Source organism: Esox lucius, chromosome 21 (genome assembly GCF_011004845.1).
Source record: "Esox lucius isolate fEsoLuc1 chromosome 21, fEsoLuc1.pri, whole genome shotgun sequence".
Taxonomy (NCBI): Eukaryota; Metazoa; Chordata; class Actinopteri; order Esociformes; family Esocidae; genus Esox; species Esox lucius.
In genome coordinates, this window is record NC_047589.1 from 987909 (window position 1) to 1059997 (window position 72089).

At 39.2% G+C, this 72089-nt stretch overlaps 2 protein-coding genes across 3 annotated transcripts; both read right to left on the bottom strand.

Moving 5' to 3' along the window:
* Positions 1 to 1829: 1829 nt before the first annotated feature.
* sdr16c5b (short chain dehydrogenase/reductase family 16C, member 5b) lies at positions 1830 to 32178 on the bottom strand. Of its 2 annotated transcripts, none has more exons than XM_010900747.4 (7): positions 32036 to 32178; positions 31393 to 31730; positions 28289 to 28420; positions 24871 to 24970; positions 18849 to 18993; positions 17878 to 18003; positions 1830 to 2826 (listed from the first exon to the last, which is right to left on the bottom strand). In XM_010900747.4, exons 2-7 carry the CDS (start codon positions 31711 to 31713, stop codon positions 2733 to 2735), a joined length of 918 nt encoding a protein of 305 aa, XP_010899049.1. In that variant the 5' UTR covers positions 31714 to 31730; positions 32036 to 32178; the 3' UTR covers positions 1830 to 2732. The 2 variants fall into 2 exon arrangements, with proteins under 2 accessions (XP_010899049.1, XP_028972234.1); XM_029116401.2 differs by having other exon boundaries at positions 31393 to 31749.
* A 21709-nt stretch (positions 32179 to 53887) lies between these two features.
* penkb (proenkephalin b) lies at positions 53888 to 59052 on the bottom strand. The gene is made up of 3 exons (XM_010900749.4): positions 58685 to 59052; positions 58304 to 58444; positions 53888 to 55121 (listed from the first exon to the last, which is right to left on the bottom strand). Exons 1-3 carry the CDS (start codon positions 58685 to 58687, stop codon positions 54489 to 54491), a joined length of 777 nt encoding a protein of 258 aa, XP_010899051.2. The 5' UTR covers positions 58688 to 59052; the 3' UTR covers positions 53888 to 54488.
* Positions 59053 to 72089: the final 13037 nt, after the last annotated feature.

The following is a 72089-nucleotide window of genomic DNA, read 5'->3' on the forward strand; positions in this document are numbered from 1 at the left end:
TATTTTTATTGGCCAGTCTGAGATATGGCTTTTTCTTTACAACTCTGCCGTGAAGGCCAGCATCCTGAAGTCGCCTCTTCACTGTTGATGTTGAGACTGGTGTTTTGTTGGTGCTATTTAATAAAGCCGCCGGTTGAGGACCTTTGTTTCCAGAAATGTTTAGCCTGCAATCAAACCCACAATTGCTGATGCTCCAGATACTCAACTAATCTAAAGCCCAGTTTTATTGCTTCTTTAACAACAGTGTTCAGCTGTGCTAACATAATTGCAAAAGGGTTTTCTAATGATCAATCCAAATTATAAACTTGGATTAGCAAACACAATGTGCCATTGGAACACAGGACTGCTGGTTGCTGATAATGAGCCTCTGTATGCCTATGTAGATATTCCATAAAGAATCTGCCGTTACCAGCATTAACAAGTCATTTACAACATTAAAAATGTCTACACTGTATTTCTGATAAATCTAAAGCCAATGGACAAAAATGCTTTTCTTTTGAAAACAAACATTTCTAGGTGACCCCAAACATTTGAACAATAGTGTATTACTGACAGATCTCAGAGACAATACAGGAATCAAGACATGCCCACCTTCCATTTAAAACAATTCTAGGCGAGGCATCTGGTCTGCTCATTGTCCCTGCCCCATTGAAGGGATGCCCCAGGGCAGGACAATTGTCATTGTTTCTGGTTGGAGTATGTGGAGCAAGAAATAAATAGTGATTTGGGGTGACCCCAATACCCACCGACCAAATAGAAATGTGCCACAGTTGGCTGGTGCATGTGTCCTCCTCCAGCATTGGTGTGCTGGGAAAAACTCCCAGATTGCGAAATCAGGGCTCTTCTGAAAGACACACTGGTGTCAGTTGCCCCAATGCTAAAATAAAGGTGAAATCAAGGATATGTTCAGTGGCTTGGCGGGATGTCCATAGGAGGAAACATCTATTCTACTGTCCTGCAATTGCTGTGCAGTTGTTGAGATAACACAAGGCCATAGTCACATTTAAAATGATAATATGTTGAGCACAGTAAAAGTAGAATTCATATTTATAATGGTAGCATGTCTATAAGTGTGATCTTGGTTCTTATACTGTCTTTGGTAATTTTGTGGTGTGTTTTGCGCCGGTTCTGTAACCATGTGGCCAATTCAAAGCCTATGGATAAACAAAACTGGTGGATTACTGAATAGAAATCAGCTTTCATGTCCGATCCATTGCTGTAGAGGAAAACGCTCACTGAAAACATGTTAAAAAATTCTAACATCTTGACGATGCACCATAGTGTGTTCTTGATTACATAACTGAATGGCACCAATTAAAATACTGATTGATTTCAGGAGAGTGCTTCTCCTTCCCAGCTTTCTTTCGATTATATGATGGGACATAGCCAGGTGGGTTGAGCTCTTCATTTTAGTTGTGGTACTCATCATCTCTTAACAGGTACCAAAAACATTGGCTAGTTGAATATTTTACGAGTAATCCAAGACTTCAGTTCAGGAGAAATGCTATGCTGCATATCTTACAGAAGATGTAAACAAACTGTTATACAAATCTAGTGCAACACATCACTACTCACTTCTGAGACCTACAGTATGTTTGGTTTTGCATTGCCCCTGTTTCAAATAAACAAAAAGAATCCAGTAATTAACAACACAAACAGCAGATTTGCACAACAAAATTGTGGCCCTTGGAATAGATACATTTTTTTCACAATATTATAGTCAAACAATTAATCACGCTAACAATGTGTCTTACTCATTGCCATCATATCACTTTAAACAGATGTCCTATATTTATTTGTGGCATAAAGAAGATAAACCAAGGGGTATGTTACTTTGAGATAATGTTTTTAGTATAATGTCAGACAGTCATCTGGCTTCTCTGACAACTTTCCAGAAAATATTAATATGAGGCTTACATGGCAGATCATTAAGACAGGATGCATGATGTGGATAATCAGAAATGATAACCATGGCTGCAACTGTACGTGATTATGACATAAAAGCACAGTGAGTTGACAAAAAAGCAACATTCAAACTGTATTCTGGCATATTATTAAACTTGCTTCAACTCGCAGTGTATTACGACATGTTCTGTGTAGATACTAACCAAGCAACATAATGACATTACTTCAGACTTATACTGAATATACTGAAAATGAAACACATAAGATCATTAAATATTTGAACACTAACTGAAGGAATTCTTGACAGAAATATAATTGGATGTAATTATCCAATGGCGTAAGGGCATTGGTTTCCCTAATTTGTCACACTTGAGTAAAATATAATAAGAATCAACATAAGGCAGAGAACTAGTCAGCATAGTCTCTAGGGTTGGGTATTGGCAGGGACCACAGGATAAAATATTTAAATGTTTGCTGTAAGTAAGCAATGAAAATAAATGAGTAATGAGAAATAAACTTTTGATAATTTATGGAAATTAAAGTGATGAAAACTGTTTTAGTGTAGGTACAGCGGACCAGTGCAAAACTAATACTGCAATATTGCCAATGATACTGTCAAACTATATATAACTTATTTGTACAATTATATTCTATAGTGTACTGATATTACTCTATTGTAACAAAAACATCTCAAATCTGACTTCCATTATAACAGCCAGACAAGTGCTAAAAAATGTAGGCTGGATTCAGAAAGGGTTTTAAAGCTGTAGTACATCAGACGAGAAATTAATTGATCCTCTGAACCCACGCAGCAGTTATTTGATGCTTCAGTCCTTCTTCCCATGGCCTCTGAATGCATCCATGAAATTGAATGCCCCCAGGTAGTCTCCCAAGAGGAGCCCCATCTTAGTGGGCAAAATGCTGTGAGGAGAGAACACATAATAAAAGACACAGCAGTTATTTATTTAAAACTTTACAACTGCTGTAAACGATTTAAAAAATGTTTTGTATCAGTGCACAAAACCCAATTAATACTAAAGGGCAAGGCACGTCAAATGTGTCTAGTGACATTTGCATTTTTCTGCTGTAAAATGTATTATTATTATAATTATTATTTTACCAATCTTCACAAATAAAATGTCTTGACTGTGTGATGTCTTCACCCCCCTAAATTAATGGTGGTGGAACCATGTACTTTTGGCAGTCATTACAGCTTTGAATCTGCCAGCTTTTCAGTCTTAGATGTCACAATTGCTCAAGCTCAATAGATTTGGTTCAGAAATCACTTAAGGACAGACCACTCAGGAGCACTATATTTTGGAAAGCCATTCTGGTTTTATTTTTGCATTGAAATATGTTATTGTCTCCCAATAAATAAAACTATCCCAGGGTTAGGTTTTCCAAAGACTGAAGCACATTTCACTCAAACTTTGAATAATCTCTATAAACCTTGAGTGTCTCCTTTCACATTTATTTGGATACTAAAAAGTTCTGTAGTTTCTACAGATGGGACACATACCCTAGCATGACAATGCCTCTTACAAAAAAGGGTCTTCCAGCTTTGCATTCAGACATATGACAAGGTTAACACTCAATTTATTTTTCTATGAAAGGACTTACTTGCTAATCAGTATATGTACTAGATAATGTGTCATAATTTTGTTTGCTTATCTATACTAAAATATTTAAATATAGTGCCCTCCATGATTATTAGCACACTTGCTAGATTAGCATAAAAGACTATAACAAAAAAGGGATTGTTTTGTATCAACTTGAACTTCCACTCAGAATATGAGAGAATTGTTTGTTGTTCAAATACAAAACAAAATCTTAATCATGAAAAAAAAAATCTCTGTCATGACAATTGGCACTCCTACATTTAGTATTTATACACCATCTACTTAAGTCTTGATAAGGTGAGAGAACACAGCTAGGGATCTGAGACCATTCATCCAAGCAGAAATCTCTCCATATCCTTCAGAGTCCTTGGTCCTCCCATGTGGGCTACATTTACATTTCAGTAATTAGCAGACACTCTTTTCCAGAGCAACTCACAGTGATTTCAAACATTTTAACACAGCAAGGTGAAACAATCACACAATTTAGTCCTAAGTGCTTTCTAAAATCTTCCATTATTTGACAGAGTCCATGATTCCATGTATCCTTAGAAGTTTGCCAAACCAAAATAGACACTCAACAGTCCACTTATCCACCACCATACTTCAATTTATTTCTGCATTACCATCTCTATTTTCACACCAAACGCACCTGTTTTTATGTGGCCATAAAGCTATATTTCTGTCTCATATGACCATAGAGCCCGGTTCCAATGAAACTTCCAAGGTGCTGATGCTTATGTCTAGTTGAGAGTAGAAGTTTTCTTATAATAAAAGACCCAAGTTTTCCTTTCATTTTTGGAAAGGAAAGAAAAAGGTGCAGTGGTCTTTCAATTCATTTTTTGACCTGCGTGAAGTTGGCCCCCAAGCCAATGCAAAAATTAGGCAAAGTAGGCTCAATGGTATGTGCTCCGTTTGTGCTGTTATAAGTTTCATATGTTCTGCTATCATTTTATAGATATTAAAGAATATTTTATAGGTCATTCTGAGGTCACTCAGAGGTCACAACATGGTCCAAATTCAACCAAAATAGTCATGTTTGTTTGTGCTTCGTTTGTGCCAGTTCGTGCCGTTAAAAGATGTTTGTGCTGCTTCTGTGTTTTATATAGTTGTACTCAAGAGTTTGCATACCCTTGGAGAATTGGTAATATATGTACCATTTGTAAAAAAAAGTCTCCATACCCTTAGTTCTTAATACTGTGTATTGCCCCCTTTAGCATCAATGACAGTGTGCAGTCTTTTGTAATAGTTGTCTATGAGGCCCTGAATTCGTGCAGGTGGTACAGCTGCCCATTCGTCTTGGCAAAATGCAGAGTCTTTGATCGTCTTGCAGGAACCACAAGTTTGAGATCTCCCCAGAGTGGCTCAAGGATATTAAGGTCAGGAGACTGTGATGGCCACTCCAGATCCTTCACCTCTTTCTGCTGTAACCACTGGAGGGGCAACTTGGCCTTGTGCTTAGGGTCATTGTTGTGCTGCAAAGTCCAAGAGCGTCTCATGCACAGCTTTTGTGCAGAAGAATGCAAATAGTCTGCCAGTATGCAGTATGCATGCAGTTCATTTTAGTTCAAGTATTGTCATATTGTACTCCTTGAAACAACCACATCATATTTTTCCAGAGCAACCTGTATTTCTCCTGAGGTTACCTGTGGGTTTTTCTTTGTATCCCGAACAATACTTCTGTCGGTTTTGGCTGAAATCTTTCTTGGTCTACCTGACCTTGGCTTGGTATCAAGAGATCCTTCTTAATAAGTGATTGAAGAGTACTGACTGGCATTTGCAAAGCTTTGGATTTCTTTTTATATCCTTTTCCATCTTTATAAAGTTCCATTACCTTGCTACGCAGGTCTTTGGACAGTTCTTTTCTGCTCCCGATGGCTCAGTATCTAGCCTGCTCAGTGCATCCACGTGAGAGCTAACAAACTCACTGACTATTTATACACACAGACACTAATTGCAATTCAAAAAGCCACAGGTGTGGGAAAATCACATTTAATTGCCATTTTCACTTGTGTGTCACCTTGTGTGTCTGTAACAAGGCCAAACAATTCAAGGGTATGTAAACTTTTGATAAGGGCCATTTGGGTGATTTCTGTTATCATTGTGATTTAAAACGTGATAATAAATGGCTTCATATGACCACAATCCTTAAATTATTTTTATTTTATTTTGCATAATCAGTCATATTTTCTAAATCAATGCCATAATTTCACAATTTCTGCCAGGGTATGCAAACTTATGAGCACAACTGAATATTAGACATTTCATTGTAGGTGGTGATGTCGCTCAGCTTCCCTACATGCTCCAAATCCTTTCAAAATAGGCTCATTCGTTTGTGCTTCCTTTGTGCTGGTTGGTGCTGTTAAAATGTTTGTTTTTGCTGCTGTTATTTTTTTAATATTAAATAAAATTGTATAGGTCATTCTGAGGTCACTCTGAGGTCCCCCAACATCTTCAAAATTCAAACAAAATAGTCTTGTTTGTTTGTGTTTCGTTTGTGCTGGTTTGTGCCATTAAAAGTTTTGTTTGTGCTGCTGTCATTTTTTACATGTTAAATAATATTTTATTGGTCATTCTGAGGTCACTTAGCCCCACCAACATACTCCAAATTCACCCAAAATAGTCTTGTTTGTGCTGTTAAAAGGATTTGTGATGATACAGCATTTTATATATTAGAAATGTTATTATAGGTGATTGTGTCATCAGCCCATCATGCAACATGCAACATCCAAATTGAACCAAAAAAGGCTGATGAAGCACAAACAAACAAGAATATTTTGGTTGAATTTGCGGCATGTTAGGGGGCTGAGTGACTTTAAAATGAACTATAAAATATTCTTTAATATCTATAAAATGATAGGAGCACAACAAACATTTTAATGGCACAAACCAGCACAAATGGAGCACAAACGATTGAGCCTATTTTGCCGAGGTTTTGCATTGGGTGGGGTCATATTTTGGTGATTGTTTAATTGAAAAGATGTAAACACAGTCATGACATGGACAGGACATGGGAAAATACACTATATTTTCAGAAAACATTAATGCATAGTTAATATTTATGTGATAAACTGAACAAAAATAAAACAATAAAAACATAATTGTGGCATCATATTTGCATATGTTTGGGCACCCTACATAGTAACACTCCCTCTGGCAGATATCACAGCTTGCAAACACTTTTTGTAACCGGCTAAATGTCTTTCCTTTCTTGTACTTTTTTCTTCGTAAAAGGCTTCTAGTTCTGTCCACAGATTTTCAATGATTTTTAAGTCAGGGGACTGTGATGGCTATTTCAAAACCTTCAGCTTGCGTCTCTTGAGGCAGTTCATAGTAGATTTCGAGGTACTTTTAGGATCATTATCCTGTTTTAGAAGCCATCCTATTTTCAGCTTCAGCTTTTTTACAGACGTTGTGATGTTTGCTTCCAGAATTTGCTGGTATTTAGTGAAATCCATTCTTCCTTCCAACCATGTAATGTTTCCTGTGCCACTGACTGCAACACAACACCAATGCATGATAGATCCACCCCCAGCTTAACAGTTGGCAAGGTGTTCTTTTCATGGAGTGCTGCTTCTTTGCTGATCTTAACTTCATCAGTCCACTGTGCTTGTTTCCAAGACGCATCAGGCTTCTGTAGATGTTCCACTGCATACTCTATGTCTGACGTTGAATTTAATGAGGAGGACCTAAGTAAGGTTTTCTTCTACTGACTTTTCCATAAAGGTCTTGTTGGTGCAAGCATCGCTGCGCAGTGGAATGGTGCACCACCACTCCTGAGTCTGCTAAATCTCCTGCAGGTTTTCTGCAGTCAAATGGGGGTTTTGATTTGTATTTGCATACATGCAGTTCTCTCCAAGAGTTTTCTTGGTCTTCTAGATCTCATGTAGACCTCCAAATATCCCCTAAACTGCCATCTCTTAATTACATTTCGCACTGTGGAAACTGTGAGCTGACAACGTTTTGCTATCTTCTTGTAGCCTTCACCTACACTGTGGGCATTAATAACTTTCATTTTCACAGTCTTATACAGCTGCTTAGTGGAAGCCATGGTTGCTGTGTGTTCGCAAAAGGTTTAAGGAGCCTGAGTATTTGTAAAGCTTTGAAATTGGCACCAGCTGACATTTCCTAATGAAAATTGTTGACATGCCTCAGGCCTAACGAGCTGATAAAGGTCTGAGACCTTGTAAAAAGAATCTGAGACTATGGTGCCAAAACCTGCACCACATGCTACAGTATTAGTTTATACAAATCTTAAACTTCTCTCCATTGGTTGCATTGTGAAAGCAGTGCTTGGAAAGGCTATGATTTTCACCTTACAATGGTGTGATTCATGGCTAATCGGGTGTGAGAATTCAATGCCCAGATAAAGCCCCGCCTCCACGTCGATAGAGGCTCAAAACTTGGTTTTGAGAAAACATGACTTGAACATAGGTGGGAAGAAATTGTAATCATAAGAAGAAGCAAACGTGGAAAAAACTTGTTTGAATTAAGATATTTTAAGATTTTAGCATACACTTTTTCCACGCTTGAATCTATTTGAATTTACTTTTTTCATACTATGAAAGATTTCATTTTTATTTTCTTACAGTCAATACATTTGAGCTCAATTTGGCTCCATATGTTTCTCACCTCATTATTACCCAGTGAAGCAGGAACTTATGGATGACCACTTCAGATTTCCTAATGAATATATGTCATTTTTAAAGTAGAATATATTTGGTTTTAAATTATTTCTAGGGGTGCCAATAATGACATTTACTTTTAACAATTTAGAAAATGCTTGCCATATTTTCAGGCTGAAAAGCAACAATAAAATTTCATAGCATTTACCAAAGGTGCCAATAAATGTGGCAGGCACTGTGTTTTAAGAACTTTAAGAATTTTAATTAAATTGCATTTCAGAACACAGCTCCCTGTTGCTAAATTTTACTATATATTACTTGTTTCCACCAGTGTAACGGGCAAATTCATTTTGCACATCCATATTGATCCGGGCAAACAGGATTGGTTTATTACCATTCAGTTGTTCCTTAAGACACCACTTGGCCTGGAGCACCACAACATGCAAAGTGTGCATCAAGCTCTCATTTAAGAAAGGCCTTTCTGGTTACATCCAAATTGACTAGAGGGTCCACGTTGTCACATCTCAGTCCAGATAATTCATTAAGAGTAAATCTCTCAAATTCATACATTTTATTTACTTATTACTTATTATTTAAGAAATGTGCTATTACATATTTACAATAGTATTTCTTCTCAGCATTGAGAGAGGACGTTTAGGCCTGTACAAGGTTTTGTGAAAGTACTGATGGGCTCAGACAGTTTCAGATGAATATCACTAAAACATTAGATGAAACTGGATATAAGATAAGCAGTTGTGTCTGTTAGCTAATATGTGAAACACAGTCTGGTCCAGCAGTTGAGAACTAAAGAAAAACTCCCAGTTCCTGTCTAGGCTGCGTTGTGATCAGGGCTGTCGCCAGGAATCCTGCACACCTGAAAATATAAAGGCCTGGTCCCCCTCACTTAGGGACATTATTACAAACAGTGGGCCCCTTCAAGCCATGGGACCCGTGAATCATAAAGCCCTTTCCCCTTGTCAGCTGCAGCCCTGATTACTACTGTTATTGTGGAAAATTTGTATAAGTAAGTGGAAGTATAGAGGTTAATGTATGCCAGGAGAACGGTGTCTGTATACGTGAGTGCAGTGTGTATACATTTTGTTTGTGTTTGCACATGCCTATGACGAGCCTGCAACTCTGGCACTCACTCAACCGCACTTTCGATTCTTTGTTTACAATCGTGCCTCTCCACCTAGGCAGCTGTCAGGTCAAGTATACTCTTTGGCGGTCTCGCATTAGTCACTCTGAGCTCTGGAGCAGTCTCTTGTGTTTAGATAAGCACCACCACAAACAAAATGTGCCAGCCCACAGTCTCACTCCACTCTCAACCTTCAGTTCCTGTGATAGGCTGTTAGAACTAATTGCTGCTGTGCTTATAGCTCCCACGGCATTTGACACAACGAAGGCTTATCTGCATTAGTACCGGATCAATCTGCTTGGTGTCTGTCCAGATTAAAGGACAAGCGACAATGTTTATGCAGTGACAGCTCCCATCTCTGCTGGGAGCTGAAAGCTCCCATCTCTTCTGTTGTGGGATGTGGGACATGACTTAAATCCTTGGCACCCTAAAAACAATGTTTAAGAGACATTCTGAGCTTCACTGTTTGGAGGAAATTGAGAAATTATTTTATACTAACACATGAGATTTTGTTTAACAAGTAAAGGGGTGTTAAGCTTCATAAAATGTAAATATGGTTAAAGTACAGATGGTCAGCTTTTTTTCATTTTATGTTCATATTGGTTTCACCGTGTAGAAAATACAAAGTGTTTTATACACACTCCACCTATTTCGGGATAGTAAAAGTATTAGGACTTATGACTGAATTTACCACTTTTGGTTAGTATTTAGTCACATACACCGATCAGCCATAACATTATGACCACTGACAGGTGAAGTGAATAAAACTGAAAATCTCGTTACCATGGCACCTGTCAGTGGGTGGGATATATTTCCTTCAGCAAGTGAACATTCTATTGTGATGGCTAGATGACTGGGTCAGAGCATCTCCAAAACTGCAGCCCTTGTCGGGTGTTCCCAGTCTGCAGTGGTCAGTACCTATCAAAAGTGGTCCAAGGAAGAATAAGTGGTGAACTGGCGACAGGGTCATGGGCGGCAAAGGCTCACTGATGCATGTGAGGAGAGAAGGCTGGCCTGTGTGGGCTGATCCAACAGACGAGCTGCTGTAGCTCAAATTGCTAAAAAATAATGCTGGTACTGATAGAACGGTGTCAGAACACACAGTGCATCGCAGTTTGTTGTGTATGGGGCTGCATAGCCGCAGATCAGTCAGGGTGACAATGCTGACCCTCGCCACTGCCGAAAGTGCCTACAATGGGCAGGTGACCATCAGAACTGGACCATGGAGCAATGGAAGAAGGTGGCCTGGCCTGATAAATCATGTTTTCTTTTAAAACACATGAATGGCCAGGTGCGTGGGCGTCGCTTACCTGGAGAACACATGGCACCAGGATGCATTATGGGAAGAAGGCAAGTTGAGGGAGGCAGTGTGATGCTTTGGGCAATGTTTTGCTGGGAAACCTTGGGACCTGCCATTCATGTGGATGTTACTTTGACATGTACCACCCACCTGTGCATTATTGCAGACCATGTGCACCCTTTCATGCCAACGGTATTCCCTGATGGCATTGGCCTCTTTCAGCAGGATAATGCGCCCTGCCACAAAGCAAAAATGGTTCAGGAATGGTTTGAGCAACACAATGAGTTCAAGGTGTTGACTTGGCCTCCAAATTACCAAGATCTCAATCCAATCGAGCACCTGTGGAATGTGTTGGACAAACAGATCCGATCTATGGAGGCCCCACCTCGCAACTTACAGGATCTGCTGCTAACGTCTTGGCGCCAGATACCACAGCATGCCTTCAGAGGTTGAGTGGAGTCCATGCCTCGAAGGGTCAGGGTTGTTTTGGTGGCAAAAGGGGGGCCCAATGTTATGGCTGATCAGTGTATACTTTGCATGTTTTACGATAGTCATCTTCAGTTGATGTTTGTTTTGTGGTATTTTTAAATTAAATCTAATCTTTAGCAAATAAAAGGCATGTTCATTTAGATTTTACAGCTGAAATTGTCTTGGCCAGTCATTAACTTTCCACCTTTTGTCCCTCAAACAGCTTGCTGTGGCAGTATGTTTGACGTTGCTTTCCAAGGACTTAGTATCTTCTTAAGTTTGAGCAAGAAAAGGTTTCTTTACACTTCTTTACACAATTTATTCAGTAGTTACATCATCAATGAAGTGAACCAGTTCCAGTTCCATTTTGCTGATATCTTCACTTAGCTAGCTACTGTTGCACTGGAGGTATTATTCTCCTGAGCACCTGTAGAAGCCCCACCCAAGCAATACATTTGATTGGATTCAAGTATTTTGAGGCATAAGCCCAAGCAATTAATTTGATTTAGATTAATGTGTTTGAAAAAAAAAAAAAATCTTACCCCTTTGCAACAAACATTCTATAGGTATTCCCCAGGCCTTGCCACATGCCAGGCCTGATTTTAGAGGCTAGGCCAAGTCTAACACCTCTTTCATCTTAATTATTTCACAGATGAAGTGGTATGCTGGGTACATTTATTTCTACCTACATTCCTTTTGCCATAATTTTAATAAGTTTCGTTTGATCTTTTCACTACATTTCCAGGATAAACTGGATGCTTTCACCTTGTGTTTTCTTTTGACTTTCAGCCTTATAATGGCTTCCTTCACTTTAATTGAACAGCTCTTTGGTCCTCATGTTAACAGAGGGCACTTTATCTGTGTGATATGAATTGAAGAAGAGGTAGATTTGTTTTGAATGAAGCACAATGTTCTTGTAATTCACTTATTGTACACATGGGGTTACAATTTCAATTTCTAATATCTAACTCCAAGCATTTATGCACATTTTTTTTTTATTCTGCCCATTTGTGGAACAACAGATGGCTTATATCTTTAAATTATCAACATTAACTCATCTATTCTGTGCGTAACTGGGCGTAAGTCACATGTAAATACTTTTCAGGAGAGCCGTTTGTAAGACGAAAGATTTGTTCTGGGACATTTTGTCTTTTTTGCAGAAATGCCTTCTTGAAGTTGTGAACTTGAATGTGACTTAACTGTATGCGGAGTGTAAATACGAATAAAATGTAAAACAAACCCTTGTTTAACCAGCAGAAAATACACAATTTCCTGTATTGGCTGAGATAATGAAAGGGCTGGACATGCTGACATACTAAGTTCTGATTGGTCTATCAACTCACCGGCTTAGAACGCGACTGCTTGGTCAGTATCATTATGATCCTGGGAATTTCAAAGTGTGAACTAATTGCTAGAGCTCTAATTCACTTCCCTGAATTTAGCTGCCGTTGTTAACCAATCTGAATAGGAACAAGTTGTGAGACAATACCTTCTGAAGGACAATGATACCATTATCCTCTCAGAATCGGAAGATGAATCGGACAACGATGAGGAAACCCCCGAATTTGGTTGCTGTTCAAAACGTTGTAAGAGAGAGTACAGTGTTGTCAAAAATGTTGACCGTGTGATGGAATCAATGGAATGATATGAAAAGGAAATTATACAGGCATTTCATTGCAAATGCGGAGATGGCCAAAAAGAAAATGCTGGCTGGTCTTGTATAAAACAACTGTCCACTGATTAATTTTACAAACAAAGGGCAATCATGTTTGTAACCATGACAGAGACAATGAAAGTCAACAGACCAAACGTAAACGATGTAGGACTTCATATGTAATCAAAGGATTTTCCATCTGCTGCAAAATATTCCTACATGTATACAGGTAAGTCTAATATTTGCTAACTAGCTGCAGAATTCATTTTCAGAAAGTTGTGAAAGTCATTTGCATTGCTAGTAATCTAGCTATAGCTACTGATGTTACTGTTAACATTAGCTAGCTAGGTAACAACGTTAACTTACCAGCTAGCTAACATTTCCTGGTGTCTATCTTGTTTGTTGGGCAGCTAGCTTTGCCTGATGATTAGCTATACTTTAGTAAATAGTAGTGTAACATTTATTGTATGTTGGCTTTCTAGCTGAACCATCAATGCAGATACAATGGATATAAAAAGTCTACACGCCCCTGTGAAAATGCCAGGTTTTTGTGTAAATCATGTCAGAACTTTTTGCGCTTTTAATGGAGCCAATAATGTGAACCATTCATTTGAAAAACAAACTGAAATCTTCGAGGGGGAAAGTGAAAAATTAAAACCTTACAATAACCTGGTTGCATAAGGGTGCACACCCTCTTATAACTGGGGATGTGGCTGTGTTCAGAATTAACCAATCAGATTCAAACTCATGTTAAATAGAAGTAATTACACACCTGCCATCATTTAAAGTGACTCTGTTTGATCAGAAATAAAGATCAGTTGTTCTGACATTTTCTTAGTTGCATCTCAGAGCAAAAGCCATGGTCTGCAGAGAGCTTCCAAAGCTTACAAAGTAATTTCCAAAGCATTAGATATACCATGGAACATAGCGAAGACCGTCATCATCAAGTGGAGAAAATATGGTACAACAGAGACATTACCAAGAACTGGACGTCCCTCCAAAATTGATAAAAAGAAAACTGGTCAGGGAGGCTTCCAAGAGGCTTACAGCAACATTACAGGAACAATCTCCCATATTCTTCATATGAATGGGCTATGGGGTAGGGTGGCAAGACAGAAGCCTTTTCTTACAAAGAAAAACATCCAAGCCTGGCTGAAGTTTGCAAAAAAAAACATCAAGTCCCCCAAAAGCCTGTTGGAAAATATGTTATGGTCTGATGAAACTAAGGTTGAACTTCAGCTATAATTCCAAAAGGTATGTTTGGCACAAAAACACTGCACATCACCCAAAGAACACCATACCCACAGTGAAGCATGGTGGTGGCAGCATCATGCTTTGGAATGTTTTTTCTTAAGCTGGAACCGGGGCCTTAGTCAGGGTGGAGGGAATAATGAACAGTTCCAAATACCAGGCAATTTTGGCAAAAAACCTTCAGGCATCCGTTACAAAAAGCTGAAGAGGAAGTTCACCTTTCAGCATGACAACGACCAAAAGCACACATCCAAATCCACAAAAGCATGGCTTCACCAGAATTACATCAACGTTTTGGAATGGCCCAGCCAGAACCCAGACCTGAATCCAATTAAACATCTGTGGGGTGATCTGAAGAGGGCTGTGCACAGGTCTCGCAATCTGACAGATTTGGACCGCTTTTGCAAAGAAGAGTGGACACATATTACCATGTCAAGATGTGCCCAAGACTGAGTGCTGTAAAAAAGGTGTCAAAAGGTGCTTCAACAAAGTATTAGTTTAAGGGTGTGCACACTTATTGTAATGATTTGTGGTGTTGCAGGAACAAGGAACCAGGTGCAGGCAGAGGTAGCCGGTGTGGTTCTTTAATACAAGAAACAAACAAACACAGAGCACAACAAAACATATGAAAGGAAATGGCTGACTAAAGCAGCAAAACAACTGCACATAAAGGTTCTCAAAGACTTACATTGAACAGCACCACATAACAATGATCCACACAGTGGGGAGCAGAGGGGAAACATTTAAACACTTACAAATGAGTAGATAGGGACCTGGTGTGCATGATTAAGACATGTGACAAAACAAGTCTGGGATGTGTTCGTAAGTGATGGGAAAAGAGCTGCTGCTCACCGTACCATGACATTTATGCAACCAGGTTGTTGAATTTTTTACTTTTTCCCCTCAAAGATTTCAGTTTGTTTTTCAATTGAATTGTTCACGTTATAGGTGACATTAAAGGTGGAAAAAGTTCTGACATGATTTATCTTTGTCTCGTTCTTTTACATCAAAAGAATCTGGCTTTTTAACAGGAGTGTGTAGACTTTTTATATCCACTGTAGCTGGGTGTGTTTCAGGGGAGGGGTGATTATGCCGAGCTATTAGTTACATTTCCATTGTTTTCACAAAAGTGTGCAAGTCACTGATGTCGGTAATTAGCTACCTGTTTTATCAATCATTCATTGAGGTGTGTGTGTGACTATGACCAGTTATTATGAGTAGACATAAAAAGTGTTGTGGACAACCCAGTCCATCAGTACATTAAGACTGCTAAACAGCACAGTGGCTGTCCACCTGCACTTAAACTATCTGCACTTACTTTGCTGCTATTTATTCTGAATCCTGCTGCTAAGCTACTTTACCTTTCACTGTACTGTTTCTACCTGTTGTTTCAAGTGCATGTGAATTTTTTTATAATTTAATTTGGTTTGATATAGTATGTGTTTATTAGAGACTAACCAGACCAGTTTAGAACAAGGTCAGTGTCTTAAATGGCTGGGTGGGGTTAAGGTCTAAGAGGGTGTGAACTACGTTGAATGGGCGTAAACAAAGATCAGCTCTCTGGCAAATGTGAATCTTTCAAGGCTTTTTTCTAAGAACTATGTAGAGCAGATTATCACCTTTTAAAGCAGCATATCTTTCCCATAACCTTATCAAACAGTATTGTATTACATACCATTACAAAGCTTTGAATCTGGACTTTATATTATATTATATATATATATATTAGCTAGCTAACCATTTATTTTATCTCTGTGGAAGTGCAAACTGTGCCAAAGTCATTTATAGAGACCACATTGCTATACTAGGCTTTGACCCAAAAAAAAATGCAGATATGCTTGTTGTTGTCATTAGTGAGGTTTCTGCTAATTTTGACTGTCAAATTGGCCTACATTTTATAAGTGGATTGCACTAATATCTTAATGTTTGTGTGGTGCCCTCCACCAACTGCTGTTTTAAATTTCACTGTGTGATTCAGATCTAGACACTTTTTTAGAACAGTCCAATATCTGTTTACGTCTCTCTTTTATAAGTATTTAATGTCCTTGTCCTGCAGGAAAACCCACACCCTTCATTGGAGATCCATTGTTTGTTGGCCGGTATCTAGGCCAAAGTCTGTATGTTGAAAATCCATAAGGCTATCCAAATGTTGGAGATCAAAGGTTTTGTTGGGTGTATATTCTGTGTCACTGCTGATTAAAATGGTTTGAACCAGAAGACAGTGTTGGGTTTGGCAGGTCATATCTATGCACAGTTATGCATTAACAAATACAAAAAGATGTTTCCTAGGGTGTTCCAGGAGTCTAGGACACCGCCTCTGGTGCACATGTTCTGTTGTATGAGTTAGAATCTGGTCCACTAATCTTTCAACAATTTTTTTTTTCTATCATTCTCCCCTGCTTATATCCAATAAAGCAAGAATGTAAGTCCAGTAGTATGATATAAACACTATCGGTCCAATGTTTTTATTGAAATGTAAGCAGTTGAAGTCCAGTGAACAACCTGAAATGGTACGAAGATAACTGCCAGAGGTTACTGAAAACTGAAAAGTAATGTACATTTCAGAGTAAAAAAAGGCCTTGCTCATAATTAGCGTTATTATTAGCATTGTACAAATTCATGAATGGAAACCATTCGTACCACCATCACAAAGCTGCAGTGCAAGAAGAAAACTACTCTACAACACACTAAACTAAGACTAAGCGGTGTTGTTTACCTCAAAGAACATAATGATTTAATTTTCGTGATATAATTTTCATTTCAAATAAATGGGTACTTCCTGTGTTTACCAGTCAGTTTTGTTCACAATTGTATCAATCCATGCATTTGTTCGGGAACAGTAAGTGTATACACAATAAACAAAAGTTAGTATTCGCTAGCTAGAAAGCAAGTTACCCATTTCGTCTTTGATATTCACCTTGGACAGTCTAACTTTATTTGTTTGAGAGAGAAAGGAAAATACATATATATTATTCCTCACACTGAGTATGTGCAGGAAGAACATTTTTCAGGGGATAGATCCTTACTTGTTCTAACCATAATACACAGATGATGAATTGACCGAATAGAAGCTTGGACAGCAGCTTAAGGGGGTGATGGTGAATCTGTTAATCACCAACCCTTGCCCAGAATATCCAGAGGCAGTGTGTACTTTGTGCACTATAACATAGCAATCGGAAGTATTACTTACAATCTGTTTTGTCTCCATGGGTTGAACTGATGGAACTTGATGGAACTGTTATGTCTGCAAAAAGTGGCTACTTTGATGAGTCAACTATTTAGATTATGGTTTGTTAAATAGTGTCTCTCATAGACAGCATTGTACAAAAGCCAGTTTGCGCTGTTCTGTGAAGGAAGTAATACACAGCGTTGTATGAGATCTTCAGTTGTTTTGCAATTTCTGGCATGCAATAGCTGTCATTTCTCAGAAAAAGAAATGAGAGCTATACATGTATATATTAGATTATTGAAAGTAGCATATAGAACATCATTTCAGAGGTTTTCGGGAAAATAGCCTCAAATTGCTGATTTAGATAATGTGTGATATCAAAACATTTTAAACACAAGTTGAGTCAACCAACCGCATGCTTTTGTCCCAGCACCTGTAGAGAATCCTGTCATGTACACTTTTTCTAATAAGAAAATGGTGTGTTTCACCATTACTGTGATAGGGTGTGCTGAGCATACAAAGCACCTGTTTTACCCGGTAGTCAAGTTCTAATAGTTGCAGGTACCTTTACAGGTAGTTGTTTCCATTTTTAGAAATGCTCTGTGGTTGTGTAAACAAAGATACTGCATACATATATGCAAAACCGGTTTGATTACATCAATATCTATGTTACGACTGGGATTGTGAAGAAGACACTACAGCCTGCGAGTCAGTTTTGGATTGAATCCATAGTATTTGGTACAGTACTTACTTTTTTAGGGCGATGATGAGGTAGAGGCTTCGAGGCATATAAAGATAGACTTGGTCAGTTTGGATTGCATGAATGATCTTTTTGGCCACATAGTCAGGTTCCAGGATGGGCATGAGCAAGGGCCATCTACAAGAAACACCCAATAAAATATTAACAGATCTGCAGTTCAAAGCAATGGGCTGATCTTCTAGAGTGAATCTACATCTAAAAATGCATTGCATGCACTGACAATTTCCAAAAATTATTGTCTAACCCCTTTTTACAAATCAATTAAAGCTAGAACACCATTGCTCTTATAATTTTTTTTGCCTTCATTCCGCTTCTTTAAAAGATACCCCTTGAAGAACATGTCTCTTTGGAGAACAAGGGCTTTTTTTGCAAGGGAACAGACACATTGTTAAAATTCACTGTCGCTACTGGATAAAAACATGACTTTTCATATTTTTAACATCACATTCAAATCTCACTGAATCCTGATTAAGTTCAGAAATGTTGTCTTTGTGTGTGTGAATAACAAGTTGCGGTATGCTTCCTCTTGTTCTTTGTTGAGTAAAGAGCTGAACCATGGAGGAGAAATAATAGTGAAAGCATCAGAGGGCCCTAAGAGCTAGCATTGTAATTCATCCTGACATCATGAACACACACAAACGTACACAAATCACTCAATTGACCACTATCTCAACTGACATCTAAGGACATGGCCGTAGGCAATCCCTGTAGGGCTGGCTCCATGGCATCTATCGTGGTCACCCAGAACTAGTAAGGAGATATTGTCCGTTCACGTGAATGACTGACAGCCATTGACAACTCTAGGTATACTACCATTCAAACTCCCTGGTCTACATTGTATATCTACTGTGGCACACACATTTTCTACTTTATGTCTATAGTTCTTCTACAGAACGTGGCCTGTAGCTGCACAAAGTGTGTGTGTGCGTGTGTGTGCGTGTCAGGTGGAACACAGAACCCACTTGGTGTTAATGCCATCAAACATCCCAGTGTTGATGAAGAAGGGACACACGATGGTTGTCTTCACTCCGTGTTTCTTTGTTGCTTGCAGCTCCAGCGCCACAGACTCAGCAAAACCCACAGCTGCAAACTTACTGGCACAGTAATCTGAGAGTGGACAGAGTGACAAAGTTGGAATGCATTACTGTGTGGTCACAATGCAGAATCTGTCATTGGCCCTTAATGGACAAGGAACATTTCTAAATGTAGAAGTTAGTATTAGATATGTTTCAGGCCTACCATGCTGCAGAGGTCTAAGGCACTCTTTCAAAGCACCAAGCAGACCACCAAAGTCTACATTTGAGCTTTTATGTACCACTAGCTGAGGAGTGGGTTCTAAGCACTGTGAAAACTGGTTAGTTTTGTTCACAATTGTATCAATCCATGTGTCCTTTCGGGGAGAATAACTGTATACATCACAGCAAACAAAAGTTATTATTCACTAGCAAGAAAGTAAGTTATCCATTTCGTCTTTGATATTCACCTTGGACAGTGAAACTTAACTTGCTTGTGAGAGAAAGGAAAATACATATATATTGTCTGACTCTGAATTCGATCCGGAAGAACACTTTTCAGGGGATAGAGCCTTACTTGTTCAAACCAGAACACACAGAGAATGAATTGACCGAATTGAAGCTTGGACAGCAGCCAAAGAGGGGCGATGGTGAATCTGATAATCCCCACCTTTGCCCAGATGGCACACGAAATCTACGTAGTAAGAATTAAGAAATATATAAAGCAAAAAGAGCAAAAAATAGAGCAATAATGTACATAACATTATAAACTAGCAGCAATCTTTAAAATAATAGGATGGGGAATATGTACAACATGGGTAGAAGTATTGAATATTATAGATATATCAAGTATAGCAATAATATACATAATAATGTTAACTAGCAGCAATTTTAGAAGAGTAGGACGGGAATATGAAGAATGGCAGAAGCACAAAAGGACCAGGCAAAATTATGGCAAAATACAAGTGCGTATGTCAAAGGCGCCGGTAAGGACCCTAAGCTAATTTGTAAACATTGAAGGCATTCTAAGATCAAAGAACGTTAGAAAGCTATCACAAACTCTTGAACGGGCTTAGTATTTCGGTGATTGAGAGCTGGGAGGAGTGCTGCGTTTGTTATGATTGGGATCTGGAGGATCTTGGGATCTGGAGGCTATATGTTGTCCTGGTGATGTGGTTGAGAGGAACTGTAAACAGACCTTACAGATATAGCAATGAGTGAAACCTCAAGTCTCCTCTCCCACGTCCCTTGTACCTATCTTATGACTACAGCATTTTCCACAATTACAAATATTATTCTGAAGTCCACCGACGAAAATGGGCCAGCAAGGCGAAGCAACCTGTCTTCACATAGCTTGTTGAGGTTAAAGTTCGGGCTTACCTCAATGATATTACTGCCGAAGAACTGAATCTGTGTATGATGGCTATAATAAATTGTTCGCTGGTGCCAGTTTGACTTACCTGCTGGTGCCAGTTTGACTTTCCATTTCCGCTGGTTGTTTAGTCAGAATACAGTTTAAAACATCGACAACAGATTACCAAATGTAGATTGAAGTGTTTTGGAGTTGTTTTCCATTTGCAATGCAGCTTTGGAATAGGGGTATCCACAGTTTCCAATCATGAATTTGGATGATGCTAACCATTCTAATTACAGACTGGGACAGTTGAATAATGGATTTCTTTACAAAATGCCTTCAGGAACAACTATCCATTTAAGACAGTGCCTTATATACTAGATATATGTAGGAATTAGGGGTGTCTCGACATCCCATCATTGAGAATAACCGTGAAAATTGAATATTGATATCGCCAAAAAAACATTGTGTCTTTGCGGATCTCTCTTGGGGGTTCTAGTGGGACTAACAAGTTGATTTCAATGCCAGTACATAGGTCCAGTCTCTTTGTTTAAGCACATGCATTGTTTGTCTATAGGTGACATAAGATATCGAAAAACTGAGAGGATTTTTTGGAAAAATACAACTTCAGTTTCGCCTAGTGAATACTATGTTATAATATGTGTATAATGAATGCCTATTCACATGGAAAAAAGTATGTTGTATTTTCCCAAAATCTCCTCTCCGTATTTCCATAGTTTATTCCTGTGCTTAAACTACTAGTCTGAACCTACACACTATCGTTTGAAATAACGCATTTTCATAGCTTATTCACTAGGTGAAGATTTTTTGAATTTTTCCAAAAACTCCTTTCGGTGTTAGGCCTTGTGGACCATTTGTTTATTTGTTCATCTGGTTGCTTTTTCACTATCCATTAATTGTAATTTTTCTTTTTGCATGCTTTTCTTTTTTATTTGTACAGTTATGGGTACAGACTCTCTCCACATCCATAGACTCGTATTTTGAGTGTAATACATTTGCCAAAAAAGAGGAAAAAAATACACAAACTAAGTTGAAGATGAATTAGACTAGGAGTATTTATTTTCTTCAAATTTTCTATAGATTCCGCAAAAATCTTGTTACCGTGAATTATTTTGGCCATGATAATCATGTAGTGAACATCTGATATTGTGCCAGCCCTAGTAGGAATGGTGAGGAATATGTGGAAAACAATATACACAAAATATTACACATTTGTTAATGTCTCCCAATTTCCCAAATGTTGAATAATGACCTGTTTTGTGTGCATCCAGAAAATGTATCAGACTCACTAGAAGTGGGATCTAACCGACAGGTCTCATAGCCAGATGCAACAGCTTACATTACTCAGCCATTGGGGTGGACAAGTTCCGTGCAAGCTGCTAGCCTAGTTGTTAAATGGCATATCCTACAGAGCAGTCAAAGTATTTATACTCTTTCAGGTTTTCTCTAGTATTGCATATTTTTGCCACTGAAAGTTTACAGATCTTCAACTTAATAAAATGAAGTGAACTTGTGTAGACAAATAACACAAGATATACAGCTCTGTAAAAAAGAGACCACTGCAAAATTATTAGTTCCTCTGGTTTTACTATTCATAGGTATGTGTTTGGGTAAAATGAAACTGTTTGTTTTATTCTATAAACTACAGACAACATTACTCCTAAATTCCAAATTAAAATATTGCCATTAGACTATTTATTTGGAGAAAGCAACTGGTAAAAATAACAAAAATAATATGCATTGTTTTCAGACCAAAAATAATGCAAAAAAAAACAAATTCATATAAATGTTTCAACAATAAAATAATAATGATACTTAGAAAGAGTTCAGATATCAATATTTGGTGGAATAACCCAGATTTTTTTATCACAAATTTCATGTGTCTTGACTTTATGCCACTCCTGGCAAAAAAATAAGTAGCTTGGCTTTGTTTGATGGTTTGTGTCCATCCTTCTTCCCCTTAATCAAATTCCAGAGAATTTTAATAAGGTACAGGTCTGGAGATTGGGCTGGCCATGACAGGATCTTGATCTGGTGGTCCTCCATCCACACCTTGATTGACCTGGCTGTGTGGCATGGAGCATTGACCTGCGGGAAAAACCAATTCTCAGAGTTGGGGAACATTGTCAGAGCAGAAGGAAGCAGGTGTTCTTCCAGGATAACCTTGTACTTGGCTTGATTCATGCGTCCTTCACAAAGACAAATCTGTCAGATTCCAGCCTTGCTGAAGCACCCCAAGATCATCACCGATCCTCCACCAAATTTCAAAGTGGGTGCGAGACCCTGTGGCTTGTAGGCCTCTCCAGGTCATTAGATAACCAGGTGTTGGGCAAAGCTGAATATTTGACTCATCAGAGAAGATGGCCTTACTCCATTCCTCTACATTCCAATCCTTATGGTCTTTTGCCTGGCTCTTCTTTGCTTCTCATTGATGAAGGGCTTTTTTCTAGCTTTGCATGACTTCAGCCCTGCCTTTGGGAGCCTGTTTCGAACCGTCCTCGCCGTGCACTTCACCCCAGCTGCTGTTGCCATTCTTTTTGTAGGTCACTTGATATCATCCTACGGTTGTTGAGTGACATTGGGATGAGTTGACGGTCATCTTGGTCAGTGGTCAGTCGGTTTCGCCCTCTGCCAGTCTGTAGATTTGTTGTCCCCAATGTCTGTTGCTTGACCTTGTTCTTATGAACCGCCATCTTTGAAACTTTCAGGATGGAAGCAACCTGACGATCACTGTATCCCTCTGCCAGTGAAACCAGAACTGAACCCTTCTTGTCCTTACTCAAAGCTTTTCTTTTCAACTCTTCTATCATGCTGAATAGTTATTTTTTTGAGGTACTACTTTTTTTGCAATTGTTATGCCTTTGGCTAAGTTTTCATTATAAATTGGTTTTCAGTGCGTTTACCTGGTCAAATAAAGGTGAAATAAAATATTCAGGAATCTTTTTATTATCATTTTCTTACTGAATATCTGCAAAAATTAAAATACAAAAAACTAGTAAAAATGAAAAATTTTGTTTAAATGCAGATTTATTGAAAATGAAAAACTGAAATATCTGATGTACATAAGAATTCCGACTCTTTGCCATGACACGCTCGGAATCATCCTGTCTCCTTTGATCATCCTTGATATGTATATAGAACTTATTTGGAATACACCATTGGGAAATTATATTGACTGGACATGATTTAGAAAGACACACACCTGCCTATATAAGCTCTCACACTTCACAGGGCATGTCAGAGCAGAAACTAAGCTATCAAGTCCAATAAACTCTACAGACTTCCGAGACTGTAACAAAACACAGATCTGAGAAAGGTAATACAAATTTGATGAAGCACTCAAAGTTCACCGGAGCTGAGTAGTAAGATGTTTGGAACCATCAAGACTGTTCCTAAAGTTGGCAGTCTGGCCAAACGAAGTAACCAGGCAAGAGAGGTGTTTGTCAGGGAGGTGACCATGAACCCTATAGCCATTCTAACAGAGGTTCAAAGTTTCTCTGCAGAGATGAGAGAACCTGCAGTAGTCCATCATTAGTCCTTTGTGGAGGAGTTGCTAGATGGAAACCACTACTGAGCAAATGGCACATGAGATAGCATTTGAAGGGGTCTGAATACCTTTCAGAGGCCAATATATTGGTATCCAATTTATTAGGTTCACCCATCTGGTAGCAGGTAGATCATAATGCCTCCAGAAAGACTGAATTATTTGTGGCATGGAAATGTTCCACTGCAATGTTGCCTATGCTTATGATGGCATCATGCAGCTGCTGCTGTTCAGAAATCTGTACACTCATACTATGACCAGCCTGTTTAATCTTATCCCAAAAGTGCTCTACTAGCTTGAAGTCTGAGGACTGTGATTGCCAATGAAGGAAAGTAAAAGGGGATTTTTTTGGTCTAGGCAATGTTTCACACCCCTCAATTCAAGAGTTTTGGTGATTATGTCCATTCTAGAGATACTTCTTGTTTTTAGCTAAAAGGTAATGGAAACTGATATGTTTCTTTCTGCAAAGGTCCTTCACCAGAAAGAACAATGACTTTAACCAACCTTTAAACCGACTGTTAGCTTGTATGATTCATGCCCTTCTCCTTCAACTTCTATCACAAAGTGTTTTTTCCCACAAAGTTGACAATAACTGAATGTTTTGTTTATGTTTGTCCCCCCTCTCTGGTCATATGATAATTCCAAACTCAAAGTTGCTTAGGTCTGATGTTAAATCAAACAGTAACTGAATACCTTAGTGTCTCTCTGAAAGTCATTGCCATGTGACTGACTGACTGGTGTACCAAATTAACTGGCCACTGAGTTTCTATTACTATCCCTAGCCTCCAACAGTCAGAATTAATGCCTAAACTGTTAGCCATCAAGTTTTTGTCAAGTTGTCTGTTAATATAAACCTTAAGGTTTTGTTGAGTATATATCATACAATGCCTGATTGACAACAAAAAGTGCCTGTTGTTGCTCTGTGTTGTAACACTAATAAATCAATTTCATTGTTTTAAAAAGTAATTCAGAAGTGACTGCATTGTACATACATAAGTAATGTAGGGTAAACAGTGTGAATCTCACGATGGAGTGAGATGAAAATGCCTAACCTGCCAGGCCGTTGACTCCAATCAATCCAGCAGAGCTGGCGATGCTCACCAAGTGACCATGGTTATTGGCAATCATTGCAGGTAGAAATGCTTTGTAGGTCTAAAGAAAAACAGAGGATTATGGTTGCATGAATTGTTAGCAATATGGTAGGCAAAATTACAAACACCCCATAGAGCAAAGACACATTCTGTTTTCTTATTGTGCTCTTCTTGATATAATATCTCTCTCCTTGTCCTAGTATTTGTGCTAAGTCTAAGACAATGATGGCTGACAAAAATAAAGGCACCTGTGCAAATGACCTGTTTTTGACCTGTTAGGTTGAAGTGTGTTTTGTATTGTTGTTGGAAGACCCACAACCTTTAAAGAAGACATTGTTTTTGAACACTGACTTGAAGAGATTCAATAACAGAGGCAGCAAAGCAACCCCATAGCATTATCAAACCTCACCAATATTGGATTTAAGGGAGGGTGCGCTTATCCTTTAATGACTGATTTAGTTGCTTGTAAAAATAAGAAGACCCCACTGCTGAAGTTGACGCTGGAAAGTGTGATACCATAATTCCCTGTTTATAATCTGCACCGTGTATAAACTGCACCATTAATTTTAGAGCTTTGTGTGTATACAAACTGCATTTGCCCAGAGAACTATGACTCATTGTACATTAAACATATTCCATAGGGCGCCACCAAAATTCATTTGCTGAAGAATAAAATGTTTTTGAAAACCCTGTAAACGCCAACTGTATCATATTTGCTACATGAGCTTCTGAGACCTTTCGCCGGTGGAAACAGTTTTAGAAATGTAAACTTGTGTATTAACCACATCCATGTACACTGGATATAAAAAGTTTTCAAACCCCTGTTAAAATGACAGGTTCTTGTGATGTAAAAGAATAAGACAGAACATTTTCCACCTTTAATGTCAATCATTCAATCAATCAAATTTATTTATAAAGCCCTTTTTACAACAGCAGTTGTCACAAAGTGCTTTACAGAGACACCCGGCCTTAAACCCCAAGGAGCAAACAACAGTAGTGTTGAATTTCAATGTGACCTATTATGTGAACAATTCAATTGAAAAACAAACTGAAATCTTTGAGGGGGAAACATTTAAAACTCACAATAGCCTGGTAGCATAAACTAATACTTTGTTGAAGCACATTTTGATTTTATTACAGCATTTTATCTTTTTTGCGAGATCTCCGGTGCACAGCCCACAACCCCACATATGTTCAATTGGATTCAGGTCTGGGCTCTGGCTGGGCCATTTCAAAACGTTAATCTTCTTCTGGTGAAGCCATGCTTTTGTGGATTTGGATGTGTGCTTTGGGTCATTGTCGTGCTGAAAGGTGAACGTCATCTTCAGCTTTCTAACGGATACTGAAGGTTTTGTGCCAAAATTGCCAGGTATTTGGAAATGTTCATAATTCCCTCCAGGCCCCGGTTCCAGCTGAAGAAAAACTCCCCAAAAGTATGATGCTACCACCACCATGCTTCACTGTAGGTATGGTGTTCTTTGGGTGATGTGCAGTGTTGGTTTTGCGCCAAACATACCTTTTGGAATTATGGCCAAAAAGTTCAACCTTGGTTTCATCAGACCATTTTCCCACATGCTTTTGGGCTTGGATGTTTTTCTTTGTAAGAAAAGGCTTCCGTCTTGCCACCCTACCCCATAGCCCATTAATATGAAGAATATATGGGAGATTGTTGTCACATGTAGCACGCAGCCAGTACTTGCCAGAAATTCCTGCAGTTCCTTTAATGTTGCTGTAGGCCTCTTGGAAGCCTCTCTGACCAGTATTCTTCTCTTCTTTTCATCAATTTTGGAGGGACGTCCAGTTCTTGGTAATGTCTTTGTTTTCTCCACTTGATGATGACTGTCTTCACTGTGTTCCATGGTATATCTAATGCTTTGGAAATTCTTTTGTACCCTTCTCTTGACTGATATCTTTCAACAATAAGATCCCTCTGATGCTTTGGAAGCTCTCTGCGGGCCATGGCTTTTGCTCTGAAATGCAACTAAGGAAATATCAGGAAAATCCTACTAGAACAGTTTAACTTTATATGCGATTAATCAGAGTCACTTTAAATGATAGCAGGTGTGTAATGACTTCTATTTAACATGAGTTTGAATGTGATTGGTTTATTCTGAACACAGCTACATCTCCAGTTATAAGAGGGTATGCACACTTGTGCAACCAGGTTATTGTAAGGTTTTTATTTTTCATTTTTCCCCCTCGAAGATTTCAGTTTGTTTTTCAATTGAATTGTTCACATTATAGGTCACATTAAAAGTGAAAAACTTTCTGACATGATTTATCTTTGTTTCAATCCCAAAAACTTGGCATTTTAACAGGGGTGTGTAGACTTTTTACTTCCACTATATTAACCACAGTGGTTGAAAGTGTTTTCAAAATAAGTGTAGAAGCTGCAGTTTATAAACGGGAAATTACGGTAACAACAAGTCTGCATCCCAGGATAAATGTTTAAAAAATTATTAATAAAATTGCCAAAACAGTTCAGGAAGTGTTTACAGATGCCTAAATAAAGCATGAAATACGTAAACCTTTGGTATTGCTTTGCTGCAAGCTACTGGGGTGCACCAGGCATCATGAAATCAGCAGATAATTATTTTATATTTTTATCAGTATAGATTTCCAGCATAAAAATGGTCTCTGTTGAAGATTTTTGGTCTTTCTGCAGGACAGCTACCTCAGACTCTAATGTATTTTTCAATTTTAACTTATTTTAGAACAGTACAAGCGTGCAAATATATTTGACATAAACTGCACTATATGCTGACATTAGCATGTAGTGTTCCATTAATAGTTATTTCTATAGACCTGCACCCTTAGGTCAATTATCTGTAAACATGGCAAAATGCGATTATTGTAGGCAGATTAAAATAATTATTCCATTAAAACATTGACATGATTTGCATGAAGACTGTTTCAAGACCTCTTTAAACTGACACATCTGAAATCTTAAGGGGACAAAATAATGCAGAAAATCGATAAACAAAGTAAAGATTCTACAAGTGACATATTTCATTAATATTACGTTTCAATTTGAAATCAACTTGTAAGGAGCATACTTTATTTGTTCTGAACTCACTACACCCTTGCTAAAGACAGAATCTCGCTTGACTGGTGTTCGCACATACCCAAAATCCAGAGCTGGGTCACTGAAAAGTCCAACATTTTAAAGATTGTTCAGGATGTTTTGATCTGAGTGCTTACTTTGACTGTGGCATTACACTGCTTAAGGTAAGCAGTAACGTAATACCAATAATCCCAAATTATTAGTGTGTATATGAAAACAATGGCCTACTAACTGTTATGTGCTGATGTTAAACTCTGAGACATTTTGTGGGGAAAACCAAAGGCTGATGAAAAATTATGACAAATTTAAACATACCCAGAAGTGGGCGTTGGAGTTGACCTCCATTGACTTTTCAATCAGGCTGTCGGGGGCATCCATAAACTTCCTTCCAGTCACAATGCCAGCATTGTTAATGAGGATGGTTACGTCTCCTACTTCTCGTTTTACCTGAAAATTAGCAAATCGTATGCAAGCAATAAGGCACGAGCAGGAGTTGTATATGGCCACAACACATTGCGGAGTGCCTGGACAGTGTGCTTGGTTGCGGCATAATAGCCACATATCACAAACCACCAAGATGGCTTATAAACCGGTTCCCAATGCAATTAGAGCAGTAAAATGTAATTTGATGTCATTCCCGTGGTATTGAGTCTCATATACAGTTGTGCTCATACGTTTGCATACCCTGGCAGAAATTGTGAAATTTTGGCATTGATTTTGAAAATATGACTGATCATGCAAAAAAAATTATTTTAAAGTGATCATATGAAGCCATGTATTATCACATTGTTGTTTGGCCCCTTTTTAAATCATTATGATAACAGAAATCACCCAAATGGCCCTGATCAAAAGTTTACATACCCTTGAATGTTTGGACTTGTTACAGACACACAAAGTGACACACACAGGTGAAAATGGCAATTAAAGGTGAATTTCCCACACCTGTGGCTTTTTAAATTGCAATTAGTGTCTCTATAAATAGTCAATGAGTTTGTTAGCTTTCACGTGGATGCACTGAGCAGGCTAGATACTGAGCCATGGGGAGCAGAAAAGAACTGTCAAAAGACCTGCATAACAAGGTAATGAACTTGATAACGATGGAAAAAGATATAAAACGATATCCAAAGCCTTGCAAATGCCAGTCAGTACTGTTCAATCACTTATTAAGAAGTGGAAAATTTTGTGATCTCTTAATACCAAGCCAAGGTCAGGTAGAACAAGAAAGATTTCAGCCAAAACTGACAGAAGAATTGTTTGGGATACAAAGAAAAACACACAGGTAACCTCAGGAGAAATACAGGCTGCTCTGGAAAAAGACGGTGTGGTCGATTTGCCAGAAAGAAGCCTTTACTGTGCCAATGCAACAAAAAAGCCTGGTTACAATATGCCTGACAACACCTTGACAGGCCTCACAGGTCCTGGCACACTGCAATTTGGAGTGACGAGACCAAAATACAGTTTAATGGCACATCCATAAGCGTTTGGAGAGGGGTAAACAAGGCCTATAGTGAACAGAATACCAGCCCCACTGTGATGCATGGTGATGGCTCACTGATGTTTGGGGGGGTGAGCTCTAAAGGCACAGGGAATCTTGTGAAAATTGATGGCAAGATGAATGCAGCATGTTATCACAAAATACTGGCAGACAATATGCATTCTTCTGCACGAAAGCTGCGCATGGGACGCTTTTGGCCTTTCCAGTATGACAATGACCCTACGCACAAGGCCAGGTTGACCCTCCAGTGGTTACAGCAGAAAGCGGTGAAGGTTCTGGAGTAGCCATCACAGTCTCCTGACCTTACTATCATCAAGCCACTCTGGGGAGATCTCAAGATGACATGCGGTTAATGCAAGACGACCAAAGACTTTGCATGACCTGGAGGCATTTTGCCAAGACGAATGGGCAGCCATACCATCTGTAAGGATTCGGGGCCTCATAGACAACTATTACAAAAGACTGCACCCTGACATTGATGCTAAACGGGGCAATACACAGGATTAAGAACTAAGGGTATGCAAACTTTTGAACAGGGGTCAGTAAAATGTTTTCTTTGTTGCCATGTTTTGTTTTATGATTGTGCCATTCTGTTATGACCTGCAGTTGAATGTGAATCCCATGAGAAATAAAATACATGTTTTGCCTGCTCACTCATGTTTTCTTTACAAATGGTAGATATATTACCAATTCTCCAAGGATATACAAACCTTTGAGCACAACCGTACCATTGGAACCAGTTTATAATAGCATAAAAAGCATCTCAAACATGCATCATCCCTAAAAACAGCTCTTATCATTGGTATGATGGACATATACAGCAATGCATTTCTTAGAAGTACCACAGCGCATTACAAGAAAACACAGTTGTTTTTTTCCAATTTCTTGTCATCCAATTTGTGACTAAGGCCCTGCTTCATGGCAGCAACTACCAGCGGACGGGACAGTCAGTGCTGAGATATGTCTTCCCAAGCACATCCAAGGTAATTTTAGTTAATGCTGCATGCTCAATCAGCTGTTTGCTCATGCTGCCACAAGGAGTCACTAGAGCGTGACGAGGTAAAGCATCCATACTGAATTAGTAACAAGAAACTGTGGTTCAATTGCACCGACTAACATGGAACCTCTGAGGCAAAATGTTGAATACTCTAACCACAATCATGTTTTTACACTGTAATAGTTGTATTTACAACTAGATTTGTTGCCAGATTTGTGTACAAGATACATTTTCTATAGTGTATAATGATACTTTCCGAAAAAAAAACATGAAACCCTTTCCTGACAGATACTCCCCAGGGCAACTGAGGTGTAAAGATGATGTCTCAGTCATTGTATATTGTGTGGAATGATCGTGACGAAGGAAGTCTGGTTCTGTAGGTCTTTCTAGCTCGATAAACAGAACCAGATTTACTTAAAAACAAATCTGGTTCTGTTTATCAAACCAGACTTAAAAACATGCTAAACTGGCACAGAAACATTTCTACTATCTCAGGCAACAGCACTTGTTTGCCAGAGTGCCATGTTAGTTAATTGTTAGATCTGTATTATTATAAAGTGGACAGATAATACAAGGCGTGTGGGAGTCTTTCAGAATGTGTCCCCAAAGCATGGAGACACTTTGAGTTGGTGATCATTATAATAGACATTGGATTCTTTCAGTTATGTAAATTCAAAACTTTAATCTCATATACATTTGCATAGTTTCAGGAGGTTTGCCTATATTTGCAACAGTTCCAACAATGAAAATCCCTGTACAATATGTTCATCAAAATAAAGGCCTGCAGTACAGCCTCTCTAATAAAGAATACACATACAAAAGACAACATATAATACTTTTTTTCTAGCTTCTTTCGCTATTGGAAAGTGGTACATAGGGTTAACATCCATACTTGGCCAATTATATAAAAACCTCTTTAAAACACACCTGGTCAGCCACTGTGTAGACCTCTGCCTTGTTGCTACAGTCACAGATGTATGGGTGCACACTGGTTGCACCCTTTCCCTTCACCAGCCGAACAGTTTCCTTGTTGCCATCCTGGCTAATGTCCCACAACACTAGCGTGGCGCCCATTGAGGCAAACTCTAGGGCCATCAGCCTGCCGATGCCGCTACCCGCCCCTGTGATGAGGACGATTTCTCCCGCAACGCTCTTCCTCCGCAAAGTGACGAATAGTTGTATAAGTGCTTCCAGGGTATAATATATAGACATGACCAGTACATTTAGCGTCTCCAGTGCGAAGTTCATCTTGATCACTGTAGGACCTATCAAACCACATAGGTTCTGATAAATTAAAAGAATACATTATATATTTTTTATTATATATATATATATATATATATATATATATATATATATATATATATAGCGATATGTAACAAGACAAAAAATACAATTCGCAATCACAATTGTGTGGCCAATAGGCTAATTAGTATGCCTCATTCTGTATAAATGAAATGAAAACCAATTGTATGTTATTTACTTCACCTAAATGTACGGGTGGTTAGAAGCTTAATACTTGAAAGCATCCCTATTGCTTTAAACAAATCCAGCACAGCGTTTAACTTACCGCTTCTTCTGCGTAACCTAGAGGCTGTAACCGATATTTGGCTTAAAAAAAGAATATCGACTATATATCAGTGTGTATCCGACCTTTGCACACGGAGGTAGTAGGGGCAGACACGGTGTTCAAATCAAGACAAAGTTCATTTTTTATTGTAGTCTTTAACGGTAGACTGTATACAGAGGGCGCGGTCTCCCACAATTAACCATGTAAAGCCCGGCATTCGCTGTGATGGGTTAATGACAATTTAATATGTAGTCATTCATACAGTGTAATTTCAAGATCGATCTTAACCTACAGCCTAAATATTTGTTCCATTTTCATGAAACACTGCTTTTGCGAGTGGAACATTTAAATCATCCAAATCAGCAGGACTGTTCCAAGAGCTAATTGATCATTCGTTCATTTTAAAGAAGTACGAACAAGTTCATAATTTTTTATTAGTTTTTTCAGAAAAACTGAAACTGATTTTGGCATTGGTCTCTGGTTATCTTGTGGTTGCACATAAACCAAGAAACTACTGTATATTTTGATTTTAACATATGGGTGGAGCTAATGTGTAATCATTGGCCAAATGCACAGCTAAGACTTCCTGTCCCTTCAAAATAGAGGTTCTAACTTAACTTACATTCTATTAATCTACTATCTATAAATTATATTACATTCAAGTTATATTGGTACATTACTGATATGTCCTACCTTCTTAGTCAATTCTAATCATTGGTAGTCAGCCCTGGCTCCAGGATGATATAACTGAGGGGACATTTTTGCAAATATACCATTTTCAGTGTTTTAGAGGAAACAATACTAAGGGGGCACACAGATTCAATTTGGGGAGACAATGTCCGGCTTTATTGTTGTTTAGAGGCAGGATTCTACACAGTGCCCCTAAAGCAAGCAAATAACCAAAACAACAGAAGCTATTACTAGACTACACACCTAATGTATAATTAATGATAATTTCCATCTAACTAGCTGAAACCTAATATCCCTTCACTGTTTTCAGCCATTCCTGATTATACACTGAGGAAAAAACTAAACTGCTTAGGAGTGTCACAGTTGATTGGAAGCAGATGTGGAATAGAGTGAGGTTGGTTAAACAAAATTAATTCCTTCTTTTTTTTTTGTGTCAAATGAAACAAAAGGAAACCAAGGCGGGTTACAAACATTAACTGATACGTAACAAATAACACAAACAATGAACCACAAACTGAGGAACATAAGGGCAAATTTAATAGTGTCCCCAATCAGAGGTGATGAGGGACAGCTGCCTCCAATTGAGGTTACTCAAAAGGGAGCATAGAGATGCCATGAGGCACAGCTGGTCAAGCCCTGACTGTGGTCCCCAGGCACATAGGGATGCCTAGATGACCCCAGCCAGGACCTGACAAAGAGTTTACCCATTGCACTTAATTTCAATGATCTATCAATTGTCACTGGAATTAATCGGTTAATCTGATATAAAAATCATATAAGATATTATTCAATTGCATTTATTATATATGAAATTAGAATTTTTTCACATCTTGCACAATGCTCTCTTGTGAAGTGTATATAGTAACAAATATTTTACAAAGCTGTTTAATTCTTTAGTTTGAAAGTTAGTTTTCTAAACTACTTGGATAAATAATGAAGAATGAAGAAAACTATGTAATATCTTATGCTAAAATACCACAAAATAGTATGATTAATTGTGTTGGAATTACCCCAGAATTACAGTAAAGAGAGGGATGAGGAAAGATAAGGCAGCAAAAGTTTGTATACCCTTTTGTATACCAATTTTGCAGGTTTTTCTACTTACAAAGCATTTAGAGGTCTATACTTTTTATCATAGGTACACTTCAACTGTAAGAGATGGAATCTAAAACAAAAATCCAGAAAATCACATTGTATGATTTTTTAAATAATTAATTAGCATTTTATTGCATGACATAAGTATTTGATCACCTACCAACCAGTGAGAATTCTGGCTCTCACAGACCTGTTAGTTTTTCTTTAAGAAGCCCTCCTGTTCTCCACTCATTACCTGTATTAACTGCACCTGTTTGAACTCGTTACCTGTATAGAAGACACCTGTCCACACGCTCGATTAAACAGACTCCAACCTCTCCACAATGGCCAAGACCAGAGAGCTGTGTAAGGACATCAGGGATAAAATTGTAGACCTGCAAAAGGCTGGGATGGGCTACAGGACAATAGGCAAGCAGCTTGGTGAGAAGGCAACAACTGTTGGCGCAATTATTAGAAAATGGAAGAAGTTCAAGATGACGGTCAATCTCCTTCAGTCTGGGGCTCCATGCAAGATCTCACCTTGTGGGGCATCAATGATCATGAGGAAGGTAAGGGACCAGCCCAGAACTACACGGCTGAACCTGGTCAATGACCTGAAGAGAGCTAGGACCATAGACTCAAAGAAAACCATTAGTAACACACTACGCCATCATGGATTAAAATCCTGCAGCACACTCAAGGTCCCCCTGCTCAAGCCACCGCATGTCCAGGCCCGTCTGAAGTTTGCCAGTGACCATCTGGATGACCCAGAGGAGGAATGGGAGAAGGTCATGTGGTCTGATGAGACAAAAAAAGAGCTTTTTGGTCTAAACTCCAATCGCCGTATTTTGAGGAAGAATAAGGATGAGTACAACCCCAAGAACACCATCCCAACCGTGAAGCATGGAGGTGGAAACATCATTCTTTGGGGATGCTTTTCTGCAAAGGGGACAGGACGACTGCACCGTATTGAGGGGAGGATGGATGGTTGTTAGATTCATAAACTGGAGTGTTCATCACATACATTGAAATAAATTAATGTTTCTGTTATAAATGTATATCAATACATTAAATCGTAATTACTGTAATTAAACTTTACACCCAATAAAACCCAAACAGTTAAATAAAATGTAATGTGTAATATACCTATTATTCAGTATCTAGTGGTTTACATTTTGGTTCTTGTTTCAATTCTGTCTTGAATATTAAAAAAAAATCTTAGTTAATGTATTTAAATAATTGTTTTGTTGGTATTTTTTAGAGAGAAGTGTTAAACATCCCAGGATTGACCATACTGTTGCTATATGCAAGAGAGTAGTCAGCGCCTTTTCTATGGCCTGGAAAAAGACAAAAGCTATGAAAAATGCAAAAGCTGAACTTGACTTGCCTGACAACTCACTTTTCACTGAAACTCCAACCAGGTGGGGCTCATGCCAGAAGATGATTGAACAGGAGAAGGCCATAATTCAGATCCTGGCTGCAGAAAAAAACAAGAAACCAGGCAAGCCTAGTTCAGCTGGCCCGCAATAGAAAGTGTTGTCATCTCAAGATTAAAACCCAGGTCGTCCACATGAAAGGTTAACCACTACACCATAGAGCTGTGCATTTGCTTGTGTCAGTATCGCCTCTTGTCTCTATCCTGAATCCTCTTTTGCCACTGGTCGTTATAATAGTTAATTGGCCATTTGTGAATTACATTGTAACGTTTCTTACTAAGTTTAACTCTAACCACAAATAGCGGCTATGTATTGTGTTTGTCACTGGCTGTTTTAACAGCGTATTAGCCAGTAATAAGCTTTACCGGTATCTACTAACTTACTGGAATAGTCATAAGAATTTATCAATTGTTAACGTGTCTGCCAAAGCTATTTCATTTCATGGCAAAACAACATATCTTTTTCTTTCATTCGTGAATGACATTTATACAATAACTACTTTTTCATCAAGTGAAAAGACAAGAGATTTGTGGAATCTACCAGAAATAATTAATAAATGTAGCTCTCAATAGATTCAAACTTAGGGCTTCCACATGAGAGGCACTGTCTTTAACCACTACGCCACAGAATTACTTGTTTCAGCAGTCGCTAGACTCCATTGAGGATTGTGTTAAACTGACTAAAGTTTATTATTATGTTTACCTCCACCATAGTGTCTATGAACTGTATTGCTTTTGCCACTGGGTGTTTTAACAGCCTATTAGCCAGTAATAGGCTTACTAGTATCTACTAACTTCCTAGGAGTAATCATAAGAATTTAGCAATTGCTAGTGAGACTGAAGATGAACTATTCCATGCCAGAAACGGTCGCAATATAACGATATACAGTTTCAGTTAAGGCTTACTATAACGTAACTACGTTGTTAAGCCAGCAAATGTGTTTGTCTATCCTGGCCCGAATGCGTACTTCGAAAATCCACCAGAAACAGTTGCAATATAACCGTAAACTGTTTTATTTCAGGCTTACTATAATGTAGATACTAACGGTTTTAGCCAGCGAAGTTTTCGTCTATACGGAATAATTAATAATGCGTACTTCGCTTCGCCTGCGAGAAGGTACGATCTTGGGACCCATAGTTCACAAATCCTATTCTCTAACCACTATACTATTTAACAAGGGTCAGTCGGTCGTTCACAAGTCTGCTTCTCTAACCACTACGCTATTTAACAAGGGTCAGTCGGTCGTTCACAAGTCTGCTTCTCTAACCACTACGCTATTTAACAAGGGTCAGTCGGTCGTTCACAAGTCTGCTTCTCTAACCACTACGCTATTTAACAAGGGTCAGTCGGTCGCTCACTCACTCAGTAAGAGACATTCACTCTTTTTAGCCGGCTCCGCTTACGCGGTCCGGCAAAAACAGGCAGGCACATGGCAGGACATACAAGTCCTTGAGTCAATCAACAAAGCCCTGGCTCCCCTGCTGGAGTTCACTGACACCTTGTCCAGAGAAGATTGTGTCTCCTGCCTGTACTCCAGTTGTTCAACATCACTTTTCTGACTCTGGAAGATGACCCACCCCTAACAAAGGAAATCAAGAAGACCATCCTTGATTATCTGAAAGAAAAATACTCAGATCCTACCACAGATGACCTGTTGGACATAACATCCTTCCTATTTGAAGCTGTGATCTTTCCCTGGTAGATTTTAATATTTACATTATTTTGTTGGAATTCTTCTATTCGGTAACATTGAACAGCCTTTGCAATTTGCACATATGAAATAGTTGAAGTTATTTGTACGTCATTTATTTTTAATGTGTTGCAATAATATGCCACAGCAGAACTGAAGCCATAGACAGTGGATAGGCTTGTTTTCCTTCACCATAACCGTCACACTGTGAACATGTTATTTATTAGTATGCCTGTATTTAATAAAAGTTTAATTAATAGCACTACATTTATTTACTGTCAGTCTTTTTTTATTGGTGTTCCAACAAAAATCTGAATGGATGAAGCTGATTAAACCACTTAATTAATTAGTTGCAATCCTTTATATAAAAAATTAATAACTTATTTCTTTTATCTAAAAATTACAAATATATTGGTGTATTATATTTAAGCCCTATTGCCCAGTCCTACGTGGTGCTTTTGATATTGTGGTTAGGCCAAAAGCGAAATGTAGCCGAAAGACTAAAAATGTCTTCTCATTGACACCGGACCGTGATATTTGGGGGTTGGGATTGTTTACCAATTTTACTTGAAACGCACCAAAAGTCTGCATTGAGTGTGGATGTGTTAATTAGTAGAAGACTGGGGGTTACGGCCAATTGCTGGCAGTAATCCAATTGTTTCCCTAATGTGTGGCTCGATCGCCTGTTCACATTTTCTGTAGGGACTAATAGTTTTGCTGATATGAAACTTTAAGCATGCATTTTTTCCATTATATCTGAGATGTTTTATAAAGGGTTTGATTGGAATTAAAGATATCATATTTCAATGCTTGAAAAGCTTTTTTTTCCTTTTTTATTTATATATAATGATTCATTTTTAATCAATGGTCCAATTCAACAACTCTTGTGTATTTATTGTATTGTGCTTACATAAATTACTCACAATGGTCCGTGGAATTGTGGGAGATGAGAGCTTGATATGAAGTTGATACCTTCGTCCCACACATAACCAATAGGGCGGTATTCATGGAAGGAAACTAATCCACAACTGTTTGGAAGTTCCAGTTTTTTTTTAACTTAATTTATTTAAGATATTGTAACTGTAAAAATGCTGAGGGACTGATGTGTTTCACATTTTCAAGAATATCTATGAAAAACATTAATATACAATTATCTTGGTGGATAATTGTGGGCTATATACATGATACTGTATATACAATTATAGTGTTCATATATTGTATACATGATAGTTAGATTAGATTAAACTTTATTGTCATTGAACAGTGTCATTGAATAGTGTACATGATAGTGTAAACATGTAACTTTTAGGCCATCTGTATGAATTTGCAAAAGTCTTTCACTTTTCCAACAAATGTTTTTTATTTAAATTAGTCAGCAGAAGGCACTCTTCACAATTATTACTAGGTGAGCATAATAGGCTGTGGGCTGGTGGGCGGGACTTGGGCTCTGTGGAGCTTTTGAATGGGACTTCAGCTGCTGTTGAATCACAGGTTGTTTGCTACTGATCTAATTAACTCTTTCACAGTTTTCAAGTTATTACTTTTATAAACAATTACAATATTTTGTTTAGCAAACAATATACAACTCCAGAAAAAATTAAGAGACCACTGTACCTTTTTCTTTCCTTTCCAAAAAAGTTGAAAAGGGACGTTTTGAGTGAGGAACAGAAGTGTTCAATTTGCAGTGGTCTCTTAATTTTAACCCTTCTGTTCCTCACTCAAAACCTTCCTTTTCAAAAATCTTTGGAAAGGAAAGATACAGGTGCAGTGGTCTCTTAATTTTTTCCAGAGCTGTATATAAAAGTTATTACAGACTTTGGTCTCTGACAAAATAACATACATACATTGTGTTTATAAAGCACAGTAAACAATTGTTTAATATCCATAGATTCTTCTAACATCTGCTTTTTGTCATGTCCCAAAGGGGCAATTCCATCCTGTAAATTGACTGCTCTACATAAACATAATAGACAATTCAATTTACTGCTTGATCATCATCACAGTATCATAAACTGTCTTATGATGTATTCATATACTTTTTAATTGAACCGTTACCAATGTTTTTTTTTTTTTGCCTGAATATCTTTATTACTTTATCCTCACTGTGTGGGTCTGTGAAAATAGTTTAATTGTGCCACAAGATCTGTGTTTCTGTCATCTGCAACTTGATTTCTGTAATATCCTTCACAGCAGTATACATAAATACATCCAGATTTACTGAAGGCAAATAGAATGTGTTTTAGAACAGAAAAGAAATCTACAGCTCAAAATTGGGAATTTATTTTATATTTAAACATTAAAGAACATACACTTTATTTAATGAAGTCAGAGATGTTTGAATACAGTAAGAATCTCTTGGAGTAAAACAAATAAAAACAAACCATTCATTGTTTATTAATTATTCTGCACACTTTATGTCCATACATAAATATACATGTACATTCATACCTTTAAACTACACAGTTTTTGTCCTTCTGTGTTAGTCTTAGTGCGGTGTCTTTGACAGAGTGGGCAGTGATACAACCGACAGTTGATGAACATCCTGATATCTGTAGCAGGTCATCTGCTACTAAAATTGACTGGTGTATCTGTTCAGTATGAACAGGACAAAATCACTTGAGCATGTTAAAATAAATGAGTACGGTGGTTACTTTATTAAGGCTTATAAACAAATGAATGGTCTCCAAACACTAGATAATTATCTTTGTTTAACTACAACTATACTATAACTAGAAACATTTTTACTAACTAAAAAATTACAGCTGAACTGCTACAGCTACTAAAACGGCCCGGGGAAATGCATACCTGCAAATGTCAATAATTCAAATATATTTTAAAGAACCCTTTTTACATCAGCAGATGTTAAAAAATGCTTATCTTATACATGTACATGTTTTTTATAACAAAGTCAGTCTAAAATAGAATGGACTTAACCCAATAACTTCTTTGCTATGTTATGTAGTCTACCATATAATGCCATCACTTTTCCTTCTTTTTATTTCATCTGTCTTCTTTTGCTCACATAGTAATTAATTACATAAAGTTATTTGCTCAATTGTAATTATTTACCTAACATAATCCAAGTATCTTCGTGATTTTACGTACTTTATTCTTTCTTCTGTTTTATTTTATGTTATTACAGGTTCTCAAAGCTAATACTGTAATGCGTATGTGACACGTTAACTCAGTCCACAGTGCCCATGCTCCGCCCATCAGTCCAAAGTGCCCAAGCTCCGCCCACCAGCCCACAGTACCCCGGTTGACAGTGCCCTGTGCAACCAGACCCTTTTGGTCAGGTTGGACAACTTCACGTCCTCCACCCTGATACTGAACACTGGTGTTCCAAAAGGCTGTGTACTGAGCCCCCTCCTGTACTCCCTCTTAACCCATGACTGCGTTCCTGTACACAGCTCCAACATTATCGTCAAGTTTGCAGATTACACCAGAGTGGTAGGCCTGATCAGTGACAATGACGAGTCAGCCTACAGTGCAAAGAAAACCAAGGAGCTCATTGTGGATTACAGGAAATCTAAAGGCTGCAGTCAAGCCCCAGTCCTCATCCTTCAAATTCCTGGGTGTCCACATCTCTGAGGACCTCTCCTGGCCCCTCAACACCTCAGCTCTAGTCAAAAAGGTGCGGCAGCGCATACACTTCTTGAGGAGGCTGAAGAAGGCCTGCTTGTCTTCCAAGATCCTTGTGAACTTCTACCGATGCACAATTGAGAGCATTCTGGCTGTGCCACAGTGTGGTTTGGTCATTGCTCTGTAGCTGACTGGAAGGCCCTGCAACATGTGGTGAATCCCGCCCAGAACATCACTGGTACCCAGCTCCCAGCCATGGTAGACCTCCAGTGCAAGCGGTGTCTGCGTAGGGTGCACAGCATCACCAGGGACCCGTCACATCCATGCCACAAACTGTTTGCCCTCCGACCATCAGGCAGGCGGTACAGGTCTCTCCATTCTCGTACCAGCAGGCTCAGCAACACTTTCTTTCCATCTGCTGTAACCCTGCTGAACTCTGTGACTTTCCATCAATAACTGTGCCCACCCTTTGTACTAGTGGAGTCACTGTCTTACACGTCTGATAAGGCTTTTCATGTTACGTGCTATTCCTGTATTTCATTTGTACATGCCGACTTGCACCTTAAACTTGTACAGGTATAATGTATGTGGAAGTGAGATAAATAGTGGCAATTCTCAATGACATTCTGAATTTGCAATCGAGAATCGAGACAAATTGAAGGAGTAGATTAACATGTGCAACTGAAATGCAGGGATAACAGCAATGAGGTTCCGAAGTATACAGACCAGACAGAAATGACAAAAACATTCTCCACTTCCAGGACTGATGTTGGAAGCCAAGTCAATTACAGACCAGTTATTTGACTTGTATTTAGGGTGGATGTAAAAAAAATGATTCTCTCTTAACCTATCCACCCACCTAATGTATCCTTCCTTGGCCTACATTTGTGACACCAACCACTTTAACCAGGTGTAGTGGGTGGAGAATAACTTCTATAGGAAGTAAAGAAACATGGGAAAGCCTCTCTCCAGCAAACCATGCCAAGCTGGTAATTGTTTTCTTTGTCTAATGAATACGTAAGTACACATTTTTTATTTGCTTATGTTACTTTATGGAGAACGATGAAAAAATCTAAACCAAAATGCAATCCGCAGTGGAGGGATGGCTGTGTCATGTAGATGGCTTCACCGCTGGTGCCTTCAGTGGTATGGCAACCGGTGGAGAAACCACTCACTTTCAAACTTGAATTTCATGACTGACAGACATGATGGGATTACATTTATAGATTATATATATATATATATATATATATATATATATATATATATATATATATATATATATATAATATAACTATATATTATATATATCAATGCACAATATATATATGTGTATACATATATATATATATATATATATATATATATATATATATATATATATATATATAGACAACACATTACACATATTAAACATCCAGCCCAAAATCCTAGGTTTTAAAACATATTTTGTCCCAGACTGCATCTGGGACAAAATATGGCAGCTTTAAAATACATTTAGATAAATGTGGGTTAATTCTGCATTCACACTTGCATGACAGGTTGAATAGAGGAAAATTGTTATTTTTCAACATTAAAGAAGCATTTGCCTTTCATCATCTATTGTTACAATTCTGACAAATGAGTCGAACATGTCAAATCCCTCTACTAATTTGAGGAAGATGCCATCTGTTCTGCCATCACTCCTTGACACATTGTATTCATCTAAATTTGAGCTTTGTTTTGCTATCTTGCTATGACTGCCCTCACATGGGCTGACTAGCCATCTGGCATTTCTGGCAAATGTCAGATGAACTGGACCATTTTTCTGTTGGGTGGTATTGCAAGGTATTGTACAGTGGCTCTCAAAGGTATTCACCCCCGTTGGACTTTTCCAAATTGTATTGTGTTACAAAATGAATTAAACATTAATATAATCTGGAAGATTTTGCCAATGATCAGCCCAAGAAAATACATAACGTCAAAATAAAAATGAAGATCTACAAATTGTTTTGAATACATTACAAATATAAAAGAGAAAATAAAGAATTGCCCGCATTTCTCAGTATTTGATAGAGGCACTCTGGCAGCAAATACAGCTATGAGTCCATGTGGATTGGTCTCTACCAACCATGCACATCTGGATACAGCAATTTCTGACTCTTTTCAAAATTGCTCAAGCTCTGTGAAGTTGGATGGGGACCTATCTCAAACAGCAATTTTCAACTCTTTCCACATATTCTCAGTTAGATTTATGTCCAGGTTTTGACTTAGCCAGTTCAGGAAATGTTTACTTCTAAGCCTCTCCAGTGTGGCTTTAGCTGTGTGTTTGGGGTTCAAGTTTCATGGTTTATTTGTCAAATGCACCAAACAACACAGCGTCATCCTCTCATCTCATCTTCATCTGCTTATCCGGTATCGGGTCGCAGGGACAGCAGCTCCAGCAGCTCCAGCAGCTCCAGCAGCTCCAGCAGGGGACCCCAAACTTCCCTTTCCCGAGCCACATTTGCCAGCTCTGACTGGGGGATTCCGAGGCGTTCCCAGGTCAGTGTTGAAATATAATCTCTCCACCTAGTCCTGGGCCTACCCCGAGGTCTCCTCCCAGCTGGATGTGCCTGGAACACCTCCCTAGGGAGACGTCCTGGGGGCATCCTTACCAGATGCCCGAACCACCTCAACTGGCTCCTTTCGACGCAAAGGAGCAGCGGCTCTACTCCGAGTTCCTCACGGATGGCTGAGCTTCTCACCCTATCCCTAAGGGAGAAGCCAGCCACCCTTCTGAGAAAACCCATTTCAGCCGCTTGTACTCGCGATCTTGTTCTTTCGGTCAAGACCCAGCCTTCATGACCATAGGTGAGGGTAAGAACGAAAATTGACCGGTATATCGAGAGCTTTGCCTTCAGGCTCAGCTCTCTTTTCGTCACAACGGTGCTGTAAAGCGAATGCAATACCGCCCCAGCTGCTCCGATTCTCCGGCCAATCCCCACTCCATTGTCCCCTCACTCACGAACAAGACCCTGAGATACTTTAACTCCTTTACTTGGGGTAACGACAGCATCATCCTGCACAATGAAATTCTTGTGACATGGCACCTGACAACTACGTAGTGGGAGCTAAGAAAAGTATATAAGCAGAAATATACTGTAGCTAGACAGAAAATTATAATAAAATAAAGCAATAATATGCATAGTACTGTACACTAGCAGCAGTTAAAAAAAAGAGTGCTGTAAACAAGCAGCAATCTTTTTAGTAGTATTGATATAGCAGAAATCTGGGTAGTATTATTGAACATTTAGATATGGCACATATGGCAGTAATATACATAACAGTGTGAACTAGCAGCAATTGGTAGAGTTATTGAATATTATAGATAAATATGGGTGCAATAAGCTTATTGCACCCAGTTGTAGCACACTACATATACGAAGTGACAATTAAGAAGAAAGACATTTACACTCAGCAAAAAATATAGCAAAAGGATAATGAAATAATATACATAACACTGTACATCAGCAGTTTACAAAGAGTACTGTAAACTAGCAACAATATTGGTACTGGTGTTGAATATTGTAGATATGGCAAGAAAGGCAGTAAAATATATTTTAAAAAATTACTAGCATCAATTTTGAAAGAGTAGGTTGGGGAGTATGAACAGTATGGTAGAACCATTGAGTATTATAGACATTACAAGTACCTGAATGGACATCAAAGCATCAGGCATGTTCATGTGTGATCAGTATGATCATGGATCAGTGTTACTGGTTTTTGAGTCTGGAAGTGTGTGCTCTGATGCTCCAGTAGCATCTACCAGACGGCAGCAGTGTGACACAACATTAGCATAAAATATCCTTTCTGTCATAATTCTCTTTTTTTCACATGGTCTTAAAAAATATACTTGTATCTGATGTATTATCGTCTTAAATTCTTAATTCTATTCATTATTTATTTTTTAAATCATGTTGGAAAATAAGTTATTGAGTGAAACCTCATAGGTCCTCAACTGGCAGCTTCTTTAAATATTACCCGCAAAATACCAATCTCAACGTAGTGACTAGGCCACTCCAGAATGCTGGCCTTCTAGGCAGAGTTGCATAGAAAAAGCCCTATCCCAAACTGGCCAATAAAAAGAAAAAAATAAGATTTCAAAATCATTTAAAGAAATTCCAAGTCCATTCCAATTAGATTGTCTGTACTTGGGAGAGGAAAGCCACACAAAAGGTGGCAGGTGACAGCCCGAGCCAAGGAGAACCCACTTACCGATAGATGGCAAGGCAGAGCAACCCTCAGACAAGCGTGAGATTAACACACTTGGAGATGGAGGACTGTGTTGGAAAGTCCAGATTGGCCAGCAACCACTTCTATAGACCCAGCCCCAATCCCCTTCAGACACTACCTAAAGGTGCGTCATTTCTCTGTCCCCTTTGACGAGGAGAGGGGAGAGGTGAAGAGCAGATAGGCAATGCACTGGTTGGGCCCCACCCAGGCAAACAGAGGGAGGTTAGCCATGAGCAATGAGGAGTTGAGCCATGTTTATCTCCACAATCACACCAAGTGACTGGAAGTTCAATCACAACACATTAAAATGCAACTGAAGGGGAGAGATGCACGGATGGGAATGACGCCACAGTGCCTGGAAATGTGAAGACAACCTGGGTTGAAACAGCTCTGGCTCTTTTGTTGTCAATAAACAGGTTTATGATTTTGCACTGGTACCTGTCTGCTCCAACTCCCAATGAAGGAGGCATTATCAGGGAAGGCCTGAAAGCTGTAAGAAGCCTGGGAACCACCAGGCATGCACTGCTCTCTGCCCAGGTTTGTTTTAACCCCCAAATCTCCTTTTTCACTATACCTTCAATAACCTTTTCAAAGATTACTATTTTGTATAGCCTAACCCCATAGGCTTAAAATGCGATAGTTTTCCCTAGGACTCCTCTCTGTTCCTCTATAACTTAATCAAGTGTCATATAGGAAAACTGCATTTCTTTAAATGACAAAGTCCCTGAGAATCCCAGAAATGTCAGCACAGACCCACAAAGGTTTACCCACACTGGCTTGACCTTCATATGTTAGCTTGAAATGTAGAGCTCCCAGTTCTGACGCACTGTTGGAGTAAATTGTAAATATCTTACTACTTTATCATAGATCATAGCAAATAGCTTATTACAGCATACTTGAGCAAGATAGAAGTGTTGTTTTCATTCTCTACAGGAAAATGGGAAAAAAGACTGCTGTGGGTAGAAATGACCTGATGAACTGTCTGATGAACTTTTTAGAATAGCAGAGCTGTGGTTAAGGGTGATACAAAATTGCATACACTTGTTCATGTTTTCTTCATGTGTTTCCTGTTTTCCCCGTATGTTGTGAGTAGATAGAGTAGATAAAGAGTAGACAAAGGTCAGACAAAGGGTAACTCACTCCAGGAGTCACATTAAAGCTGTCTCATTGTACAGTGGATATAAAAAGTCTACACACCCCTGTTAAAATGGCAGGTTCTTGTGATGTAAAAGAATGAGACAAAGATAAATCATGTCAGAACTTTTTCCACCATTAATGTGACCTATAACATAAACATTTCAATTGAAAAAATAACTGAAATCTTTGAGGGGGAAAAATGTAAAATAAAAAACTCAAAATAACCTGGTTGCATAAGTGTGCACACCCTTAAACTAATACTTTATTGAAGCACCTTTTGATTTTATTACAGCACTCAGTCTTTTTGGGTAGGAGTCCATTAGCAATGCACATCTGACAATATTTGCAAAAGCACTCTAAATCCGTCAGATTGCGAGGACATCTTTTGTGCACAGCCCTCTTCTTCAGATCATTCCACAGATGTTCAATTGGATTCAGGTCTGGGCTCTTGCTGGGCCATTCCAAAATGTTAATCTTCTTCTGGTAAAGCCATGCTTTTGTGGATTTGGATGTGTGCTTTGGGTCATTGCCGTGCTGAAAGGTGAACTTCTTCTTCATCTTCAACTTTCTAACGGACGCCTGAAGGTTTTGTGCCAAAATTGCCAGGTATTTGGAAATGTTCATAATTCCCTCCACCTTAAGGCCCCGGTTCCAGCTGAAGAAAAACAGCCCCAAAGCATGATGCTGTCACCACCATGCTTCACTGTGGGTATGGTGTTCTTTGGGTGATGTGCAGTGGGTTTTTTTGTGCCAAACATAACTTTTGGAATTATGGCCAAAAGGTTCAACCTTGGTATCATCAGACCATAACACATTTTCCCATGTGCTTTTGGGGAATTTTTGCAAACGTCGTTTTTGCAAACGTCAGCCGGGCTTGGAGGTTTTTCTTTGTAAGAAAAGGCTTCCATTTTGCCACCCTACCCCATAGCCCATTCATATGAAGAATATATGGGAGATTGTTGTCACATGTAGCACACAGCCAGTACTTGCCAGAAATTCCTGCAGTTCCTTTAATGTTGCTGTAGGCCTCTTGGAAGCCTCCCGGCCAGTTTTCCTCTCGTCGTTTCGACATCCATTTCTTGGTAATGTCTCTGTTGTGCCATATTTTCTCCAATTGATGAACACTGTCTTCACTGTGTTCCATGGTATATCTAATGCTTTGCAAATTCTTTTGTACCCTTCTTCTGACTGATATCTTTCAACAATGAGATCCATCTGATGCTTTGGAAGCTATCTGCAGACCATGGCTTTTGCTCTGAGATGCAACTAAGAAAATGTCAGGAATATCCTACTAGAACAACTGATCTTTATTTGTCACTTTAAATGATGGCAGGTGTGTAATGACTTCAATTTAACATGAGTTTGAATGTGTTATAAGAGGGTGTGCACATATATGAAACCAGGTTATTGCAGTATTTTTATTTTTCATTTTTCCCCCTTGAAGATTTCAGTTGGTTTTTCAATAGAATTTTCCCATTATAGGTCACATTAAAAGTGAAAAAGTTCTGACATTGATTTATCTTTGTCTCATTCAAAAACCTGGCATTTTCGCAGGGGTGTGTAGACTTTTCATATCCACTGTATCTGTAAATGTATATGTTTTCAACACCTAAAGGGGATGTCATCAATTCATCACTAATGATGAACATTTTGAAAGTGTTGTTTGTATATTCACTGTCTAAAGACATGTGTGTTGCATTTCCCTCTCCCTAGACACTTCCTCTACCTTTTCTGGGGGGACACCGAGGCGTTCCCAGGCCAGCCGGGAGACATAGTCCCTCCAGCGTGTCCTAGGTCTTCCCCGGGGTCTCCTCCCGGTGGGACGGGCCCGGAACACCTTCCCGGGAAGGCGTTCAGGAGGCATCTGGAACAGATGCCCAAGCCACCTCAGCTGACCCCTCTCGATGTGGAGGAGCAGTGGTTCTACTCTGAGCTCTTCCCGGGTGACCGAGCTTTTCGCCCTATCTCTAAAGGATCGCCCAGCCACCCTGTGGAGAAAGCTCATTTCAGCCGCCTGTATCCGGGATCTTGTCCTTTCGGTCATGACCCAAAGCTCATGACCATAGGTGAGAGTAGGAACGTAGATTGACCGGTAAATCGAGAGCTTCGCCTTGCGACTCAGCTCTTTCTTCACCACGACAGACCGATACATCGACCGCATTACTGCAGAAGCTGCACCGATCCCTCTGGCAATCTCCCGTTCCATCCTTCCCTCACTCGTGAACAAGACCCCTAGATACTTAAACTCCTCCACTTGAGGCAGGCACTCTCCACCAATTGTCCTTCTATTGTCTGTAATATAATATTGATTTCAGCAAAAAAAACATCCCTGGGTTACACCTAAGTGTCCCAACAGTCCTTGCCAGGCCCATTATCGATTAAAACCTGGGGCCTCTAAGGGAATAACACAAGTATTTAGCTGTAAAAGAGATCTTGGACTCAGTTTGTGTTCCTTGTTGAAATAAAGGAATAATAATTTTCAGGTCTGCTGTGACGTGATCAAATACACTCACCTAAAGGATTATCAGGAACACCATACTAATGCTGTGTTTGACCCACTTTCGCCTTCAGAACTGCCATAATTCTACGTGGCATTGATTCAACAAGCTGCTGAAAGCATTCCTTAGAAATGTTGGCCCATATTGATAGGATAGCATCTTGCAGTTGATGGAGATTTGTGGGATGCACATCCAGGGCACGAAGCTCCCGTTCCACCACATCCCAAAGATGCTCTATTGGGTTGAGATCTGGTGACTGTGGGGGCCATTTCAGTACAGTGAACTCATTGTCATGTTCAAGAAACCAATTTGAAATTATTCAAGCTTTGTGACATGGTGCACTATCCTGCTGGAAGTAGCCACCAGAGGATGGGTACATGGTGGTCATAAAGGGATGGACATGGTCAGAAACAATGCTCAGGTAGGCCGTGGCATTTAAATGATGCTCAATTGGCACCAAGGGGCCTAAAGTGTGCCAAGAAAACATCCCCCACACCATTACACCACCACCACCAGCTTGCACAGTGGTAACAAGGCATGATGGATCCATGTTCTCATTCTGTTTACGCCAAATTCTGACTCTACCATCTGAATGTCTCAACTGAAATCGAGACTCATCAGACCAGGCAACATTCTTCCAGTTTTCAACTGTCCAATTTTGATGAGCTCGTGCAAATTGTAGCCTCTTTTTCTTATTTGTAGTGGAGATGAGTGGTACCCGGTGGGGTCTTCTGCTGTTGTAGCCCATCCGCCTCAAGGTTGTGCGTGTTGTGGCTTCACAAATGCTTTGCTGCATACCTCGGTTGTAACGAGTGGTTATTTCAGTCAAAGTTGCTCTTCTATCAGCTTCAATCAGTCGGCCCATTCTCCTCTGACCTCTAGCATCAACAAGGCATTTTTGCCCACAGGACTGCCGCTTACTGGATGTTTTTCCCTTTTCACACCATTCTTTGTAAACCCTAGAAATGGTTGTGCGTGAAAATCCCAGTAACTGAGCAGACTGTGAAATACTCAGACCGGCCCGTCTGGCACCAACAACCATGCCACTCTCAAAATTGCTTAAATCACCTTTCTTTCCCATTCTGACATTCAGTTTGGAGTTCAGGAGATTGTCTTGACCAGCACCACACCCCTAAATGCATTGAAGCAACTGCCATGTGATTGGCTGATTAGATAATTGCAATAATGAGAAATTGAACAGGTCTTCCTAATAATCCTTTAGGTGAGTGTATAAGTCTTACATCAAAGTCATTTTGGAATGTGAACATTAATTGTGTTGAAATACATTTGGACAAAATTTAAATGTATTCATACATTTTGACATACATACGTTTGAATAAAAGGTGAAATACATTTACGTATACCTGAAATGTATATGTACATTGATACCTGAAATGTAATTTGACTAATGTTAAAGTAAAATTTGAATATATATTTATCATACATTCTACATGCATTTTGTATTGCCAAAATATATGTATTTTCTGAATGGGATATTACATTGGGGTTTCAAGCAAAGACAGTAAACAGTATTTTTTATGTCTGTAAACAGGACATAAAACACTACTGGGTTCATGTAAACGGATGCTAGGAATCAGTAGCATTTAAGGAATCCACATCCCAGTGTGTTAGCAGTGTGAAGCTCCACTGGTAAAACCACCGGGATGGCAAGGGGTGGTAGTTGCCACCCTAAAAACCCCACCCCACTCACCACCCCAGTTGTCAGGAGTGTCTGCTATAATATATTAATATACAATTTTATTAAATTGTATGATATTTGGTCTACATTTGTTGTTCATCTCTATGGTAACCCGTCCCAAATTGTTGAGTCCCACCTTAGACGTAAAATGATTGAGTCCCGGAATCGCCTGCTCATGTCTCAGTAAGAACACAGGGTGTCTGTCCATAATAAGCAACATAAGCAAAGGAGCAGTCAGGATCAAACTAAATTATCCTAGCAGTAATGAAGGTACTGCTGCACATGTTTACAAAATATACAAAATGTTATAATCTTGCTTTAGCAGCAGCCATTTGTTATAGTTAAGATATATTTGATTTTGTCTATTAGACGATTGTATGTAATACAATCGTCAATATTATTGGTCAATTTAGCAAGCTAGCAAATTTGCAGATCAAGTAGCATGTAGCTAGCTGCCATCATTGCCATGTAATGCGTGTCCTGATACAGTAGCTTGCTAGCAAAGGGGCATTGAACAATGTTGATATAGATTGCTATGGATAATTGAATTGTTCATTTAATCTGTTGGGAAAGTAAAGGTTTATCAACAGTAATTCTAAATTTGATATCTATTGGACTCTATAACATCAACAAAATGGTATGTGTGGTCTTATGTGATGAGCAGTTGTAATTTAAATGTTTTTAGTGTATTGAATTGCTACTCCATTTATAGTTCGGCAAACTACCACTAAGTTAATGTTGTTAACGACTGCTCTTCACAAAACGCAACCGCAATACATTGACAATTATATTTTCCTGTTTGTGATGTTTCATCTCTTGCTCTGCTGCAAATATTATAGCCTAGTTATTTGAAATAGACTTTCTCACGTAGGAAAACGCATTTCAATGCTCAGTTAATTAATTCAGTTAAAAATGTACACCGACGATTCATTTCATTTTCAAACAGTATATTGTTGAGATAAATGTAGTTTAAATAATGCTGATTTAATAACCATGTATTCTTATGTTTTTGTTTTATTAAATTGTATGCTGCAGCCAGGTTAGGGAAATATGATTGAATACAATAACCATCAAAGTTTAAAACCCAATTCATTACACTCAGCCACACTCAATCAGACTTTACACCTGGCTCAGATAGGTAGACAGGATTAAAACCCCACAATTAACATACAAATGAAACTGCCCCCTATACAGCACAAGGAGACCTTCTGTCTCCCTCCCCCCTGATGTTCTAGTCTAGGTTAGGACAATTGAATGTAAATTACTGTAACCTGATTAAGATTTCACACCTGTATGCAAAGAACCTGTTGATCTATGACCGAGAGTTAGTGCATGTCCTTCCTCATTGGATAGCGAAAACCAAGAGATTCGTCCAACATGTCACCATGCCAACGAAGAGCCAACAAGGATGGGTTTTACTCACGAGAGTGAAAAGTAACCGCCCCTGTGGCGGGAGTATTAAAACCAATGTTCGATCTTGTTTCGGCGCGAATATTTTGTGGAAGCTCGAGGGTTGAGCAAATATTTGACCGCTGCAGTGTATTTCATGTATTTTGACTTATCAATTCTTATTAATAAATCTTTGTGCTAAATTTCAATTTGGACCGGAGCCTCGTGCTTCTTCAGAAACTCTGATACACGTAAAATTCTTAACAATATGCAATAGGAGAACGATATTTCTATCCATGCATTTTAAAGCACATTTTCTAATTAGGAAATATGGATGGAAATTGGAAAAAAAAGTCGACTTACAAAATTTGTAAAAATACTTTATACACGCTTGATTTTTTCTTTTGTCTATTAGAGTTGATGCAACAAATCTATTAAATAATAATGTTGCAAAATTGCATAATGGTGCATTACTGCAAAACAATTCTAAACTAGGTTTATACATACTGAAATTGAGACGCAGTTTCAGTAAATGATCTATAACTTCCCGCAGATCTGTCAAACGCTTTTCTGCACCCATGCGCTAAACATCCTAACTGATGGAAAATGCATATTCATGTTATTTGTTGAAACTGTTACTGGGAGCTACAGTAGTGGACGCAAGTGCATGACACCAGATACAAAAAACTGAACGCAAGGGCGTTTAATGAAGGGTTGAGGGTGAGACTTTTCTAACGTTCCCGTAAAAATCCCTTAGTCAGTTTAGAAACATGATTTTGGAATCAAAATATTTTGCCAAATGTTGTCTCAAAATAATTGCAATCTGGCTCAAATAATAGTGATCAGGCAATTATGTTATACTTGCGACAGCCCTAGAACCTTGAATTTCAACTTGTCACTTCTGCCACCCAATGTAAAATGTTCTAGAAACGCCACTAATCTGGTCATTTGAGCAGTAGATACGCGCATAGACGCGAGAAAATAGACCTGGTTTCTAATTTTAAGGGCTCTGGTGCCGTTGATGTCTTGACGCTTGTGGCCCGTTTGTACTCTTTCATTCATTCCCAAGCATTCTGTCTGCAGCGTGTACGTGCGCATATGCAGGTACGCGAGTCGTCTGATTTAGGCTTAAATGAAAACAGTGAACAGGTCATTCCTGAGACTACTCCTTGTTGTTGGGTTCCCTGGAATGCATCCCTAGAATGCCCAGTCATATCTGGTTTTCAGGGCAGAGAGAAAAGCGCAATTAACAAAAGCGCAATTGTTCTCTCCCCGTACTCACGAGCCAGGCTGGGGGTGTTTACCGCGTACACCCAAATTACTTTAGGAAGGGTTTGGACTGTACATAACCGATTAGTGAGATTCGAAGTTCATCAAACCAAGCTAATCAACGGTACTCCAATGGCGATATTATTGCCCTACATTCATGATAAGTAGCATACGTCTTGTGGGCCGTAATGGGAAGTTAAAATCCCAGTTATAATCACCTCTGTCCCAGGCCCACAAGAACTCTGCATGGATAAACTTTACTAACGTACACCTACAACCCCAACAAAAACGTCAGTGGTTTTGGCAGTGGGTAGGGATCGAGGACGGAATTGCCGGTCGCTGCCAGCTTGTGTCTGTACAGGGCATTACGATGTAGACATTAGTTACGTGGGAGATGGAGGAGCAGGGAGGAGTGTTCACCGTCGTAGACGGGCTTGAAACATGCCACTTCTCTCAAGATCAGCTTTTCTCTTTAGGATTCCTTCCATTCAGTTGGACAGGGAATCATGTAGTAGGCAACTTCCAGGAGCGATCCAAACCTACACGCTCAATTTACTGCACAGATCGTAGTCACGTTTCTGCCTCTTATCTGAGTATCCTGCTACATCCCAGTCCCTATTTTTGTTTGGCTGACCAGGCCGGGATATTGAAAGCATTGTTATAGTTATGCAATTGTAGTGCTAAGCAATAATAATTATATTTTCATGGTGGTATTTATTTGATCTCATACAGGTATGGCTGCAAAAGTAAATAGTCAACATTTTAGTTTTTTGTGGTGTGTGGACACTGTTTCATTACTATTCATGGGAACTTAATCAGAATCCAACAGCAAATGTGAGCTGATGTTCTATTGTAAAAAAAAATATTTGTGATTTGGATTTATTTATTCACTGCTGTACGTGTGTAGCCACTAGTGAAAAGTGTTTTTACAAAACACAATACACTTTAAATAGAGATGTTGAAGATTGGTAAATATTACAACTGCCCCAATGAAAGCACAAAATCGTGTGTAAGCCTGAAACAGTACAAAAAAATCCTGCATATTGAACTAAGAAATAATGTATTATTGCATACACCTACATAAATGACTGTGGCAAGAAAATTTACAATTGGACATGGATTCAGAGTGAAAGACATATTTATTCATGGCAAACACTTATTGCAATTAAAGCAAGTTATTCTTCTATGTACAGAAAAGCAGGGGGCTACAATGATTTCAGTAAAATAAATTGCTGCATTTAGAAAATGGACAGCCGCTGCCGTGGAGCACTGACAAAAGCAACACGTGTGAAACCAGTTTTTCAGTCTAACAACATATCTTATTTTGAATGTAGGGTGTTTCTGTGGTCAGTAGGGGTCTCAGAAGACTTAACTTTTGGACACATTGCGTATTTCAGTCACTTCAATAATAACAATCAACATAACAGAAGACGGTTTTCTGGATTCCTAAAATGATGGAATGTGTGGGTTTGTGTGTGTATGTGTGTAAGTTTGTTTCCAAATGTGAGAAAAGAACCAGACTGGTTGGTTCATATAGCCTACTGCACACTGTGGGCAGACAGGTGTTAAGGGATGTTTCTTAGAGGTGGTGAATGAATAGTACAGTGTCACACCACTGAAATCACCATATTGGCTTCAGTATATTACGACAGCCAATCAGCTATGGATACCTGTAAGAAGGCAGGCACGACATTAAAACAGAACATGATTGAGCAGTTGTACGTATTTTGGAAGGTCAGTATCCAAGGAATCCTCCATATCTCTTACTGACAACATCTGGAACATCTTCTGACTCCACACGCTCATTCTCCTCCTCTTCCTCATCCTCCACCCAGGCACGCTTGTTGAGGAAGCCTCCGTAGCGCTTTTGCTCCTCCCTCCACTCTGGCCTGCCCACCCTCCTCATGAAGCCACCGTAGCGCTTCTGCAGCTCTTGAATACCATTCTCCAAGTCAGAGCTCTGTCTTGCGTTCCTCATGAAGCCTCCATAGCGCTTGTTGATCCCGCCTCCTCCGTCTACATTCCTAACCAGTTCCCGGAGCAGACTCAGTGTGTCATCTGCCTCGCCACTTTTCTTCATGAACCCTCCGTAACGTTTGAACAAGATCTCCCTGCCATGGTCCACGTCATCAGTTTCAGGGCCGTACACTTCTGCAGTTTTCTTCATGAAGCCCCCGTAGCGCTTCATGAAGCCGCCATACTTCTTTACTAATAGTTGGGGATCGTTATTGTCTGGCTTGGAAGTCTCTGTGGTAGTAGCCTGGTCTCCCTCTTTTAGACTGTCAGCATTTTTAGCTTGCAAGACATCCTCACACAACTCCCAGGATTTCTTGGAGCTGAGAGCACCTTCGCACTCTAAGGTGCATGTCTGAAAAAAACATCAAACCACTAAATGAAAGCCATACCATTCAATAGTTTATTCCTATCACAAGAAAATGATCAGCATTGTGAAACCCTATTGTTGTGATTTCAGCAAGATCACAGATAGGATAAACCAGGTTATACCTACAACCCTTTAATCCTCCATCTAATTTTTTATCAACATGTCCACCCTTGAAATCTATTTGTCTTGTTGTGGGTCCCTTTCCAATAAACCATCAATTCTATTATCTTCAGATTCAGAATTGTGCTGCAGTATGCATAATGGAGAGAGAGACCCTAAGACCACAGCCAATCATGCGTGCTATCTGCTGTGTGATAACGGGCAACTCCAACAATTTTTGTGACAAAAATATAATTTAAAGAACATTTACATCATATGAAAATATAATTTTGGATTTACACTTGCAATGAGAACATGTCACACTCACAAAGCTTGGAGATGAGTTGAAAACATGCACACGTGACACCTTGCCATGTCAAAATATTATCTGTTGTCTTAAGGCAACAGGGCTAGATAGTTGGCTAGCTTGTGTGTTTAGTTTATGTATTTAGTTATCTGAACTGAATTTTCATCTCAATAGAACAACAAGTGACTATAACAATTAGACACGTGAAATAAAAAAAGTATTTGACGTGTGTTACGACAAAGACCGAGATGAAATGGCATCCCATAGCAACAGTGTTTTGTGGACCAGTGGACTGAATTTCTTCAGTTTGATAGCTATGGAAAGTAGTGTGCTAACGATGTTGCTGAGCCAGTCCATCTTAATATTGAAAAGGGAATAGTGTTGGGGATAACACACATAACGTTAAATATGTTCACCTGCAGCTCATGACATTGAAGATGTTCTAACAAAAGCTTGTTAACTATGAATTAGCTAACATTCTTCACAATGCCCCTACAGCGAGCTGCAGCGATGAATGCAAAGGGAGCTATTGCTGAGGAAACATGCTGACAGACAGGATGAGAAACATTCAATCATTTTGTATGATTACAATTTTATGGAGCAATCCCTTTGTTTCACAGAGAGTTAGTAAATCTACCTTACTAATAATCTCTGCTACTTATCCACAAAGGGAAACGTCATTTGACTTCAAACATGACCATTCACTTGTGCAACATATTTGTGTTTAGTCTTCATAATGGGCATTCAGAGTCTATTTGATGAGCCGGACTCCGAGAGGCTCTTCTTTTAAAATGCTTAATAATAATCCCAGAACAATGTAAAAAACTGCAAATCACCAATGTCAAGACAAAAAACGAAGTGACGAATATGTGCGTGAAAGTGTTCACTCAGTTACATTTACCATACATAATTAGATTGTCTTGTGTTGTTTTTTATACTTAATGTCACCTTACTGGAAAAATTTGTTGACAAATATCCACTCTCCCTATTAGTTGTTGTTCCTGCAGTTTGGATATGCAATCTTTAATTCATTATTTACTAACTGTGAAAATTATCATTGTTTATGCTAAACCATTAAGAAAATCATAGAACCAAATGAATGGCTCCGTTCACCAATGCGATTCATTCTCCAGCGTTAACCAAGAAGAGCTGTTCAAAAAGTCCTTCGCAGACGACTCATCACTACACAGTAAATGCTGTAAATCTGTTGGGAGGGTGTAGCCCACCACCTTTGAAGGCGACAACTTACAAGTTTGACCCATTTACAATATAAGAAAATATATATCTGAATCAAATCTTGCTACAAGTTTTGTTTAAGCTATAGCAGTGTAGCCTTTAACTCTCCATGAATGGTGCCTTTGGCTGTGAGAGTTTCAACAAACACAGCAACCCCTCAAGTTTTGCATCATTACATGCAGTTTATTTAGCAGAAGTGAATATACCTGAGGGAACATGGCTTTGCTCATTCCAAGTGGCATCATGCCAAATATATGTGAAAATGTCTGTTGATAAATGCCTTAATATAGACACTAGGGGCAATGATGAGTGCTATTACCATCATGTAGTTTGATGGCTTGATAGAGAGCACACACCAAGCTCTGAGGGATGTGTTCTACCCCAGCCTTAACCAAAATGTAATTCAAAATCTAAACTTAACCATCCAGTTTTCTTCTGTTCTAGCCCATTGCAAACCATGAACCTTAAGTAATCTGGTGGAAATCATTGTTTACTTTCATTTCATACAGATGTTTAACGCCCTCTGTAAAAACATCAAAATCTTACATTAAGCATCTGATTCTGCTACATCTTATTGCTCCACCATCAAGCCCCTCCTTTACCTGAGCAACACTTTTGGATGTGACTGGGGAGGGTATAACACATCTGCTATAATTCTACTTTAGTAAATTTAAAACAAAATGACACATTCTAATTATTGTACTTATCTAAAGAGTCAGTCGAGGTGAGCCATATTATTGTGACCAATGGTCAAATCTAAGACCTAAACTGCATTCTAGTGGTGAAAAACAGACAGTACATTATTTCAAACCAAGCTGTTTTTCCTATTCAAATGCATAATAATCCTTGAGGTATAAATAATACCAAAACTATTGTTGCATTCAAGTTAGTTTTACATGCAAATAATAACAATATAAATAATAATAATTAAGATGATAACATATTAATTATAATGATTTTTAGATGGTCCTGTACAAATATCAAATGCATTAAATGTTAACTTTTCAAGACTTTTCCCATGAAAACATAGACTTTAATCTTTTCCGATGCTACATTGGCTTTTAAGAAACAATATTGATTTGGTGCATTAAAATAATATCTATCAATGCTATTAACTGAAATACTTAAGTCGTTAATCCTAAATACTCTTTGCCGTCCGTTTTTTACTCGATCGATTGCATAATCCCCCAAATAAATATAACATGTTCATCTGGTAAGGTATTTATTGAATGTATGTAATTATAGATTTAGCTAAACTACATAACATTTTGTCCATATTATCAAGTGATTAAATCGAAATTGCTTAATCACAAATCAACATGTCTGTCAATAATTATTTATTTTTGGGTTGAAATATAGCGCTATTGTGTGGCAGGTTGCAAATTCTTGGCGATTTGGAGTTCATACTAAAAAGTTCAGAGAAAACCGCAATAGCCTAATAGATACATTAAAGACAGAGAATATTCAATGATCCTCTGTAAAATACAAAATGTATGTTACCTAAATGAGAAAACATTGTACTCACAAGCGAGTTTATGTTAGTCTGTTGAAGTTGTAGATCAAGTATACAATATGCGCAGTCGGCTCCGCAGTCCGCAGTCACCGTCAAGACAAGGCACGCGCTCAGAGCGAGAGTCCAGCAGGATTGCACGGATACCGACATGGGCTGCAAAAGAAGAGCGACCATGATCGACGCTTTTCAAATCATCTATGATTGATCAGTATTTTAATGTTCCGTAAAACTGAAACCATTCATTCTTTTTCCACGGAATATTTTATTTTGTGCGTCAACTCACAGGAGTGTTTTGACATGTTATAACTAACTATATAGTAAAAGACAAAATGACACAGTATTGAAAATGTATCTTGTAGGTCAGATATGTTTAAATAAAACAGATTAACTTACCATTCTTGTTTTGTCTTGTAGCCTATTTGAATAAACTGATTGGCTACACGCTCCTCCAAGTAGTTCTGTTGCAGTTGTTGAATAACGCTACTGGATGTATCTTACTACTGTAGTCAGCAACTTCGTGGGTAATCTAACCCCAAATCAACTTTATAACTGTTAAAATATCGAGTCCCAGTCTTGGGGAAAGCAGGGAATGCACCTGTCACTTCAGTCACTATAGCAGCCTGTAAACGTTTGAATGTGGGCTTGTTATAAGTGCGTGGGTCCTCTCATGTCCTTCGTGTGCGCTCAGACACCCCTTAAATGCCAACAACAGGGATGTGATCCCTCATCTTCACGTACCAGCCAAGGAATGACGCAAACACCAAATGAGGTACATCGTATTATGGTGAGTAACATTTATGGAGAGAAGTTCTGGAACTAATATTTGAGAGGTGAGTGGCATCCCCCACTTATAATGCAGGATCTGTTTATATATGTGATGCATTTGTGCTGTATTACACAATGCTCCATAGGCCTACAGTGCAGGTTGAGCAGTCACATTTGTCTGTTTTATGTATCTTCAAGTGATTTTTGTATTTGAAATGGCCAAAAGGGAACAAAATAGCTTTTTAGAAAAAAGCTATTTCTAAATTATTTTTTAGCCCGGAATGTCAGTATAATCTGAGGAGGGGAAAAATGAAAACGACATATAATTAATAGGTTTAGGTTCTTATTGGTCTATAATTTACAACTTGTCAATGCTACCACAATGCCAAAAGTTCAATACCTTCTGAACAGGCTGAAACTCCAGAATAATTTTCTAAATTACCTCATGGTGTCGAAATATCATCATGGAAAAAGGGAAATCTCGTTTACTCTGCACTGGGCTTTCAAGGATTTATGTGAAATGGCTAGTCAGTATCAACTAGAGCTGATAGCATTTCAATCGGTTACGTCATGCACTCTGAGTCTGTGAAGTATTTGCTCTGCAAAGGCTGCAGCTTTTGAGTGGTGATGGTAACAATGCCTTGTGGGGGACAGTTGTTATTATGTTTAGATAATTGGTAGTTTGAGCACTACAGGGGGCAGTCAGAACAAAACTGTTACCTATCCCACAACCAAAGGATTTCCAACAAGTAAGGATAAACCTAGGGATTCTCCAAGTGTACAGTGACTGCACCTGAGATGGTCACTTTAGTGTAATGCAGTGCTGAAATCACTGTCTGCTTTACAGGTCCCGAATCTCCACTTTTTTGGTTTAATCTAGCACTATTTGACCTTACACCGGAAACAATCACCAAACAAATTCAATTGTTTCACACCTCCACATCATGTTAACCTACTGTTGCCTGGTCAGTAACATGTGATGTGACAAATGCAGTTCTTCTGGTTTACAGATCGGATCAGATTACAGTTAAAGCAACTCTTTCTAAAATGTTAATTAATTCATTAATTCATCTTCTTCCGCTTATCCGGGGCCAGGTGCCCAGCAGAGATGCCCAGACTTCCCTCTCCCTAGACACTTCCTCTAGCTCTTCCGGGGGGACACCGAGGCGTTCCCAGGCCAGCCGTGAGACATAGTCCCTCCAGCATGTCCTCCCGGTGGGACGGGCCCGGAACACCTTCCCGGGAAGGCATTCAGGAGGCATCCGGAACAGATGCCCAAGCCACCTCAGCTGACCCCTCTCGATGTGGAGGAGCAGCGGCTGTACTCTGAGCTCCTCCTGGGTGACCGAGCTTCTCACCCTATCTCTAAGGGATCACCCAGCCGCCTGTATCCGGGATCTTGTCCTTTCGGTCATGACCCAAAGCTCATGACCATAGGTGAGAGTAGGAACATAGATTGACCGGTAAATCGAGAGCTTCGCCTTGCGGCTCAGCTCTTTCTTCACCACGACAGACCGATACATCGTGAACATTACTGCAGAAGCTGCACCGATCCGTCTGTCAATCTCCCGTTCCATCCTTCCCTCACTCGTGAACAAGACCCCTAGATACTTAAACTCCTCCACTTGAGGCAAGAACTCTCCACCAACCTGAAGTGGGCAAGCCACCCTTTTCCGACTGAGGACCATGGCCTCGGATTTGGAGGTACTGATTTTCATCCCGACCGCTTCACACTCGGCTGCAAACCGTCCCAGTGCATGCTGAAGGTCCTGGTTTGAAGGGGCCAACACGACAACATAATCCGCAAAGAGCAGAGACGAAATCGTGTGGTCCCCAAACCTGACACCCTCCGGCCCCTGGCTGCACCTAGAAATTCTGTCCATAAAAATTATGAACAGAACCGGCGACAAGGCTGACTTACTGCCGGCAATGCGAACCAAGCTCCTGCTTCGGTCGTACAGGGACCTTAGCAAAGGACCCAGGATGCCGCGAGGGACACAGTCGAATGCCTTCCACACACATGTGGATTGGTTGGGCAAACTCCCATGAACCCTCCATCACCCTGTAGAGGGTATAGAGCTGGTCCATTGATCCACGGCCGGACGAAAACCACACTGTTCCTCCTGAATCCGAGGTTCTACTACAGATCTTTGAGAACTGGGTGAAAGTTTTGTGGTCAGATGAGACCAAAATCAAGCTCTTTGGCATTAACTCAACTCGCCATGTTTGGAGGAGGAATGCTGCCTATGACCCCAAGAACACCATCCCCACCGTCAGACATGGAAACATTATGCTTTGGGGGTGTTTTTCTGCTAAGGGAACAGGACAATTTTACCGCATCAAAGGGACGATGGACAAATCTTGGGTGAAAACCTCCTTCCCTCAGCCATGGATGGGTATTCCAGCATGACAATGACCCAAAACACACAGCCAAGGCAACAAAGGAGTGGCTCAAGAAGAAGCACATTAAGGTCCTGGAGTGGCCTATCCATTCTCCAGACCTTTATCCCATAGAAAATCTGTGGAGGGAGTTTAAGGTTCGAGTTGCCAAACGTCAGCCTTAATGACTTAGAGAAGATCTGCAAAGAGGAGTGGGACAAAATCCCTCCTGAGATGTGTGCAAACCTGGTGGCCAACTACAAGAAACATCTGTCCTCTATGATTGCCAACAAGGGTTTTAAGTCATGTTTTGCAGAGGGGTCGAATACTTATTTCACTCATTAAAATGCAAATTAATTTATAACATTTATGACAAGCGTTTTTCTGGATATTTTTGTTGTCATTCTGTCTCTCACTGTTCAAATAAACCTACCATTAAAATGATAGACTGATCATTTCTTTGTCAGTGGGGAAACATACAAAATCAGCAGGGGATCAAATAATTTTTTCCCTCACTGTAAAATGAGTTTCAATTGGAAATAATTATAGCAAAATGAATAGGAAATATATTCACTGACAAAGTTGGAAATATATATATAGAGGTTTTATGGAAGTAATAATTGTGTCCTTCAAATGTTGCTTTCATCAACGAATCCTCCATTTGCAGCAATCACAGCCTTGCAGATCATTAGAAGGAAATTAGGCAATTGTTTTTGAAAGTGACCCCAAACTTCTGAACGGTAGTGTACAATGATGAAATATGCATTAACATAATGGCAATTCAATATATATAATGATATGGAACATGCATACAGTATTAATGGTAAACATTTTAGTAATATGCATACAATCTAAGTGGAAGGATGATTTATCAACACAATCTTAAAAAAATCCTGTTTGGTGATGTATACAACAAAATATGCTGAGGTTTTATGACATATGGAATAATCACATGGGCAATAATGCATTCAGAACTACAATATAACACAGAACATAACACGTGTTAATGTTTGTGAGGTGAGCAGGTCTAGCTGCAAGTGATCACTGACTCAGTTGCTCAGCTGGAAACATAGGATAGAGATGCCTGCTCTCTCCCTTGCATGATGCCACAACCACCGTACCAATGTCAGACTGCAAGTGCATAATGCTGGCGCAAGATACGGAGCAGCCACGTACAGATCTTTGATATGTGCATTTACATGAAAATTTCATTTTGGCACCCAGTTGCAGATGTCATTCATATACAGGTGCTGGTCATAAAATTAGAATATCATCAAAAAGTTGATTTATTTCAGTAATTCCATTCAAAATTTTTAACTTGTATAATGTATACATTCATTCCACACAGACTGATATATTTCAAGTGTTTATTTCTTTTAATGTTGATGATTATAACTGACAACTAATGAAAACCCCAAATTCAGTATCTCAGAAAATGTGAATATTGTGAAAATGTTCAATATTGAAGACACCTGGTGCCACACTCTAATCAGCTAATGAACTCAAAACACATGCAAAGGCCTTTAAATGGCCTCTCAGTCTAGTTCTGTAGGCTACACAATCATGGGGAAGACTGCTGACTTGAAAGCTGTCCAAAAGACAACCATTGACACCTTGCACAAAGAGGGCAAGGCAAAAAAGGTCATTACTAAAGAGGCTGGCTGTTCACAGAGCTCTGTGTCCAAGCACATTAATAGAGAGGCAAAGGGAAAGAAAAGATGTGGTAGAAAAAAGTGTATAAGCAATAGGGATAACCACACCCTGGAGAGGATTGTGAAGCAAAACCCTTTCAAAAAAATGTGGGGGAGATTCACAAAGAGTGGACTGCAGCTGGAGTCAGTGCTTCAAGAACCACCATGCACAGACATATGCAAGACATGGGTTTCAGCTGTCGCATTCCTTGTGTCAAGCCACTCTTGAACAAGACACAGCATCAGAAGCATCTCGCCTGGGCTAAAGACAAAAAGGACTGGACTGCTGCTGAGTTATGTTCTCTGATGAAAGAACATTTTGCATTTCCTTTGGAAATCAAGGTCCCAGAGTCTGGAGTAGGAGAGGAGAAGCACAGAATCCACGTTGCTTGAAGTCCAGTGTAAAGTTTCCACAGTCAGTGATGGTTTGGGGTGCCATGTCATCTGCTGGTGTTGGTCCACTGTGTTTCCTGAGGTCCAAGGTCAATGCAGCCGTCTACCAGGAAGTTTTAGAGCACTTCATGCTTCCTGCTGCTGACCAACTTTATGGAGATGCAGATTTCATTTTCCGACAGGACTTGGCACCTGCACACAGTGCCAAAGCTACCAGTACCTGGTTTAAGGACCATGGTATCCCTGTTCTTAATTGGCCAGCAAACTCACCTGACCTTAACCCTATAGAAAATCTATGGGGTATTGTGAAGAGGAAGATGCGATACACCAGACCCAACAATGCAGAATAGCTGAAGGCCACTATCCAAGCAACCTGGGCTCTCATAACACCTGAGCAGTGCCACAGACTGATCGACTCCATGCCACGCCGCTTTGCTGCAGTAATGTATACATTCATTCCACACAGACTGATATATTTCAAGTGTTTATTTCTTTTAATGTTGATGATTATAACTGACAACTAATGAAAACCCCAAATTCAGTATCTCAGAAATTGTGAATATTGTGAAAATGTTCAATATTGAAGACACCTGGTGCCACACTCTAATCAGCTAATGAACTCAAAACACATGCAAAGGCCTTTAAATGGCCTCTCAGTCTAGTTCTGTAGGCTACACAATCATGGGGAAGACTGCTGACTTGAAAGCTGTCCAAAAGACAACCATTGACACCTTGCACAAGGAGGGCAAGGCACAAAAGGTCATTGCTAAAGAGGCTGGCTGTTCACAGAGCTCTGTGTCCAAGCACATTAATAGAGAGGCAAAGGGAAAGAAAAGATGTGGTAGAAAAAAGTGTATAAGCAATAGGGATAACCACACCCTGGAGAGGATTGTGAAGCAAAACCCTTTCAAAAAATGTGGGGGAGATTCACAAAGAATGGACTGCAGCTGGAGTCAGTGCTTCAAGAACCACCATGCACAGACATATGCAAGACATGGGTTTCAGCTGTCGCATTCCTTGTGTCAAGCCACTCTTGAACAAGACACAGCATCAGAAGCATCTCGCCTGGGCTAAAGACAAAAAGGACTGGACTGCTGCTGAGTTATGTTCTCTGATGAAAGAACATTTTGCATTTCCTTTGGAAATCAAGGTCCCAGAGTCTGGAGTAGGAGAGGAGAAGCACAGAATCCACGTTGCTTGAAGTCCAGTGTAAAGTTTCCACAGTCAGTGATGGTTTGGGGTGCCATGTCATCTGCTGGTGTTGGTCCACTGTGTTTCCTGAGGTCCAAGGTCAATGCAGCCGTCTACCAGGAAGTTTTAGAGCACTTCATGCTTCCTGCTGCTGACCAACTTTATGGAGATGCAGATTTCATTTTCCGACAGGACTTGGCACCTGCACACAGTGCCAAAGCTACCAGTACCTGGTTTAAGGACCATGGTATCCCTGTTCTTAATTGGCCAGCAAACTCACCTGACCTTAACCCTATAGAAAATCTATGGGGTATTGTGAAGAGGAAGATGCGATACACCAGACCCAACAATGCAGAATAGCTGAAGGCCACTATCCAAGCAACCTGGGCTCTCATAACACCTGAGCAGTGCCACAGACTGATCGACTCCATGCCACGCCGCTTTGCTGCAGTAATTCAGGCAAAAGGAGCCCCAACTATGTATTAAGTGCTGTACCTGCTCATACTTTTCAGTTGGCCAACATTTCTAAAATCTTTTTTTTATTGGTCTTAAGTAATATAAACAATTTCTGAGATACTGAATTTGGGATATTCATTAGTTGTCAGTTATAATCATCACAATTAAAATAAATAAACATTTGAAATATATCAGTCTGTGTGTTATGAATGAATATAATATACAAGTTTCACTTTTTGAATGGAATTACTGAAATAAATCAACTTTTTGATGATATTCTAATTTTATGACCAGCTCCTGTATAAAGTGAAAAGCTTTAGGACCCAAAATTAAAACCTGGGGAACTCCTTTGTGTACTAAATAATTTTTTTTAATCAATGCCATTTGTGACCAGATGCCAGAGTTCTATTGCAAAGGTATATATTTTCACGCCCATGGAAGAAAGTTTCTTTGACTTTGGTCAATAAACAGAGGAACACAACTTGATTTGTCATCCAAGGCTTTGGCAACATCAATGTAACAACCAATGTAGCTGCTGTAATCGCACTATGCCCAGGTCTGAAACATCATAATCCTATAGTGTCTTTACATAGTAGTCAGATTTAGCCCTTCAAACAAATTGTATATTTATTTATTTAGCTGATACCCTTATCCAGAGCGACGTACAGTAGTACTAAGTGCATGCATTTCAGTCCTGTTTCAATCAATTATTTGTGTGAGAAAAGAAAGAAAAGGCTCCTCCTGAAACTGTTATTGATTCTGAAGCATTGAATCATCAAAGGATGTGAAGACTTTATATGCATGTTTTGAGTGTGATTCTACTACCAAGGATGCACTGATGGTCTTGGAGGACAGCCCATTACAATTATCTAGGGCAGATGTGTGCAAAACCCATCAAAAGGATAAACCCCTTGCAAGGCTCACTAGGTACACTATATGGCCCAAGGTATGTGGACAACCGACCATCACACCAAATGAGCTAGTTGGACATCCCATTCCAAAACCATGGGCATTATTATAGAGTTGTCCCCCAGTTTGCAGCAATAATAGCTGCCACACTTCTGGGAAGGCTGTGTCTCTGATGTTGGATGAGAAAGCCTGGCTTACAATTGCCGTTCCTATTCATCCCAAAAGTGTTCAGTGGGGTTGAGGTCAGAGCTCTATGCAGGCCACTTGAGTTTCTCCACACCAATCTCATTGAAACCATGTCTTTATGTTCCGCTTTGTTTGCGCAGGGGCACAGTCATGCTGGATCAGGAAAAGGCCTTCTCCAAACTTTTGCCACAAATTTGGAAGCACCCAACTGTCTGAGATGTCTTTGAATACTGTAGCATTAAGATGACCCTTCACTTGAACTAAGGGGCCTTGCCCAAACCCTGAAACACAGCCCCAGACCATTATCCCTTCTCCACCAAACTAAACAGTAGGCACTATGCATTCTGGTGTGTAGTGTTCTCCTGGCATCAGCCACACCCAGATTCGTCCATCAGACTGCTAGATATTGAACAGTGATTCATCACTCCAGAGAATGTTTCCACTGCTCCAGGGTCCAGTAGCGGTGTGCTTTACACCACTCCAGTGAGGCTTGCGTACAGCTGCCCGGCCATGGAAGCTCCCAACACTCAGTTATTTTGCTGAGATCGCGTTCAGCACTCTACGGCTCCAAAAGTTTCTGTGGTCTGATGTTACTCTTCCATTTCTTTTTCCACAATTATAACACTGACTGGGACAGATCTAATAGGACTGAAATTTCATGATCTAACCCACACCATACCACTGGCAAAGGTGGCGTCCTATGACAGTGCCACGTTTAAGTCACTGTGATCTTCAGTACAACCCATTGTACTACCAATGTTCTTCTATGATGAATACAATGCTATGTGCTGGATTTTATTCACATGTAAGCAATGGGTGTGACTGAAACACCTGAACTTAGTCATTAGTAGTTATGTACGCATACCTTTGGCCATATAGTGTATGTGCTGACTGACTAGCAGATTTTTTCAATGCTGTATTATCACCTGGCATGGCAACTGCACTGCCTTCAACCGACGGTGGTCAAGACAGCGCAACGTATCACCAGGACAGACCTAACAGCTCTGCAGGACCTGTACACCCAGGGGTGCAGGAGAGAAAGCCCTGAGCATCATCAAGGACCCCAGTCACCCCAGCCGTAAACTGTTCTTGCTGTTTCCATATGGCAGGATGAACAGGAGCATCTGGTCCTCAAAATACTGCTTCACCCCCCCAGGGTGTAAGACTGTTGAACTCTTCAGCACAAAAATCATGAAAAACAGCCACATATTCTTCCTCCCCCAAACTTTGCAGTTGGCAATGTGGAATCGTCCAGGTAGTGTTCTCCTGGCATCTGCCAAACACAGATTTGTCCGTTGGACTGTCAGATGGAGATGATTAATCACTCCAGTGAACACATTTCCAAAGCTTCATAGTCTCATGGCGGCAAGCTTTACTCTACTCCACCCATTGCTTGGCATCGTGCATGGTGATCTTAGGCTTGTGTGTGACTGATGGGCCATGGATTTCATGTATATTCTGACAAACAGTTATTGTGGTGATGCTGCATCCAGAAGCAGTTTAGAAGTTGATAGTGAGTGTTGCAACTGAAAATAGACAAGTTTTACACACTATGGGCATTAACATTTGATGGTCCCATTCTGTGAGCTTATGTGGCCAACCACTTTGCGGCCAAGCTGTTATTGCTTGTAGATTTGTCCACTTGCAGTCGAACCAAGGCACATCAAGGAGAGCAGAAATGTCCCAAACTGAGTAGTTTGAAAAGTGTCCAGTGACCACGGTGCCACATTACAAGTCACTGAGCTCTTTAATATGGTTATCCTTCTCCCAATGTTTGTCTATAAAATGTTTATTCCACTCCCATTGTTTGTGTATCACATAAGTCTATTTATGTGATATTCAAGCCACGGGTTCACAATCTAACCTTTTCTGAAATGAAGAAATAACAGGCGACTGGTCGATTTTTTGCTAGTTATCACTAAATATAATATTGTTTTTAATATCCTCTCTTGGACTCCTGTCTGTCAAATAATGCTTCCTTTGTGTTTTGAATGTGCGTTTGTGTTCTGCCTGTGCGTGGCCAGTTTATATATTTTGTATACATGGACACATACAGCTCTGGAAGAAATTAAGAGACCACTGCAAAATTATCAGTTGCTCTGGTTTTACTATTCATAGGTATGTGTTTGAGTAAAATGAACTATTTTGTTTTATTCTATAAACTACTGACAACAATACTCCCAAATTCCAAATAAAAATAATGTCATTTTTTTGTAGAAAATAACAACTGGTTAAAATAACCAAAAAATATGCATTGTTTTCAGAACTCAAATAATGCAAAGAAAACATATTCATGTTTTAACTTAGTTCAGAAATCAATATTTGCTGGAATAACCCTGATATTTGATCAGAGCTTTCATGCGTCTCGGCATGTTCTCCCGGAGTCTGTCACATTGCTGTTGGGTGACTTTATGCCACTCCTGGCACAAAATTCAAGTAGCTCGGCTTTGTTTGATGGCTTGAGACCATCCATCTTCCTCTTGATCAAATTCCAGAGGTTTTCAATGGGGTTCAGGTCTGGAGATTGGGCTGGCCATGACAGGGTTTCTAGCTTTGCACAACTTCAGCCCTGCCCCTGGGAGCCTGTTTTGAACCGTCCTCGCCATGCACTTCACCCCAGCTGCTGTTTGCAATTCTTTTTGTAGGTCACGTTTTCACCCTCTGCCAGTCTGTAGCCACAAATGTCTATTGCTTGAGCTTGTTCTTATGAACTGCCATCTTTGAAATTTTCATGATGGAAGCAACCTGACGCTCACTGTATCCCTCTGCCAGTAAAGCCAGAATTGAACCATTCTTATCCTCACTCAAAGATTTTATTTTCAACTATTTTTGTCATGCTGAATTGTTCTTTTTTTATTCAAATTACCTTTGAGGTACTACTTCCATAGTTTTTGCCATCCAACTGGTCCTATTGCAAGAGGATTGTGATGAACACAGCAGTGGTTTTTATACATTTCCTCTTTAAATTAGATTCAGTTCAGGGAATCACCTAATCAGTAACTCATAAAGTAAAATGAGGTGTGCCTGTGTTGGAATTTAACAGACACTGGAATGGAATGGCTGCCATGTAGAGATGCTGATTTAAGAGTGGTCTGCATTTTGTATTTGAGAGAAATTCCAACCAAATTGTTTGATAAAAATAACCCAATAAACTAATAACATGAAAATTTTTACTTTGAAAGCATTTACGCAATTAAAGTCAACAGAAAAGCAATTTCCTGTAGTGCAACATATTACTACACCTACTGATGGGATGCGCAACCCGACTCACCAAAGCTTGCTTAAAAATGTCAACCTAGTCTGATCGAAGCAACAAGGCCAGCTTTGATCGACTTAACAATACCATGTGATTCATGAAGCTTCATTTGATCTCATGCTTTTTCCAAAGCCTCTTGTAAAATGTAGGCTTCTATGGTTGTTTGATGCCTGAGACTTTTAAACACTGACCTCTACTGATCACCTTATTTAATAGGTAAAACAAATGTCAGAATTTTTTACACCAGCGATGCCATAGCCGGTAGCATCTCAGACTCATAATCAGTAACATGTAGTGGTGCAAGAAGCTAACTTTTTGAGTTCAGACGATACTGTTGTTATATTTTGTGTTTCTTATGACACAATTGTCCTTATAATCCAAAACATTATTACAAATGTGCAGTTTAAAAAAGGACAGAAGGACAGAAGAACAAACTTCATATTCTATTCTAATTCCCCCCAAAATGATGGAAAGATATGTTAAACGTTAAATGTATTCCTGACCAGTAGGTGTCACCAGAACAAACAGTTTTTTATCCTAATGACAAAAGCCTCAAATGCTTCATAATGCCTTGATTTCCCATAACTAACAACACCTGTTATTTTTCATTAGCAGTTAGGTAACTACATTTGGACATCTAAGATTTACCCCCCAAAAAAACACTACTGCAAAAAAATTTAACAAACATAAAAATGTGTATGTAACAGAATTTGATCAGGATGGAAAACAATTTGTTTGTCATAATCTCTAATTGATGTTGTGCTGGTCCAGATGGCTACTCGGAGAACCTAGACATCAATTGCAATAATTAAATAAAAACATTGATGATCAGCATGGTAATGAATTGTTTTTATTTGTTAACACACATTTATAACTACATGTTGTTTAACCCCCCTCCCACTTGCTACTTCATAGCAACACAGGCAAGCGCAGACCAATTGAGGTTCAACAGTTAGCTGTACTAATACAGGGGTCATCTGAACGTGTCTGTACAGTAATGTGACAATTTTGTTTAATAGTAAAATAATAATATGATTATTAGTATTATTTTGTAAGATATACTTTTATATAACTGTTAACATTTTGACAGTGTTCAGTGTTCTCATTACCTAACTAATTGAGCCTCCCTTCTCCTATAACCTGCCAAATATGTTAGAATGCAAATGTACATCCCATGTATTGTAGCTACATTGCTATCTTTAAATTTCTATTCTAACATCTGTTTGCTGACATGGCTTATTGAGTGACTTACAGAAATAAAAACTGTTGATGTACAGACATATTTCTATACAGTATTGTACATTGTGTAATCTACTCCTCAATCTTTTTAGTAAATTGAGACCCTAAATAGTACCTCCCCAATATAAAACGTTTTCTTCATTTCTTTTCCCAGTCAAACACCCTGCTGATATAATAAAAGCTATTCAGACCATGAGAATATGCCTTAGAACATGTACTCTAAAGAATCACAGACATCAATATCGCTATTTGGAATTTATAGAAATCTCCACAGCCATGGAGTAAGTACCACACAAAGAGCATGGTGCTTCTAAATGTCGAGCTGCACTCACCCCCACTTAAGTCCATTTTAAACTAGTACTTTCGTAGGGTTATATAAAGGGCCCATGCAGTCCCTGTTGCATTGTACATACTTCAGATATCACTATGCCTACCTGGCATTTTGCTTAGAAACTACTAGAAAACTAAAGCAAGGCATTATCACTGCAATTATTGAATGCTGTTTATCATAGAATTGTAAACACAGACACTCTCCTCTTAGGCTTTCCCTCATTCACTGTACGTGAAGAAATTCTGTGCCCTAAACATCTCTTGATGTGTCTGTAAAGTGTGTTAATTAATTAATAATCATGTGATGAATGAAGTTAGAAACATTCACTGCTTGAAGACACTTTCTATGCAGGTCCTACGGGTGAATTTCAGCCCTACCAAGACATTTAAGAAAATACCATAACACCTGCCCACCCCACACCCAACCTTGCTGATACTACCTATGTTCCTGTGAGCGTAGGGAGAGCTGTGACTCAGTGGCCTGGACAGGAGCCTGTTGTAACTACAATATTAGCTTGGGGAAAAAGGCATTTAGAGCATGTACAATGAGAGGGACCTCATTGTTGTAAGATATCAGTCTGGAGAAGGGTACAAAAGAATTTCCAAAGCATTAGATTTACCACGGAACACAGTGAAGACAGTCATCATCCAGTGGAAAAAATATGTCAAAACAGAGACATTACCAAGAACTGGACGTCCCTCCAAAATTGATAAAAAGACGAAAAGAAGACTGGTCAGGGAGGCTTCCAAGAGGCCTACAGTAACATTAAAGGAACTGCAGAAATTGGCTGTGGGTTACATGTGACAACAATCTCCCGTATTCTTCATATGAATGGGCTGTGGGGTAGGGTGGCAAGAAGGCCTTTTCTTACAAAGAAAAACATACATCAAGTCCAACAAAAGCACGTAGGAAAATGTGTTATGGTCTGATGAAACCATGGTTGAACATTTTGACCATAATTCCAAAAGGTATGTTTGGTGCAAAAACAACACTGCACCCAAA

What these genes read in the sequence shown, in the direction of transcription:
- penkb (XM_010900749.4), bottom strand. An exon ending in AGACTAACATAAACTCGCTT is followed by an intron (nt 55,122 to 58,303) that starts GTGAGTACAATG and finishes TGTTTTTTTCAG; the next exon opens with ACATGCACCTTAGAGTGCGA.
- sdr16c5b (XM_010900747.4), bottom strand. Translation starts at nt 31,713, where the DNA reads ATGAACTTCGCACTGGAGACGCTAAATGTACTGGTCATGTCTATATAT. An exon ending in TGGAGTCAACGGCCTGGCAG is followed by an intron (nt 18,994 to 24,870) that starts GTTAGGCATTTT and finishes GTCCACTCTCAG; the next exon opens with ATTACTGTGCCAGTAAGTTT. An exon ending in CTCATCATCGCCCTAAAAAA is followed by an intron (nt 2,827 to 17,877) that starts GTAAGTACTGTA and finishes CTCTCCTCACAG; the next exon opens with CATTTTGCCCACTAAGATGG.